This window comes from Panicum virgatum, chromosome 9K (assembly GCF_016808335.1).
Source record: "Panicum virgatum strain AP13 chromosome 9K, P.virgatum_v5, whole genome shotgun sequence".
Lineage (NCBI taxonomy): Eukaryota > Viridiplantae > Streptophyta > Magnoliopsida > Poales > Poaceae > Panicum > Panicum virgatum.
This window is the reverse complement of record NC_053144.1, coordinates 60,133,643-60,196,819: the sequence shown is the minus strand read 5'-3', so window position 1 is coordinate 60,196,819 and position 63,177 is coordinate 60,133,643. Positions and strand designations below refer to the sequence as shown.

Genomic DNA, 63,177 nt, shown 5'->3' with positions numbered 1-63,177 from the left:
ACCGGACCGGACCGGTTTGACCGGTAACCGGTCAAACCGGACCGGTTCCCACCGGTTAGGTTAACCTTGGCTAGTAGTAGGAAAGATGATGAATCCAGATGCCCGACGACCCACCCGTGACTTGTGTTTTTGTGGCTTAAAGCGCGCACGTGGGCGGGGATGCCGCTGTCGAGATGGAACCTGAAGCACCCTGGAAACGGAGTACAGATAGGTGTATCAAGGCGTTTGCTTTTCGGAAAAAAAAAGGGGAAGAAAAGCAAGGCAAAGTGCGTAGAAAAAAGGCTAGAGGAACCTCGAGATTCCAAGGGCATTTCTGACACCGCACGGAACGGGGCAGGGAAACACCCTGAACTTGGAAGGGTCAAGGGAGCGCCGCGCACGAGCGCACGGCCGGAAACGAGGGCGAAGCAAGCGAGCGCATGTGCGGCGGGACGGGACGGTGCGTGGAAGACCAGGAGACCCCCGCGGCCCCGCCCCAGCCAGCGAGAGAAGCTCATCGCAACACACAACGCGATGCCCAATCAGCCCACGCAAGTACAGCCGGGAGCAAAAGCTCAAAAAAGGTGCCGCGCCGCCAGCTGTACCAAAAAAGAAAAAAAAATCCATGGAGTCTCTGCTCCTGCTCCAATCCAAACGGCAGCTTCCCCTTCCGTTCCGTTCCTCGACCGCGACACGACAGCGCCCCACGTCAGCGCCCACGCTGCAGCGAGGTGGGATCCAGCGCAGCTCAACCCCGTCCGGTCCCGGGGGATGCCTGCGAGCAGGACGAGCGCGACGAGAGGTGTGAACGCAGAGTGATGCTTGAATTGCTGCTGATCGATGGCGTCTTCTCACGCGGATTTCCAGCGATCCGCTGTGTCCTCGGCTCCTCGCGCAGTCCTCGCTCTCTTGTCCTATCCGCGCGCGGCCGCGCCACGTAGGAGACCGGCACGACGACCCGGGGGAGGCAAGGCAGCCCCACCTGCCTGGACTCGGGTCGACGGCGGGGTCCCCAGGCCGCCTGTCAAAATTATTGGGAGACCGCAGTTATCAGCTGGGCTCAGTGATCTCGGGCTGACGCCGTCGTCCGTGAGAACGGGTTGTCTTTTTTTTTTGGGAACAGTGAGAACGGGTTGTCTTGGCGAGCCCCCATCCTGCTGCCTCTAATCATGTTCGAGAGGGGGGGAAAAAAAAGAAATTGCTGCCGCTCATGGTCAGGACCGGTTTCCCTGACTTCACGAGTGTTGCCTGGCTGCCCGGCGGCAGCACCATGCCCGTCGCTGGCGACAACGCTGCTGCTGCAACGGAGCTTGGAACCACCCCTGGAAACCAGCAAAACGGAGGATAAGACGAAGCACGGCAACTGCTTTTCGGGAATTTTTTTTTAAAAAAAGCAGGAGAAAGCAAGGGGAAGGCGCGAAGTGCAGAGAGGTGGGTAACGATGCAAGTATTAAATATTTTACGTCAGTGTCAATCGATAAATTAACAAAATGAATTAAAGTGATGCTTTACGTAAATAATTTGAGGGGAGAAATTAACTAAAGTAACGAGCAGATCGGAAACGAGCGATAAGCAAGCACATGTGCGGCAACACAGTGTCCAACCAATCATCTTTTTTTTTTTGAAAACCAACCAATGATCTCACGGATGTACTATAGTGTATAGCTACGAGCAAAAATGCTCCGTGCTGCCAGCTGTACAAAAGGCCTATCCCCTCTCATTTTTACTGTATTCTCCAAGAAGGAAACGCTCCTGCTCCGGCCGGTAAAGCTTCCACGCCATGACAGGTCTTCCACGTAAGCGTCCAGCGTCCTTGGTGTAAATAAAGTGGGCTCCAGCTCACTGACGAGAGGAGTGGACGCAAAATGACGGGCGTTTCACGCGGCTCCAGCGGGTCGCTGTGTCTGTCCCTCGCGGCTTTTCTCCTATCTCTGCGCCACGTAACCGACCGGCACGACGAGACGACGACCTGGTGAAGCACTGAACCTGAAGCAGCCGCCCCCCATCCGCTTTTGGACTTCAGTCTGCATCACGGGCCTCTGTCAAACTGTGAAGAGACCTCTTCTCTGTGAAGAATTTAGTGGAATTCCCATACCCCTTGACTGTGCTGCAAGAGGGAAAAAAAACTGAGGCCCTGTGAAAAATTGTTAATTTCAGTTCTGTAGCATATTTTGTTGTTACTTGACAAATAATATCTAATCATGAACAAATTAAACTTAAAAAATTCATCTTGTATAATTAGTTATTTTTTTAACTGTATTTAATGCTCTATGCATGTATCTGAACATTCGATATGACGAGTACGGTAGAAATTTTTTCAGAAACTAAACAGAGCCTGAAACGATCCTTTGCACATGCCAAGCCTGCAGAGCAAGCTGTTCTTTATGACCTCATTTCCAATTCCCCACATCAATTCCATGTTGGCGGTATGCGTAGTTTCATTCATCAGCCTTCGTGTACTTTTTGCCCCTGCAGAGCTAGACTGCCTACCTCTTCCGGTCTTTCCAAACATTAGCCTTTAACAACTGTCCACTCAGTAATGTGATCTTCCTTTTCATATCTTGGACATGCGGGTTCTGTGACCAGTTTACACAAGTTAAATCATCAGCTGAATGGTTGCACGGGATAAATTAGGATGACAACACAGACAACGCATTTACATTACACAACAATGGAACAATCAACAGCACCCACTCCGGTACCAACTGCGCCTCTGGGACGGACTGCTCCTATTAAATATGGGTCGGCCAAACCATCAGCCTATCGCCACTAACCAAGCTGAGAGAAAAAAAAAAAGAAAATGCTGCCGCTAATCATCAGCACCAGCTTATTAACCTATATACTACACGGTGCTTGCTCTATAACCTTCTCGCGCCTGCAACCGAAACAGCCGCTTTCTGCTAATAATACAACATCCTCAGGTGACAATAGAAGTGTGCCGGAGCTCAAGTAATGTCTTGACTGACGAGCCCTGTGACGAGATAAACAGCAGTGAGTCACTGTTGCAGGGTTTAACCAAGGAGCGTCAATGTACTGTAACAAATTATTGATGAACTGAAAACAAGGATGTCAGGTACTACCACGATTTTGTACTAAAACCAATTTAGAGCATGATACATAATTACACACGGTAAGCCTACTAGCAGTAAAAAATTTACTGAGGTGAAGCAGGGAATACCTTCTTTGCTTGTTTATGCCTTTACTTTCAGAAAGTCGCAAATTTTCTAAACGGGAAATCTGACCTACTGAAGACAAGTAATCAACAAAAGCAGGGCCTCTCAGCGACTGCAACAGCTTTGGAGGAACAATCGGAGACAGGGTTTCACAAAGAAGAACCTGCCGCTCCCTACACAAAGCAGTGGCAATAGCTAATCATGCATATTGTCCATAAAGATTACACAACAAACCAATAGCGAGTCAGAAATCATCAACGATTCCATCAGTGGATCCAGCAAAGTTCATAGAGATTCAGAAGAAGCTAAGAACTAAGAAGCATGCATGCTCATGCTTAAGAACTTCAACAAATGGATCTTACAGTGGCATACGCATAGAGCAAGCAATTTATTCAATCAGTTTTGGTTAATTTAACCACAAGATATACCTCACATATCTATTTAGTGGAGTACAATTTACACATAATCTGACGCTTACATGATTTTTTTAACCATGACAAAGTTTGATATGACTGACAAGTGACCATCTAGTCAGAAAAGCTGTCTAGTGAAACTGAAAAAAAATGCAAAGAAGGTTGTTGCAATAGAATTGAAGACAAAATGGCAATTTATCACTATAGTACATCAAATGTAGAAGTAGCACAATACCTAACCATGTAAGGTCAACAATAAAGTGGCACAATGATTAGGTGCTATTAGCTTTTCAAGATATGCCAGGTAGCAGATCACTTTACATTTCCAATTAATTTATGCACTACAGATAATAACTAACAGCCTATTCTAAATTTGCAAAATTGCCAGCATTTTTGTTAATGTGACTATCTATATCCACTAATATTATTATTTAGACCACTAAAATAAGATGCTCATTTTTAGTTTCATATCCACAAAACAAACTAGATCATGAGGTAATATATAGAGCTGTATACAAAGATAACCAACAATATGATAGCAGTGTATACAAGCAACTAACCTACTGGAAGAGTTATCAAAAAACCTACTGGAAGGGAATCACATCACTTACCTTCTTTTAGAAATACAATTAGTCGGATTTTGTATATGAGAAACGTTAGCAGATCCACAATTCTTCCTAAGTCCTGAACTAATAATTTTCCCAAGGGATACGGCAGCTGTACTGGCAAGCAACAAGTCTTGTGACAAATCAACAGAACTACCACCTATACATTGGGACTTCCTTGAGAAAATGCAAAGAGCATGCTGTCCATAAATAGATCCCATCTCAACCTGATTGCTGTACCAGGAAAAGTCATCTGGCTCTGTAAAAGGAGTAGAAGGTGGATCCAACATATCCTACACAGAAATATAAATGTCGAGTCAAATATTGTATTTCAGAGACATGAATCTTTAAGCAAGCAAAAGATAATATGCCTGACCTTAGTAAGAGGGTAGCAACGAGAAAGCATAAGATCTAATTCTGAGATTAAATCAGACACTCCAGAAGCAAGCTTCAAAGCTCCAGAAACTGCTCTATTATGATTAGCCTCACGGGAAAGTTCAGGACGGCAATTTCGTAGCCTGTTCCAAGTATCCTGTACTTGTTCAACCTTGCAAGAGTCATTAGATTTTTTGCCAGAGAGCAGCCAGATACTTTCAGCACGACTACATTCATCCATCAGTTGAAACCCAGCAGTTGAACAGCTTGCTTGTTCATTTCTGCCAAACGATTCCACATAAGCCTCACTTGTCTCACCAACTACATCTTCCACATCTTTCTCTCGTTCAGCCATTGCATTCTTTGCATTATCATTGTCTTCTAGTACAGTTCGGAATGCAGTGTATGTACCACTATCATGAAAGGTAGACAATTCATTGGAAACTGCCCTTGACAAAAAATCATTATCACTTATGGATGCAGATGTGCCCTCCACAATGAAGGATGACTCAGGCACACATGACACGCCCTGTGACATAAATGTATCACAAACTTGTGAAATGGACCCAGACATGTTGCTTTCAGGTGGATTTTTGAAAGAATCAGCCATTCCAAATGTCTCCATTGATTCAATGGGAAAAATGAATTCATTGGGAACCCCTTGACCATGTCTATGAGGTGCCTCTGAAAGTTGTGGGAAACCAACTTCAGTAACAGTAAATATGTCATGTTTTTCAGTATGTGCATCAGCTGGATCATCGTCAGACTCTGATAGTAGCAAAGAGCCACGCCTATTTCTTTTTAGTTGTTGATCAGATGGAAGAGGGATATCTGGAAGATCATGGAAATCATCAAGATCGTTCTTACAAGGTGAAATATCATTATGCTCAACCGAGTGGCCACGCTTCAGCTTGGATTTCTTAGCCTTTCTAGTTTTAGCTGTGCTTCTTCCTTTGATCAAAGGTGCTGTTACTTGTAAGTGCAGACCTTCAAGATATGATACTTCCATCTGTTTTTTCTTTTCTTCAGCCACAAGGATAGTTTTGTCTACCTCCATGTATATTGTTTCTGATAATTTACAAGGGAACTCCCATGGCAGCATTTTTGGTACAGTAGAATGTACCGCGTCCAAATCAAGTGAGAAAGGACCACATAAACATCCATTTGGCCTCTCTGAAAAGAAAATGGATTTTATTTAGTATTGAAAAGAAAATGGATTAGGATAGAAACAGTGACATGCTCAGCACACCTAGAGTCATCCAATTTGTGGGGGGGGGGGGGGGGGGGGATCCTTCAAGCTAAACTACATCTTTTGCTGCTAAGTAATCATTACTGCTAAGTGCTAACACATCACTCTGAAAGATCTAACACCACATCTTTTACTGGAAGAATGGAAAGGGAAGGTAATTTCTGCAACTAGATGAAACCTTTGTTTAATGGGACATATAGATGGAACCTGTGTGTAAAAGAAGTTGATTTTGAGCCAGAAACAAGCTGTAGTAAAGTAAGATCCTCCTATTCCCAGCTTAGGCTTATAAGCATATCTACTATAGCACGTGAACTGAAATTGCCCTAAAGCTAACATATCTACTATAATTGCCCTAAAGCTGTCACAGGGCTATTGGGTGCTCTATTAAAACCCCTATCAATCTATGATTGAGCTCAATGCAATAAACAAACCCAGTGTCTTCAACCTCATGTACCATAGCTTATTGGACACATAGGTTAGCCTTATTGAAGGGTCATTTCATCATAGTTTAACAGGGTCACAAACCAATTTCACAAGCAAATACAATGAATCTATTTTAGAAGCATTGTAAGTTTTACATCACTAAAAAGTTTCAAAAATGCAAACAATGGGCCAGTACACACATAACCACAAAAAATATTATTAAAATGTTTTCCTGGCAAAGAATCAAACCTGTGGATTGCTGCTTTCCTTGGTGCCAAAACTGCAGAAGCATAACCGTCCTCCTAATGTCACCTAAACAAATATCAATTACACGCTTTAACTGAGGAACGGTGACATCCACTCCCTCAGATTTACAGATCTGCATAAAGTTAGGACAGTCAACTTCAATAAATCTGGCATGCAAAAATATTCTGTAATTTCAGCCTGTAAAAAGAAAAAACTGGTTACCATGGCAACATGTGAAAGTAGCTCTGAGGTTGATGGGTATTTGAAATCCAAAGCAAGCTGATCCAAGAGATTAGGCAAAGATGGATCCTTCCCTTCACGAGTTAAGGAAAATGTCACAAAATAACAAGAGTATTAGTGTACTGCATTGGCTGAAATTATCAAGGCCATCTGTAGAAGCCTAAGAGGAAAGGATAAAATGCTCACTGTTGCTAGTCAATATGATCGGCCATTTTGTCGTCTCTGCCATCTTAAGTATGGTTGAAATAAAGCCACGATCGTCATCAAAGACAGTATCCACATCCTCAAATAGGATAAGTGTCTTGTTAACGACTTGTTTAGGAGCTTCATCATTGACCTTGGACCCTGAGTAGTATCCTGCAGGCGATTTCTGTTGATCACAGTCAATCACTACTCTTGTAGCACGGGACACTGAATTTTGATATTCAGTTGTATCAGGAGTTCCTGAAGCTGGATTCAAGGAATCATCATCCCTCAGTGGAACGATGACCTCCTCCTGTGACCTGTACAGGAGATTAAAAAAGGATGGATTCAAAGGTATATTTGCTTCAACAAGGCAACCTTGTAAAGTGTTGGACAAAAGCACATATTATTAGAACGTAAGCTACAATTCAGTACATATCTACTTGTCAGAAAAGATCTTCGCAGAACTAAGCCAAGCTACAACACTATTCATATCATCATTGCTATTTTCATGTGCCCCAAATACCTTATAGCATCATTTCCACAGGCGTTTTTCATGTATACTACTATTTCTATTGCTCAAATGCTCGTAAGAAAAATACAGTCAGCATATAAAATATTTCTGGCAAGATCTGATTTGAAGATTGGTACAATACAGTTTTATATAATGAGATGAGGATTCCAAAAATGTAAATGAACAAGCATGATTTTACAACCTGCACAAATCATGGAAGTGCATCTGTGGAACATATACAATTCCAGAATTACTGTGCTGGAATTTTACAGGTTAGAAAAATAATGTCTGTTTGCTGCTGGAACTACTAAATTTCGAAAAGAACCACCTGGAGAGCAGCTTGATTTTCTGAAGTATTATATTGCTTAATTTTTTAAAAAATGCACATATACTGCCCATTTTTTTAATTTTATGTTTATGTAACTACATCCCACGTGACGGCTTCATTGACTTAGTTCGACTCGTTAGGGTCTGAAGGAATTTTAGGTACCCAATATTATGTCTTGTCCTTTTTTCCTATGCTATGGCACATCACCCTGTTGGGTTCTACAATGCCAAGTGATGCACTGATACTCTGAAAACAATTGTGCAGACATTAAGGCTGCTGATTTAAATGCTTGTGCTATTCACATCAAATGAAAATTTTAAGTTCAAGCACAAATAATTGAAATCAACCAATTAATAGGAAAAGCTAGTGTGTTCTTCCTGAAAGATATGGTTTCAGACAATTATTAGTAAATCCATAACTAACAGTGATAATAAACATACAAAGGATGCAGACCCAAAAATTTCATTCGGTACCAATGACAATGAAAGATAAATGCCAAACGCTAACTTTGCTAAGTATCCTGATAAAAGCAAGAGATAATAACAAATTAACTAAAAGAAAAACAGCTGCAGGCTGCAGCAAAACATGATAGAACGATCATAAATATAGAAAAAACTGTCCGAACCATTTTTCAAGGCCATGTGATTTAGTTGCTTCCTCAAACTTCTGCCTTACATAAGCCCCATTTCTCATGTCAGATGTATTTACCTGGAATAATGCCTAGCTTTAATCAGTAAAATCAAATATATGAAGTAGACTGGACTTCTCAAAAAGAAATGCTGGTGGAAATACCTCTATTATATTGAATCCTTGTTCTCTGGCACATGCAAAAACTGCAGCTGATTTTCCACACTGGATAAGAACAAAGATATCATAGTAGCATAAATGAACGAGCATATGCAGGTTATATATCCATTCATAGGTATAACAAGCGGATTACACTGAGACACAGCTAAGTGCTTGCAAATATAAAAAAAAGAGTAAAATGCACTGTATGTCCTTAAAATAGTTGACCTGTTCTGTTTAGGTCCATGAACTTTGAAAATGCATTTTTAGGTACAGAATCTATTTAAGTGAGTCAATTGAGGTCCAAAACTTGCCACGCCATCGCCCGCATCCGACGTGGACGTGCCACGGTGGCACCTGGCCCGGTGAGCGCGAGCGCGCCGCCGGGCAGAGCTCGCCTGCGCCCGCGCCCGTGGCGGCCGGCCGGAGCTCCCACGCACGTACCGGCGGCCGAGCCGAGCTTGCCTTTGCCTGCACCTGCGGCGGCCGGGGCGCAGCTGCCTTCCACGCGCACCCATGGCGGCTAGGGCGGAGCTCCCCCGGAGCGCGCTCGCGCCGGCCAGGCGGACTCCGGGTGGAGCTTGCCTGCGCCCACGGCAGACGTGGCGGAGCTCCTCGGCACGCACGCTCGCGGCTGCCGGGCAGAGCTCGTCTGCGCCCGAGCCCGCGGCGGCCGGCCGGAGCTCCCCCGCGCGCACCGGCGGCCGAGCCGAGCTCCACCGCGCCGGCATAATCCAGCCACTCCGTTCACCCTCCATCCAAATTGGCTGTGTCAATGTGTTCGCCTCATCCTTGTGCACCTCTTGCACCGCTCAATTGCACCCCGCAGTACCGGAGCCGCTCACCCGCCCTATTCTTCCTCGCGGCCGGCCGGCGCACTGCCGCGGACCGCCTTGCCGTGGCCAGCTTTCTCCGGCCGCGTTCTCTTCCTCCTTGCTTTTGTCTCATGCTCGCCTTGATGCTGTAGTGCTCTCTGGCTTGACCGTTGGTCGATTTGTGCAGCAGGTTGGCCGGAACACGAAGCTCGTCAACGTTCAGCTTTCCGCCGCCGCCTCCGTCGTGGTCGACCGTGCTCCAGTCGATTTGGGGCCCTACTGTCGTGCTGTGCTGCTTTGGGGTGAGCCTCTGAGCATGCCTGTGGCGTTTCCGTGGTCAATTTGAGGCCGGCGGGTCCTTGGCGCCGTACGGAGGGGGAGCCGGCGAGGTGCTCGGAGCAGAGCGTCCTCTGCCCCGCCGCACGCCCCCATGGCTTGCCGGCGCGTGAGCTGGAGCTTCGCCGCCGCAGCCGGAGCCGAGCCGGGGCCGCTGCGAGGGAGGAGGAAGGGGGCGGCGCCACAGCCGGAGCCGAGCCGGGGCCGATGCGAGGGAGGAGGAAGGGGGCGGCGTGCGGTCTTCCAGGAGCTCTGCTCCGCCGCGAGGCCCCTGCTCCGCTGCGCTTGGGATCGGACGAGCTTGAACTCAGCGGCACGGCGCCTCGCTCGGCTCGCTCGCGGCCGCCCCTACTCCTTCTCCACCTCCTCCCACTCGCACGCGCGCCGCCGCCGCTCCGCGGCCTCCGCGCGCCGCCTCCGCCTGGATGCTGCAGGCCGCGCCACCGCCCGCCGCGGAACGCCGGAGCCCCGCGCGGCGTGGAGCCCGGTTTGCCCTTGACCGCGCACGCCGCTCGGCCCGTCCCGCCCACGACCGCCGCGCAGCAAGGGAAGGGGGCGAAGGGCGCAGGCAAGCTCTGCCTGGCGGCGCGCTCGCGTACGCCATGCTCGCGCTCACCGGGCCTGGTGCCAGGTTGACGCACGCCTCGCGTGGACCAGCGAGGGCGCCCTCTAGCTGCCACCGTGGCACGTCCACGTCGGATGCGGGCGATGGCGTGGCAAGTTTTGGACCTCAAGTGACTCACTTAAATAGATCCTGGACCTAAAAATGCATTTTCGAAGTTCATGGACCTGGACAGAACAGCTCAACTAGTTTAAGGACCTACAGTGCATTTTACTCTAAAAAAAATAACTTTTGAACAAATTGTAGGAGTTGACAACTCCTTGTTTCGAGTTCACGTAAATGTTTTACAGTCATCTAATCGAACCTAGTCGCCATGGCACCGATAAGGTGATTAGTCGAGGTTAGTCGTCGATTAGGCCGATTAGTCGAATCTAGTCAAGCCTAGTCGTCTGTATAGTCATCCTGTACATCCAGGGACCGATATGATATGCATACTATACAGTACATAGTATATAGCAGTCATCAACACCACAAATTTTGGCGGGAGCTCCAAGGCAGCAGTTATTTCCTGGCAGCAGGGAGGCATGGAGCTCCTGGGCAGCGAGTATCTCCTGGCAGCGGGGAGGCATGGAGCTCCTGGGTGTTTCCTTAGCGGCAGAATGCTCCTGGGTGGCTGGACGCACCGGTGGACGCACCTTTGGGCGGGCAGCTGCGCAAATTTTGGTGGGCGTCTGCGCATATTCTGACAGGCATTATGGGGTGAGGTGGCTTGGCAGCACATGAAGCTATGAGATATATACCCAAAACCTAATGGGCTTAATTGTCAGCACAATAGCCCATCGCCCACTAGGCGAGTTCTATCATCTCAAATCTGATCGTTTTCAAGCCTAATCTGATGACTAATCACAGTTAGTCGACGACTAACCGGACAACTAGGTTTCTAGTCGCTTAGACCTAGTCGCTGGCCCTTATCGGTGGCAAGGGAGCGATAATAGCGACTAATCGCTATTAGTCGGATGACTAGAAAACATTAACAGCCCAGTCATACCATAAATCCTTTGACCAAGTAAACACACTAGCTATTTAACATTTAAAAACAACAAAAGTGATGTATTTCCTGAATTGTATAATGGGAAGCACTAGCATATCACTAGCATGTATTAAAACCATAGCCCGCTATTTAAAACCATGATGTATTTCCTCTCTGGGTGGATGGCATTTGCTACAGGCAGACACATTCACCAAAAACCAAAAGCCTACTAGCATAAGAAAATACAAAAAGAAAAACAAGCTAAACAACATTTAAATGAAGCATGCAATTCAAATGGCAAGTATTCCTGGGAGTGGCACTCACCCCAACTGGTCCAGTGATGAGAAGCACGTTTTCACAATCAGAAGCATTGTCTGAAGAATCTACATCAGATTCATCTTGATACGAGCTATCATTTGTGTCCCCATTAGCAGCTCCAATCTTGTGGCCTCTTTCATCCCAACCTTTGAGCCATTCAGCGAGAAACTTTACATGTTCACTATTTCCACATACCTGTTTAACCAAGATAGCAGTAAACCTAAGAGAAAATATAAGCATACTACAGACACCGATTTGTATTTTCCAGAATGAAGCATGTTGGCTGCAAAGGCTGATGAAATAAAGGCAATAATTGGGATTTGGGAATCAGGCTGCACAGTTGTATCTATCATAAGCTATCATGCATGAAGGGCAGTACAACATTATCTTACAAAAAATTGAAGGGCATTACAAACACAAATAGTAGTTCACCTGGGCTGCAGTTTCAGGTCGGTACTTGTCGGTCCATAAGTAACAGGCAGGCTCACAACTGCACTAGAAATACAATGTTATGTGTAGTTGAAGTTTTGAAGATAAAAATGGTGGAGGTAGCTACTTGCCAATTACTTCTATTTGAATTAAATTTGGCTGGCCTGAAGCTTCTGATAAATAGTTATGTCAATTGTGACAAGAAAAGGTGATGAGGTCTAAGGGTCGGAACAAGCGCGAGGAAAGAAACTCCTTGTAAATTGCAACTTCAAAAAATGAAATAAATGCAACTACATTCGACTGCAACCAATAAAAAGCAAAAAGAAAAAGGATACATGCATAGTTTGAGGCCAATCTCATATCTCAGTGGATATGCAAAACCCTTGTCGGTTGTACGTTGCCTTCAGTTTCCATAGTTCATACTTCTATAGAAAAGAAACTATCTTAACGCTTGGCTCCATCTGAGCAGGTATTAACATGGAATGCCAATTGGCATGGTTACTGTCTTACTGAAGGCACCATCTGACCAAATATTGGGTTTAACAAATTTGTTCGAGCAGTTCATTGGCTAATAAGTTTCTGAGAGTTAATAATGTTCCAGTTTTGATATGCAAATATTATTGAACCAGCTAGCAGGAAGCCACAATACATCTAGGGAGAAAATATGCATAATGATGATTACCCGTTCTGAGGAACTTCTGGCCGTCCATGCAGATCAAGAAGAGAAGCTTGGCAACGGGCGTTGGACACCAAGTAGTTGTCCACATCGATCTGGAAGTTCAAATAGTAGGTCATAAATTTATGCATTGCAGATTAGAACAATAAACTATGAGAGAACAAAGCAAGCTCGTGTTCTACAGAATATTCTAGATGAACAAGAAATTTACCACATCCAAAGGACAGTTATGTTCACTTTGCTTGTCAGAGAAATTAGAGAAAGCCATTCCTGAAGTTTTACACTCAGAAAGAATCAGCTCTGCCACCTGATTGGAATGCCTCTTGCAAGTAGTTTCTATTGTTAGTGGTTTAACCAAGCCCTCAAAGAATGACACAGATTTTTGAAGAAGAGCCACAGCATCAGTGTCAAGGGAAGACAGATCAGTGATTATCCAATTGCTCCAGTGAATTAGCATACTGGCCTACAAAAAAGTATAGCACTTCACTTGACCACAAATCATGATATACCTTCCGAAAAGCTATACAAATTATGCATATGCTTGGCATACCTCCAATTGGTATGTAACATGAATAGGATAAAAAGGTGGATCCCTCTCAAAATCCCAAAGTCCATGCACATCTTCAATATTCATAACATCTTGATCTTGGCTAGCACCTTTACTCATTTTCCGAGAAGCAAAGAAAGGGTGCATTTTCTTTCCAGAAGATAACCTTCGATTTTCCTGGCAATGAAATAAAAAATACTCTAAAAAACAATATGCAACAATACTATAGACACGAAATCAACTAAAAACGAGGTACTCTCTAAAAAAATATGCAATAATACTGTAGACACGAAATCAACTAAAAACGAGGTGTGATTGCAATCACAAGTGTGTGTTTTTTCCCAAAAAAACAACTAGAGTTGCAAGTTCAGCACATATATGGAGATTGAAATGGATTGATATAACAAGCTGCTAGTGAGCATTTAAAGATCAAGGAGCGAACAATGAAAACAAGAGATAAAACATAGGGGTTATAGTATTTTTCTGCTCATACTTTATTCGTAAGGTGGCATTTGAAGTTTTAAACAGATGTAAACATAGACTTGCAGTAAGTGTGATAGTAGGAAGACATAGGCATGCCACCATTATTTTATCAATAATCCAGAAAAAAAAACTAAGGACAAATTCACAAATAAGCCAAAGGAACACAAGCAATACAACACGAAGAAAACAAAGCATCAGCACAATAGAACACAACATATCTCACCAATGCTGATGGACCTTACCTCTGCAGCCATCTTAGCCTCTGATCTTAGGTCAACTACCAATGGTGATTTATCTTGACTGGCTACCACATCCAAATCATCATTAACATGTCCTGCTTTAGACGGCGTACTCATCAAATCAACATCAATCAATATTGGTGCTGCTTCAGGTGAACCGGCTTCAATCTGGCTAATATGAAATTGCTGACAGCTACCAGGACCTTCATAGCCAATATAAAAACACACATATTTATACTTCTGCCAAAGTGGATAATAACCAGTAAAGGCATTAAAACACAACTCCATATATAACATTAAATCAAATTGTCTAGTCTACGGAGGATATAGGTGCACAATTGATCAGACATGTGATTTGAAATGCTTTATCGACATCACAACATGCATCGTAAGAGAACAACTACAGAAAGCATTTTACAGTGTACTGAAACTACATTCTATGTAGCAGGTATGTGACCACAGATAGACTGAAAGTACTTTGCAATTAAAAATAAAAATTCTCAATCTTTGAACAGAGTTCTCACAGAGCACTATTATTCAAAGTTTAGCATTTCGAACTGTGGATCTTACAACACTGTTATTACCTTTCTATAGTGCAAAATAATAGGTTAGGATCTTTGGTTGGTGCAAGTATAGGAAAAATAGTTCTAAATAGCCACTGATACCATCTAAAGAAAATAGGGGGTGGTAAAGAAACTAACCATCAGGTGACTCCAATGCCTTGCAGCGCTTTCTATTGGCATTAGGCATTTTCGGTGCTGCATCTTGCTTTCTGCCTTTCCTTTGCTTTTTCTGAGGGCTTTCATCTAAAATCCAATGGAACAAACATTCAGAAGTAAATTTCCAGCAGTATGACTATATCGCTTCTCATACATAAAGTAGCAAATAACATGAAAAATCTGATGATTGGGCTGGTGAAACATTTTAGAAATGGAAATAATTCTGAAAATTTGTGACAGGGTGGCGTACCAACCGTAATGACTTCATCCTTGCTAGCAGGATCCTGGCCAGTTTTCTCTCCTTTTGAAGGGGGCTACAAAAAAGTTTGGTATTTACACTAGAGGCGCAAGGAAAAAATGAACCGAATAGCAAACATGTACCAATTTGTTTGAATGAAAGGATATATATTTTCTTATAGGCTAAACTTAAGGCACAGATACTAACAGGCTTACAAAGTTCCCCCCATCTACATAGGTATATTTCTATTTGAAGAAGTAACAGGTGTACCTCGATTTAAGTCGTGAATGGCTGAGTTTGGCTTGTTGAATGTTATCCAGATAGTATATTAGTTACGTGGTTGGTTGCAGACTTACATCCTTATCCAAGTTTAAGTGCAGTATGATCGGTCATCAGCAGAAAAAAAAACAGCAGAAAACAAAAGATGTACATAAACACTAAAATTTTGTCGTGGTTCTCCCGCAGGCAAACTAAGTAAAACAAACAGCAGAACAACCTTATCTATCGACATCCAACTTAGCAAGACCACATTCTTCACGAGCACAGCTCAACGCAAAGGGCGAGTCAAAATCGTGTAAGACGCCGGAAGACAAACAAAAAAAAACATCAGCTGAAACGGGAAATGTACCTTCCTGCTGGGCTCTGACTTCCGCGGCTTCCTCTTCTTCTTTCCCTTCTCTGGCTCCTCCCTAACCTCCTCCATCGCCGCCTCCTCAGCCGCAGGCACAGGAGGAACAGCCTCCGGTTGTCCTCCATTGGCTGCCACTCCAGCTCCGCCGGCCGGTTTGACCAGCCCCCACGACAGCTTCGACTGCACGGACCGCCTCGGCCGCTTCCCGTCAGCCGACGGCGGCGACGGCTTCACCGGAGACGGGGACGGCGACGGCGATGGCGCCTCGGGATCGGCGGATCCGCCCATAGGTGCGCGAAATCAAATGGGGAATCGGCGCTAGGGTTTGGGTTTTGGGAGCTGGGAGCTGGGAGTAGTGCAGCGGGAGGTGGCGTCGGATTAGCTTCGCGTTTCCCGCGCGGGGGAGTGGAAAGGCGGGTAGTTTGCGCGGGCGCGCTTCATATCGCGCGGAGCGGAGGCGGCGGGCGCCGCGACCGCGGGTCCGGGACGAAAGGGACTCTGGTGAAGGTAAAACCAATCACTGGTCTCGCGGAAAAATTTCCAACTGTAATCAACCCCAATGTTCGGATCTGGAAGGTTGATGGATGAACGGCCCAGGAGTAACGTAGATGGCTGAACATGGGCCTACTTTATGGGCCACGAACGGGCTGCGTTGCATTTATCAAGTCTCTGTAATACTATACTTGCCCTCCTCTCTCCAAAAGAAAAAAAAACTTGAGCTCTCAAACACACGAAATCCTATACAAATTGCGCGATTTTTTCCCGGTGTCTGAGATTATGCTATAGTAGATGGATTTTCTTAGGTTCGAACACTAGACAACCAGCCTACATTATTAGGGATGATAGAGTGATGAAATCGAATCATATACAAAATTTTGAATTAGTCTATCCAAACATTGGGCCAGGTTTTATCGAATCAATTGAAAAAAATAATGAAGTGTGTTTCAGGAGGGGGACTCGTCACTCGTGGGTGAATGACGATCAAACATGACCATGGGTATGTTTAATTCCATGTAAAATGTTCAATCAGTCTATTCAAAATGTTGAATCGAGTTTAAAGATAATATTAAGCACGTCCGAGGTGAGTGATTGGCGAGGCTTCAGTAGTTGAGCTTAGGCCTATTGGACTTCCAAGGCAAACACTCCGGAAAATATTTAAAAATTATTATAACTGAAAAAGGAGGAAAATTTTAGTCAAAAAATGAGTTCGAGGTCCACGTGATGAGCTCCGAGAAGCTTCCCCTTCATCCTCCCCGCCGTCTTCCCCATCGTCCATCGACTCTGGGATCAGCAAGCACCCTGTTCGGCTGGGATATAAGCCACGGCTGATCACTGTAGCGGCTGTTTTTTTGTGAGGGATATCCCCGTAGCAGCATATATCCTGTAGTGGATGATTACTGTAGTAGATACTTCACGTGGAAACTTGCTTACTCATAGGCACACCTACTGTGCCGGCCTACATAGCTACAGTGCACTGTAGCTACATGCTACAGTACCGCCCAGCGCTGGCTCATCAGCGAACGGAAGTGGACGACAGCAACAAGGCATCGCTGCTGCTCTACGCGCCGGAGCAGCTGACGAGCCAGTGCCAAGGGGCTGAGCATCTCGCTGCGAGGGCGGCGGACTGGCCCTGTCGTCGTCCCCTGCTGCGGTGGTGACGGCGGGCGCCTTCTTCTCGGCGCTGGCGTCGTCGGAAGCCGGGAGCGACAGCTGGCTGCTGTTCGTGGTGGCGTCGGACATCCTGCAGCCGGTGCTGAACCAGCTGAGCCGCGTGCGGTTCGACTGAGCGAGCTTGCTGTTAGCGACCTGTACTATACTTAGTTAGCACGTTCTTTGCCTCTCCTTAAGTGTAGCTATTGTTAGTTATCTAGCTGACCTGATGTACATGTATAAGAGGCGTAAGCTCTGATCAATACAACTTGAGTTGTCTGCATTCTTTCTATTCAGCTCTTACATGGTATCAGCCGTTCCACGATCCTAACTCTCCGCTGCCTCAACCTCCCACCCCGACGTCATGAGCTCATCCTCGTCCTCATCGTCGGCGGCCTCCGACAACTCCGACGCCGAGTCTGGCCTTCCCCACACACTCCGCGTCCAAACCGAACCTGCCACACCGGCGGTCGTCCACGGCATCAACATCCTCAACCGCGTGCCCATCGTCCTCGACTTCAACGACGCCAACTACGTCGCCTGGGCGCGCGCCTTCTCCGCCATCTTTGGCCAGTTCGGACTCCGCGACCACGTCGACGGCTCCACCGCCAAGGGCGACAGCGACTGGGTGCAGAATGACTGCGCCATCGTCTCGTGGTTCTACAACCGCATCTCCCCCGAGCTTCTCTCCATGGTCTCGGAAGACACCGACACCGCCTACTCCATATGGCGCGGCGTCCGCACCCTCTTCCGCGACAACAAGGACACTCGCGCCGTCTACCTCGGCGCCGAGTTCCGCAACTTCTACCAAGGTGATCTCAACGTCCTCGACTACTGCTCTCGCATGAAGGTCATGGCCGATCGCCTCGCCGGTCTCGGGGCCCCGGTGAATGACAAAGATCTCATCTACAACATCGTCCGCGGCCTCAACCCTCGTCTCCACCACGCGATCCCCCACATCACACTTCGCCGCCGTCTACCGTCGTTCCTCAAGACGCGATCCATGCTGCAGCTCGAGGAGCATCGCATCAACGAATCGGAGAAGTTGCAGGCTGCGGCGGCGCTTGTCGCTCACGCCGCGAACGCCGGCACGTCCTCGTCCACGGCGCCCACCGCAACACCGTCCACTGCCCATCTTCAGTCCGCGGCGGCCTTCATCGCGAATGCCGCACCCGGTGTTCATACACCGCAAGGCGCCCCGGTCAACGGCGCACCGGCCAAACCGCCCGCAACCACGCCTGCATCCTCCAACGGCGGACGTCCTCCGTCGAACTCCTTCTCCAACAAAAAGAAGAAGAAGAAGAAGGGCCCTGCATCCACCACGGCGCCGCCACCAGGCTTCTGGCCCACACTGAACCCATGGACGGGTATGGTGCAGGCTTGGCCATTCACATCCTCGCCGAACGCTCCTTCGCCGACGCCTGGCGTCCTAGGCATGCGCCCTTCCTCCGCGGCTCCGCAGGCCCATGTCGCCGGTGCGTCTTCCCAGCTGGACCCGCAGCTGCTCGCCACACTGAACAACATATCACTCCAGCAGCCCCAGTCCACAGGAGATTGGTTCCTCGACACTGGCGCCTCATCCCATATGTCGCAAGGCTCCGGTAACATCTCTTCTCTTCTTCCTAACTCCTCCTCCACTCGAATCATTGTTGGTAATGGCACCTCCTTACCCATTACACACACTGGTTCATCTTCTATCCCTACTCACTCATATCCGCTCTCCCTGCACAATGTTCTTGTCTCTCCATCACTCATTAAAAACCTCATCTCAGTTCGGGCTCTTACTCGTGACAATCCCATTACAATTGAATTTGACAATTCTGGTTTCTCTATCAAGGATCGCGTCACCAAGGCGGTACTTCTCCGCAGTGATAGCGCCGGTGATCTCTACCCCCTCCACCCGACGAAATCATCCAACTCCACACACTGCCTCGCCACCGTCTCTGCAGATCTCTGGCATCAGCGGCTCGGTCATCCCGGCAAGGAGTCATTCCGTCGCCTTCTTCAAACTTTTCAATTCACTTGTAATAAGGAATTGTCACACACTTGTCATGCTTGTCGCATCGGCAAACCTGTGCGCTTACCATTTGCTCCTTCTCAGCACAAAACTACTGAAGCTTTTGAATTAATTCATTGTGACGTTTGGACGTCACCTGCTTCCAGTTTCACTGGCTATCGTTATTATCTTGTGCTCCTGGATGACTTCACGCATTTTGTCTGGACATTCCCTTTGCGCCACAAGTCTGAAGTAGCAGCAAAGATCATTTCATTCCATGCTTACGTTCGCACACAGTTCGCCCGTCCCATTCGCGCGTTCCAGACCGACAATGGTCATGAGTTTGATAACTCAGCTCTGCGCAAATTCTACTCCGACAATGGCATCCTTCTACGTCTTTCTTGCCCATACACTTCCCAACAGAATGGGAAAGCTGAGCGCATCCTCCGTACTCTGAACGACGGCGTTCGTGCACTCCTCCTTCATGCCGCGATGCCACCGCTATTCTGGGTTGAAGCGCTTCAGACATCTACTTTTCTTCTGAACCGAAAACCATGCAAGCCTCGCTCCATGGCCACCCCTTTCTCCCTGCTCTTCAACACAGAACCCGACTATGCATCCCTTCGCGTCTTCGGGTGTCTGTGCTACCCAAACACTGAATCCACCAGCCCTAACAAGCTTTCACCACGTTCAGTGGCTTGTGTTTTCATTGGTTATTCGCAGGATCATCATGGCTATCGATGCTACAACCTGACGACGCGGAAAGTCCTGACATCACGCCACGTTCACTTCGACGAGGCTGTTTCCCTACCGCTCAGGTCCCGCGATGTCGTCACCAACAACCTGCGCCTACGATCCATGGCAACCAGATCTCTCTGATGATGTGGTCCCGCCGCCGCAGATCCCGGATCCACCGTCTCCGCGATCACCGCAAGCTCCGTCTCTGCGATCACCGCGTGTCCACCCAGAACCGGGCACGCCGCGCAGACCGGACGCCACCTGCGGCTCCCCACAGGCCACGACTTCGTCAGCACCCACGTCTTCCATGGCCCCACGACGCGGATCTCACTCCCCGCCGATCCCGCCAGCATTGCCATCCGCAACAACAGCCGCGCCTACACTCGCGGACACCCGTGCACCGCACCCCATGGTGACCAGGGCGCGCGTGGGGACGTTCAAGCCGAACCCACGCTACGCCGCCGCTGCAACCACGACGACTACTGCAGCCACGACTCCATCGCCAATCCCACGAACAGTCAATCAGGCACTACAAGACGCCAACTGGCGACAGGCAATGCAGTCCGAGTTCGATGCTCTACTCGCCAACAAAACATGGGAGCTCGTTCAGCGACCTCCTGGTGCACATGTCGTCAGCGGCAAATGGATCTTCCGCCACAAGTTCAAGGAAGATGGCAGCTTTGATCGGTACAAGGCGCGATGGGTGGTGCGCGGGTTCACCCAGCGCGCAGGAGTTGATTACGGCGAGACATACTGTCCCGTCGTGAAACCGGCAACGGTGCGCACGGTACTCACGCTGGCTGCTCAACGCCGCTGGCCTGTACATCAACTCGATGTCAACAACGCCTTCCTTCATGGCGTCCTCGACGAACAAGTCTATGCTCGCCAGCCCGCCGGCTTCGTCGACTCATCAGCTCCAACATCGGTGTGTCGCCTCTCCAAGAGCCTCTATGGCTTGAAGCAGGCGCCCAGGGCGTGGTACATGCGGCTCGCCACATTCCTCGGCACGATGGGATTCAAGCCCACTCGATCCGACAGCTCACTCTTCGTCCTTCGGAGCGGCAAGGAGTCGGTGTATCTTCTTCTCTACGTCGACGACATCGTGCTCACTGCATCGTCCAACGACATCCTGCGCCGCGTCATCAGCACCATCAATGGCGAGTTCGCCCTCAAGGACATGGGCCCGGTCCACTACTTCCTCGGCATCCAGGTTCAGCGCAACGACGATGGCTTCTTCCTTCAACAGCAACAGTACGCCATCGACCTCCTTGAACGAGCTAGCATGACTGAATGCCGCCCCTGCGACACGCCGATCGACACCAACGGCAAGCTCTCCAGCGACTCTGGCTCGCCACTTAACACAGCGGATGCCTTGGACTACCGCAGTCTGGTCGGTGCTCTTCAATACCTAACGATGACACGGCCAGACTTGCAGTACGCCGTGCAGCAGGCTTGTCTGTTCATGCACGCTCCAACGACGATGCATCAAGCTCTCGTGAAGCGCATACTTCGCTATGTCCGTGGCACCACAGCACTTGGTCTACATCTGCGGCGCTCCGACCACAACGATCTCGTCGCCTACTCCGATGCGGACTGGGCCGGGTGCCCGGACACAAGACGATCTACTTCAGGATTCTGTGTGTTCATGGGTGACGCCATGATCTCGTGGTCATCAAAAAGGCAGACGACGGTCTCTCGTTCAAGCGCCGAGGCTGAATACCGAGGCGTCGCCAACGCCGTGGCCTAGTGCACCTGGCTCCGGCAACTGCTAGGCGAACTGGACAGTCCCCTCACGAAGGCCACCATCATCTTCTGCGACAATGTCTCCGCCTGCTACATGAGCTCCAATCCAGTGCACCACAAACGCACAAAACACATTGAGCTTGATGTGCACTTCGTCCGCGAGAAGGTCGCAGTCGGACAATGCAAAGTTATACATGTACCAACAGCACAGCAGTACGCCGACGTCATGACTAAGGGTCTACCGACGGCAATCTTCAAGGAGTTCCGAACCAGTTTGTGCGTCTCCGGCAACGACGCTCATACTGCGGGGGGTGTTAGCGACCTGTACTATACTTAGTTAGCACGTTCTTTGGCTCTCCTTAAGTGTAGCTATTGTTAGTTATCTAGCTGACCTGATGTACATGTATAAGAGGCGTAAGCCCTAATCAATACAACTTGAGTTGTCTGCATTCTTTCTATTCAGCTCTTACACTTGCCACTGCCGCCGGCCATGTCTACGGACTACGGGCCTCCACAAACGGAAGGCCTAGTCCGGCGTGGTCCTCAGATTGAATCGCTACCTTCAGGGTCTGACGATTGAGCAGACAGTATCCTGATCGGGTGGACGGTAATTGAAATACCGTCCACCCCTGGCCTGGGTGGCTGCGTGCCGTTGGACTCCTCCCCATCCCCGCCAAGCTCGGTGCAGTCGTCGCACTCGCTCACCGGCGGCAACACTGCAAAAGGAGACGGCCGACACGGGATGCTGTGATGGCCACTAGCGCGGTCCTCAGGGCAAGAAGGCGCTCGTATTCTACACAGTCAACCACGGATCAACTAGCTACGGCAACACGCATCGATTCCAGAATGAGCCGAAACGACAAACAGAACACGAACTCAGCACAGAAGCTTTATCAAAAAAAAAGAGCACAAGAATGAAACTGTAAAACTGAGCAACAAAAATGGAACACAGCACAAATCCTAGATCATTAAAACTGGGTTAAATCTAACAAGAAAGATAGCCAATTGTTCAGTAAATCCCTTTTTTAATAAATAAATCCGTTTTTCAATCCCCATGCCAAACTAACATAAGGCCAACATCCCACGTGACTAAATGATGATATAGTTAAACTACTCAACCAGATTCTAGGCGGCAGCAACGTACAGATGCGAACCTTAAATATTCGCTTCAACGAGCTTCGAAAAACATTAGACTGCATGCTTGGTAAATAAAGGATGGTTGAGCATTATAGTGTATTGCGTTTGACTAGTACATGGCATAATAAGCCGCATGCTTGGTACATAGAGTCTACTTTCTTCAGAACTGATGTTGAAAAGTCAAGCACCGGAGATCACAGTGAAATAGTTCCAAAGCAGGCGAGAATCATGGAGCTTATCCTCTCAGCCATGTGTTCCTGTAGGATGAGTTGTCGCGTCGCGAAGCATCATGTGGTTTGTACTCCATCAAATAGCTGTGTGGCAGCTTAAGGTGTCTCTTGATTGAATCCCTTAAAGTCATCACAGCCTGCACGACACAAGAACACGAGTGAGTTGTCTTAACATCATATCTATGGACTATGGAGCAACAAGTGCAGTTACAAACCTGGTGGTCAGATGCGTTCCGATTCCAAACACTTAAAATGTCTTCATTAAAACGGACACTGAGCACAACACCACAAACATCATCACTATATTCAAGTTGGTCGCCTACTAGCACCAGCACCTGGAGATTATAAATGCATCGGAAAACAGAATTATTTGAACCATCAACAACAACAACAACAACATAGCCTTTTTTCCCAAGCAAGTTGGGGTAGGCTAGAGATGAAACCCGAAAGAAATAAGTTCAAAGTTCAGTCACATTGATAGCTAGTCTCCAAGCGCTCCTATCCAAAGCTATCTCTTTAGAGATATTCCAATCCTTAAGGTCTCTCTTAACCGACTCATCCCACGTCAGTTTAGGTCTACCTCTACCCCTCTTTACATTATCGACCCGCTCAAGAACCCCATTACACACCGGCGCCTCAGGAGGCCTTCGTTGGACATGTCCAAACCATCTCAGCCGATGCTGGATAAGTTTCTCCTCAATTGGTGCCACCCCGACCCTATCCCGAATAACTTCGTTCCGGACTCTATCCCTCCTTGTGTGCCCGCAAAACCACCGCAACATCCGCATCTCTGCTACACTCAGTTGCTGGACATGTCGCCTTTTTGTAGGCCAATTATTTGAACCATCATACAGCCTAAATTAGTTTACCCCATAAAACACTTTTTTACAGAGTCATGCATCAAGCTTGAGGCATAGGGAAAACTCTACAGTGAAATTATGAATGAATGATTGTGAGAATGGGGATTTGATGCTTAGCAGCCATGACATGAAACAACAGTATCATTATAAGCCTATACAGAACTGAAGTTGTATGAATGGATCATCAAGCTGGGAACAACACGAAAAGAAAGCCTGCTATGCTATTTCATTTAATCCAACCTCTAGTATAGATAGTAGCACCCGTATTTTTCATGGGCAAAATAAGTCATTTCCTATTCTCTTCGAAAACATGGGATCACGCAATGTCTACAACTCTAGCAGTCAAGATAACACTAAGGATCAAGGAATACGATAAGAATACTTGATGCCACACACAAATTGTGTGTTTACATTAGTGGACATGCAGCAAATAGAAGCCACCGATGTCTTTAGTCTTTACTCTCTTCAATATGAGTGTAAGACAAGGCATAAGAGTGCTGCATCAGCTGGGTACCCTATCTGGGTTTCACATCTAGCCCCTCTCAATTCCGTCAAATACCAATCTATTGAACACAAATGTACCAAAAAAAAAAAGACACTCAATAGATCACACCAAATCTAGAAGCAACCAGATGTTTATAAGAACAAGGAGAAACATAACAAAAAAGGCCAATAGATTGTTCCATGTTAGTATTCTTGGTTCTTGGCTAATTGATAAGAATGCTCTATCTTTAACTGTACATTAAGTGGTCAAAACCTCAGAAAAAGAATTGGGAAAAACAAATATCAATGTCAGAATCAACCATTGAAGCAAAAACGTAGAGGGCAAAATTAAGTAATCTGTTGGGAGTGTTCCATTGCCAGTTCAAGCAACAACCCTCTAGATACTATCCACATGTTAGTCCTTTTAAAAAAATCAATAAAAGTTAGCACAGCAGAAACAAAGGAAACATCTGCATAATAGTGATTGGGAAACATACATCATGCCAAACAAGTGAACAACCAGGAACATCATGGCTACCAATCTACATGTTTTCAGCACCTCGCATTAATTCCGTGCTAGCAATTTCATTACAGGAACAACCAGGAATATCATTGCCAGTTCGCTCCTTGGAAGCATGAACAACGACATTTGACATTCATTTCACAAATGGTTGCTGGTAAGGAAATGAAACCGTAGTCACAAATGCGCAATACTGTTGTCAAATCATAAGTAAGTCCAAATCAAAGTTCAGAGTAAAGAAATTCAGGCAAAGTAGACATGTATATCAATCAAATGAGTTTAAAACAAAAGGCATAATAAAGAAAACTGGCTCGGTACAACCATGCAAATATAGCTTGCAAGAAAGATCAAATATAATAAAATGTAGGGAAACAAGCAACCAACAGCTGCTGCGCAATTCGCTTGTTGCCAACACATTTATGAATTAGTTTCAAGTCGTTCAACACTAAAACAATTGCTTATTTGGTTTCAGAACATCCATCATGGGATCAACTGGCCATCCCACTATATTAGTGGCATGACCCTGCCCACATTTCCTATCTGCATTGTGGTCATGAGAAACAGCTACAAACATATTCCATTATGTAAACCAAAAGGGGGGATTAGAACCAGATGATCTTAACTAGCTTACATGACAAAAGTATGTCACCATGGCATTCCATATGGCCACAATGCCAATCAAAGCATCATGATACAGAGGATGATGGATGTTACCACAATGGACTAACTCATAATAATATGACATCATTCTGCATACCGTATCAAACAAGCCTATTTGACTACGTATAGTCCTTGATGCGGGGTTCAGGTAATGGATATTTGACTACGCATAGTCCATAATAAGTATATTGGAGTTTAACCAAAATATGATCTACCCTGCCATCAAACAATCTCCTGAAAACACATACATAGACAGGTCTAGGCCCGCTTACCAAATCCTCCCAGAAACGGCCTGAAACAGCCTTCTTGAACCTAATTATCCACTTGCCACCATTCTGATTCGCAGGGTCCTAGCCAACAAAAAAAAAACATTAAACACTAGCAGCATGGACAGACATACAGCGTGCAGACACAATTATGATGAACAACACCAAGTTCTGAGTAATACCTCCCAAAGTGGCCGGATGCCATCCTTGAAGAGATGAAGATCAGTGGGGCTCGGCAGAGAAGACGGGCGCGCGAGGTGACAGTAGCAAACCCAGAACGATTCGACCTGCAAGCATTCAAAAGGAAACAGCAATCAGATGCACTGAAATAAGGGATAACCTACAACAACAAAACCATCCGAGAGACATACAGTGCTGAAATCGATGATCTTCTTGATGTTGTCCTCGTACGACTGCGACCTCGCCCCAGGCGTCCGGCGCGTGTACCAGAGAACCAGCTTGCGCTGCAGACACAGAGCCGAAAATCACAGGTCACGTCCACTGACCACTTCTACAATCTCACATATCAATCTAGCCCGCACTGAAATCCCCCTTTTCGAACAGAAATCTGGGGATGAGAGATAAAAGGGATGGTCTGGCTGAGGCATGCAGCAGATCTAGCGGCGGCGGATCATACCCTAAGGGGGTGGAGGCCGGCCTTGAGGTCGCGGTTGCGGCGCTCGGTCTCCTCCGAATCTGCCTCGTCCTCCTCGGCGGCGGGCGCGTCTTCCTTGCGCGCTTGCGGCAGCTGCTGCTCCTCCTGTTCGGCCTCCTTCTTCTCTACCGCCGGCTCCATGGCGCGCCCTTCTCCGGCGATTTGGTCGGCTGGGTGTAGTGGTGTTGGTCAGAACTCAACTCAGCAGCAGGAAGGGTCGAGAAAGAGAGAGAAACGCGGAAGGCAGAACGGAACGGGGAAGGAAGCTGCCAGCACCAGAAATGTGTAGGTTTTCGGCCCTTTTAATTTTGGCCTTTGGGCCTTCAGGATGAGCCGTGTGGGTCTTGAAGGCCTTTCTTGGTGGGCCGTGCAAATGTCGTGAAGAAAAACAACCGAAAATTGGTAGTAGGAAGTAAAATATACTCCCTATAAATAATCGGAAGTAAAATACTCGCTCCGTAGCATGATCTTCGATTAATTTTGTGATGAAAAGGAAACTCATTTGATGCGGCACTCCTCAAAGTGTTGCGAAACATCAAGGTGTAAAGCAAGTTATTTCTGGAAAATACCCTACTCACAAATCGCAAATCTTTATCATTTTCAAAGAGTCAGAATTGAAATATGTTTTGATTTCTAAAATGGAATCGCGTGTATTTAGTTGTGTTGAAGCTTGAAGCTTCAAATGACGTGTTGCAACTCATCACTTATCCCTTCTCTAGGTAAAGTCTGCAATAAGCCAGCGGAAATCTATTTTTGCAAGAAAAAGGCTGCCGCTTTAAGTGTATTAGCGGCTAATTATTGTCTAGTAAGCTACAGCTATATATTAGGATATTGATATTGCCATGTGCAGCTCCATATTTGTGATGGTATATATTCATGTCTAGAGAAAATAATCGGGCATGTCCATATTAGTGGATGTTTTGCAAATATTCGGGAGAAATTTGGATGTATGACGTTGTATTCAGGTTTTCCTTACCGTAGATTGGGGTTTACCGTATATCACGTCAACACAGATATCTTCTCTACATAGTATCTGTTTATTTTCCATCCCTAATCTCGATTCCTGCACACCCCCGTTTGACAGTTCCCAAGCCGAATAAAACGGCGTTCGAGGGAACAAGAAAGACCAGACCAGAGCACACGTACGCTCGCCCGTTACGCCCACCACCCCTCACCTATTTTCCGTTCCGTCCCCCCTGCTTCTGGTAAAGCCCTGGCCCCAAACCCCGCATTCACCTCGCCAAACTTTCCCCTCTTCCTCCGCCCGCACTTCCACCGCCGCTCCTCGCAGATGCCCCAGTAGGCTCCAAAAATCCAAAACCACCCCTCCCCCACGCTCCCATCCACCCCCGGGGCAGCGCCCGGCTCCATGACGACCCGATCCGGCGGCGACCACCACGGCAACGCGGCGCCCTGGTACCCGCCGCAGCGCCGCCCGCACTACGGGTACGGCGGCGGGTCCGCCTCCTTCCGCGGCTGCTGCTGCTGCATCTTCCTGCTGCTCACCTTCCTAGCGCTCCTCGCCCTCGCGGTCGCGCTCGTCGTCGTGCTCGTGGTGAAGCCCCGCAAGCCGCAGTTCGACCTCAACCAGGTGTCCGTGCAGTACCTCCTCGTGACCCCGCCGACGTCCCCCGCGGCGGCCCCGGCCGGCGTGCCCGGCGCCGCCTACCTCTCCCTCAACATCACGCTGCTCTTCACCGCCGTGAACCCCAACAAGGTGGGCATCCGGTACGGCGCCACGGCCTTCGACGTCATGTACCACGGGGTGCCGCTCGGGGTGGCGGCGGTGCCCGGGTTCGAGCAGCCCGCGCACAGCACGCGCCTGCTCCAGACCCGCGTCATCGTCGACCGCTTCAACGTGCTCCAGGCCGACGCCCAGGATCTCGTCCGCGACGCCGCGATCCGCGACAGCGTCGAGCTCCGCATCACCGGGGACGTCGGCGCCAAGATCCTCGTGCTCGGCTTCTCCTCCCCGAAGGTCCAGGTAGGAATCGACGCGCCACCCACACCTGCCCCACCCCCAACATCAGCAACTTCGTTCGCTTTCCCCACAAGCGTTTGATGCGTGAGTTTCGAGCCTCTCTAAGCGGCGGAGCTGACGTGATGTGTGAACCGACCTCTACCTGCAGGTGTCGGTGGATTGCGCGATCGCCATCAGTCCGAGGAGCCAGTCGCTGAAATACAAGCAGTGCGGCGTGGACGGGCTAAGCGTGTAGTCCGCCGCCGTCGACGTCGCCGGAGCAGCAGAAGCAGGAGCTGTATTCCAATGGAGATAGAAAAATTGGAGGGATCTGTGCGTCGATTCTAATCTCCCTAATCTTTGGGTTTTGATTTCCTTCCTGTGCGTGGGGGGTAAATTTTGAGCTCTCTTACCTTAGAGGAGGTCGCTGATTCTGTGAATTACCACTGGTTGCAATTAGTAGTATCAGTATTACCATGGTTATACATTCATCGATCGCCATGAGTAAATTTGCTTAGGAGCTAAGGGAAGTGGGTGTGAAAAGGTGCGAGGAAGCGCGCAGAATCCCGTCGCTTTTGTTGCTCTCCTCCTCATGCTTCCGCCTCGCGTGTGTGATTGTTTCGTTTTTCGGGGTTGGTGGGTCTGCGCTGTCTGCCATGGCCTCGTCTGGTTAACCTGGCATTTCTGGCTCACTTCAGCCCGTAGTGGAGCCGGGCATGAGAGGAGTTTGGCCGGAGGCAGTAGGCACCAGCGTGGGTGGTTGGTTTCTCGCTTTCATGGTGGTGGTGGTGGTGGTGGTGGTGGGATCAAACCGGCAAAGGTTTACTGGAAGTTACCACTAGCATCATTGCATGGTGGGGCGAAACGGAACGGGAACGTGGGTGGTGGAATTTAGGCTTTGTAAATGTGGACTCCCAAGTCTCCAGAGCGTGGAAGAACCTGTGGATCTTCGGGTGTAGTAGGGTGTGGCCTGACTTGTGTCGTCTACTCATCCCCGAGGCAGGTCGGGTACTTGGTGTATAAAATGTTAGCTACTGACTTCAAATCTCAGTTGGCACATGGCATGGTGTGTTCATTTTTTTTCCTGGTGAGTTTACAAGAGATTTGCTGTCACCAGTGTCTTGGTTTATTGATTCGCACGTTATGATGCGTGGCTGTACAAAAATTATTCTGGGCTTGAATCCGTTTACACAAACATGTTAATTTTTGGAATAAAAAATATAAATACGGATATAAAAGCATCTCCAGTAGATTACTAAAAATACTAAAAATGATTACTGGAGATGAGTAATCTGCTAGTTACTGGAACGCACGTTCTCCAAAAAAAAGAATCTCGCATGCATGAAGTATTAAATGGAGTCTATTTGCAAAAACTCTTCAGGAATGAGTGTAACTTTTCGTGCCGAATCTAATGACTGTAATTAATCGATGATTGGTTACAGTGATGCTACAGTAACCATCATCTAATCATGTGGTCAAAGACCTCATTAGATTCGTCAGAGTTTCTAGCGCAGGAGTTCTGGAGTTAATTTTGTAAATTGTCTTTGTTTGACACCTCTAATAGATGGTCAAACCTCGTTCTAGATTCCTATAACACCAAACCAAACAGGGCCACAGATGTTCTAAGAGCATCTCAAAGAGTTCTCAATCTTCCTTTCTCATCCTTGTTTTTTTTAAAAAAGGAAAAAACACTCTCTAATAGTTTCCTATTCAAGTTTCCCATCTTTTAACAATTGACAAATTGACTTCTCTTATACGTGCTTCCGTGTTTCCAGTCCGCCTTTTTTTTCCCGTCGCCCTCTTCTTCCCGCTGTCTCTCCACGACTCCTACCATGCTCCGCACCCTCCCTGCCGTGCTGAAACCCATCCTGCATGTCCCCGTGGGTGCCCAGCTGCCGCCATGATCTCACAGGAACAGACCTCTGCCGCAGCATTCTTCCCGGCGAGATTCCGACGCTACGATGCATCCCCGACGCAAGTTAGAGATAAAACGGAAACCCTCGTCGTCCTCTTTCTTTTCCCCTAAATTTCAAGTCCTCTCGTGCCCTAAATCATCGACAATTTGACTTTTAAAAAGCTACTGTCCGCCAGCCATGAAAATTTCTCGTGAAATTATCCTTGTGGGCCATAACTTCTCATTTTTTGGAGTAAAAATAAGAAACTATTGGAGATGAACTCTTTTTTGCCTCCATATACCTATTTAGGGAGTTGACAAACAATAAGTTTTGAGAAGAAAATATTAGGAGCTTTTGGAGATGCTCTGCATTTGCAATGTTGAACGGTTATATATGAATTGTCTTTTTCCCATATAATTGTCTTTAGTATCTCCCCGTCTTAGAAGAAAATAAGTCACTTGTTCTGATTCGGATAGATCAGTTGCTACTAGCACATCTTTCTTCTTTATCATGGCAAGCGTTTGCTTAAACGGTTACGAATTCTTCTTTTTTTCGTAGGATTGTTACTTGTTCTCATAGGTACGGTCTACTGGCACTTGTTGTGATTCGGATGATCAGTTGCTACTCTACTGGCACTTTTTTTGCCTTCTTTCCCTTTCGCAACTTGCTAGTTGCTGTGGACTTCTCACCCGTTTAGATTTTAGATTGAAACGCACACTGCTTGACTAAACCAACTCAGGTCGCTGCACTTCTAATCCGTTGATTCGGGCCAAATGTTACGGGGTCTTACTCTTGAGCAAATGCGGCGGCCCATCGTGATCGTGAACGTATCCATGTACCAGCTTTGTTTGCTTGGTTTGACATTTTGGCTTTTATTTTGGTATATAGCGACCATCGTTCTTGACCTAACAAGGACTAACGAACGGCTACCGTAACCTCGCTGTTTCCCACGTCGCTGGACCTGGACATGCTACCGCAATCGTCGCGTTTGGCCTGTGATCTCGTGGATTTTCTGGCCCAGCTCTCAGTGTTTCGCTGCAACCTGTCCGTTTCGCACTTGGTGGTCGGAGCTTGGAAGTTAGAGCGCGAACAAGAACAAACTGCGGGCACTGGGGAATCACGTGGCGCAGTCGGTAGAGAGGAGGAGCCACGCACAGCCACGCGCAGAGACATTTCTGGGAAACCCACTGGTGCAGCCGTGCAAGAGCTGGGAATTGGATCGGCACTTCCGATGAGCTCTTCAGGCCCGTTTGGTACTTGGTGGTGCGCAGGATTTCATTGCTCTCTGTTGTCTGCAGAGAATCCAATATTTCCTGTCACTCCCCTCTGCGTGTGAGACGAGGGGATCAGGAGACTGGAGAGTGCAAGAGTATTGGATTAAGCAAAGGAAACACGCCCAAGTCCCTGCCGGTTTGATCCCCGCAAGGCCACAAATCACTTTTAGCAGAACCAGGCAAAATCCGTCAGGAATCGGACGAAGTCGAGAAAGAAAAGAAAAGACACCGGACACTTTGTCTTGTGGGATGTTGCTAAAATAATAACAAGAAGGTTTCGTGCAATTTTTATGTTTACACAAGCGCATTTTATGCCTTTTCTATTAATTTTTTTCCGAACGCCAACAACTTTCTATATCAAGTTTTGAGGGCTAAGATAAAAAAAAAACACTACAGCAGACCCGTTATTTGACAGGCCTTCAATATCGCTCCTCCACACTTCATTCATACGATCTTTAGAGAGCTCTTTATTATAAATAAAACCAAGAGTCATTGCTGAAGCTGGAGCAAATTTGAAGGTCTCTAAAAAATTAAGGCAACCTTCATTTAGCATTTGAAGGGTCAATGTGTGAGCTTCAGCTCTTCCGAAAGGCTATTGAGTATTGAGTCTACGGCAACTTCATCAAATCTCTTTGAATTACATTTACAGGAACAGGATGTGTAGGTTCGTTCACAGGAAGGGGGTGCGTGCGTCTACATCAGTCACAGATCAAATGCACTGTTTGTAACAAAAGGCTAGTCATGTACAGCTCATGGGGGCTAACTTTAAGAAAGAAGCATTCTTTTCCGGGATTTCTTCTCGCTGGTGCTGAGGCAAATCCGAAGTGTCGCGGTCCTCCCATTTCTTCTCCTTTTCCTCTTCTACATCAACGCTATTTCTACTATTTGCAAAGCAAAAGTAGTGTATGGCCTAAAGATGGTCCCATTGTGGTCTTGGTTTAATGAAGTAGTAATATGGCTCCTCTGGCCATGCCGGCTTCTTTTTTTTTGAGATTACATAGTACAACTCAAATACTCACGGCACACGCATACCACCACAGGTGCCTCGCTGTCGACGGGAACATCGCCTACCACTTAATGCACAACGCCGTTAAATCTCATAATATTTGCTCCCATAGGAAATCGAATCCAGGATCTCAGAAGCTACTGAGGCTCTTGTAACCACTAGGTTGCAGGCCTCCTTGTACTGTCATCTTTGGCGACATGGAGTATTGCAGGTGTATCCGTGTAGGACATATATGTGTGGCTTTTTCGGAGATCTCGGCGCGACGTCGTTGCCTTGTTGGCTAGCACAAGCTGAACTATCAACAAAGTTTGCAAGAAAATTAAAGGGGCTCACTGTCAACAAATAGGAACATCAATCGAAATCATCAAATCTACAGCACTGCATCTTCTTCTACAACTCGATCACCGTCACCGGTCGACAAAAAGTGGAAGTAAGTGAGCTCAGCAAGGATCCGTTAAGAACGTACACGAATCCTCCACGCACAGCTGCTCCAGGTACCTCGGCAGCGGCGCGGTGCCCGGGTGGAGCGACCCCTCGAGGACCTGCACCACCTGCCCCATGGTCGGCCTCAGCGCCTCGTCCTGCTGTATGCACCAGCACGCGACGTTGCACGCCCGCCCGAGCTCCTCCACGTCCGCGTCCCCCGCCAGCCGCTCGTCCAGCAGCGCCAGGACCTGCCCCTCCCGGACCTTGGTCGCCGCCCAGAGCGGGAAGTAGCAGCCGCCGCCGCCGCGCCGCCCGGGCCCCGCGGCGTCCCGGTTCCTCCGCCCGGAGACGAGCTCCAGGATCACCATCCCGTAGCTGTACACGTCGGCCTTGGCCGTGATGGGCAGGCCCAGGATCCACTCCGGCGCCAGGTACCCCACCGTGCCGCGCGCGGTCGTCAGCGCCCGGCTGGAGTCGCGCGCGATGAGCTTGGCCATGCCGAAGTCCGCCACCTTGGGGACCAGCCCGGCGTCCAGGAGGATGTTCTCCGGCTTCACGTCGCAGTGCACGATCCGCTCCTGGCACCGCTCGTGGAGGTAGGCCAGCCCGCGCGCGACGCCGGCCATGATCCCGAACCTGGCGCGCCAGTCCAGCACCCGGGAGCTCTGGCCCGACTCCGACAGCACGGAGGCCAGGGAGCCGTTGGGCATGTAGTCGTAGACCAGGAGCCGCTCGCGGGTCGCGGCGCAGAACCCGCGGAGGCGGACGAGGTTGACGTGCTGGATCGTGCCCAGCGTCCGGACCTCGGCGCGGAACTGCTTCTCCCCTTGCGCGGACCCCTCCAGCCGTTTCACGGCTATCGCGGTGTGGTCGGGGAGCGCCCCCTTGTACACGGAGCCGAAGCTGCCCGACCCCAGCTTATGGGAGTAGTTCTTGGTGCACCGTGCCAGGTAACCGTGGCTGAACACGAGGAGTGACCCGTCGTGGCGCACGGTTTGCTCACGGCATCGAACCCAGGCGAGGGCGAAGAACAGGCAGAGTAGCGCGACAGCAATGACACACGACGCGCCCAGGATGGCAGCGCGACCATTCGTTGACGCGCCCTGGTTCGCCGCGGCGAGGTCGGCGGCGGCGACCCTGAGGAACAGAGTAGAAGCCCCAGCATCGCCGTCGGCGAGTTGTTGGGCGTTCCGCAGATCACCGCCCCACACCAGGCAGCCGCCTCCGTAAGCGTAAGCGGTGCAAGAGCAATTGCGCAAGCACGCCGATGCACAGTCCCCGGAGCTGCCGGCGTCAGCCACCACGGAATAGCCGCTCGGCAGCCGGACGTTTTGCACCGGGATGAACCCATCGGTCGATGACGCGTTGCCGCTGCACTGCAAGGTCGTCTTCCTCGCGCAGCCGGCGCTCCAGAGTTGGGCGGCGCATTCCTCCGGCGACGCGGGCTCGAACCCCTGCAGGCACCGGCAGTACTGCGAGCTGGCCACGTCGCAGAGGCCGAACGGCCCGCAGGCGGAGTACACGTCGCACAGCGACGTCGGGGTCGCCCAGTGCAGCAGCCACTGCCCGGACTCGTTGGACCAGTCGAACATGGTGAGCTGGCCGTGGGGGCTCATCACCAGCCGCGAGACGGTCGACGGGTCGTTGACCCGGAACGAGTAGCTCACCTCCTCGCTGCTGTTGACGAAGACGAACGTGTACTTGGCCGACATGCCCATCTCCGGGATGGGGGCGAAGTACTGCCCGTTCCAGGCGCCGACGTAGTGGCAGACGGCCGTGCCGTTCCACAGGAACGCGTACTGGCCCGACCCGTGCGGGTCCACCCGGTCCGTGTACAGCCCCGTCGACGGGTCGGCGGCGCTCCGCCACGACCGGAGCGCCTGGTACGCGCCGGTGCGCTTGTTCAGCCCCACCCAGCCGCCCGGCACGAGCGTGTCCGTCGGGTGGTCGAAGCTCTGCCAGATGACCGCCGACGAGTTGCCGCCGCGCCGGCCACGCAGGACCAAGTTCCCCGTGTCAAGGAGCACCGCCACGGCCGTGTCGTCGTCGTCGCGCGAGCCTGCTGGCGAATTGGACGACCAGATTGCCTTCCTGGGCCTGTTTCCCGTTCGGAGGAGGAGCAGGTTGCCGTCCTGAGCCACGGTTAGCTCCGCGAACGCCGGATCGGCGACCGGGGAGTCCCTGTTCAGCACCCAGATGACGGTTCGCCCCGGGATTCGCTTGTACCATATGCCGACGTAGTAGTTGGAGCCCCCGCCGGCCGGGGAGAAGAAGCCCAGCTCGAACTTGCCTCCCGCCGAGACCAGCGTCCGGTTCCCGGCGAGAGACTCCCCCACGGAGAGCGTGTCGCTCGCCGCGGCAGATGAGCACGGCCACCGGGGCAGGCACGGGAGCAAGAGAAGCAGAGCGAGGTGACGCCATAAACACATATGCCCACGCGGCAGTACCGACAGCAAAAAGAAATTGATGCTGTACTGGTGGTAATGTTTACCCTAAACTTTGCTCCATTTCGCTCGTATTTATGCGGGCACGCTGGACAAAGTTGCTGGGCAGTTTATCCAAACGCGGCGCACGGACACGGTCAAGTAATCGGCGCTGTCCTTGTTGGTTTTGTTATACCTGGTAGACGGTCGAGATTGGCGGGGCATGGCCCCTGGGGTCTGGAGCGCACGCTGGGGATGACCAGATCACCAGAGACTAGTCGTGGCGCGCGCGCACGGGCCTGCAATGTTTTCATTGCGGCGGCCCTGGTTGTACGTATCTGGAGTTCTAGACAACCCCGAGCCCTGCTTGCAGCGTCGTCGAAGACGGGCAGCAAGCAAAGGAATTGAGAATGGTCTGGCACGCCCAGCTAAGAATTCGTGACTTCAGTGGAGGACTGGAGGTACGCTGCTGTCTGTCTTCTCCCGTAGTAAGAAAATGATGATAAACTCCAGCATCTGCAACCTGTTGCCAATTATTCTGAAAACATTTCCAATCTCAAACTTCAAGGCCGAGCAAGCAGCAAAAAAACGGTCATACGCTGATTATGACTTTTTATTTGACGTATGTGTTTGTTCTAAATAGCTGCCTACAACTAAGTTTAGGCGCATTTAAACTCTTTACCTCTTAATTGAAAGACAGAGCTCATGTCCAGTTGGTTCAAAAAAGAATTTAGGCGCGTTTATGAAGAGAGTTCGCCGTAGCTCCATTTTATAGGGTGCTAGTTTGATAGGTGCACATGGTGGAGCCAGGTTGTGAGTTCTGCGGCCGTATCTAGAAAAAATATTATTACAGCAACAAAGTGCGGGCGTGTGGATGATTTTCCCAAGGTAACGATGCAAATCGGTGAACTTAGCCAAAAGAGAGCTACCGTAGGTAGTTGATGTACTGTACCTAATGCAAATTCAAAACATCTCTGATACCAAATTTTACTTGGCAAACTTTATATTTTGTCAATTTCTAAAAAAATATGCCAAGTAAAAAAACTCATCTCCGATATTTTAGCATAATTCATTTGCCAAATTCAGATATAACTTACATTAGGAACCTGAGAGAGAAATAAAATTATGTTTATGCTCTTCCACCTCATGAAAAATTACATCAAAAACCCTGAGACAGAAACAAAATTATTTTTATGCCCTTCCACCTCTTCTGATACTGTCGGGTATCATGATTAGGGGCACCCTAGTCATGGGACTAAAATCGCCCTAAAAACGCAAACACATGTTAGCCAACCGGACCCACGAAGGCCTACAGCCTCCTTCCAATCTGGAAGAAAGAAAATGACTCAAAGAAGCCCAATACACAGCCCACGTACACAGTGCGGCCCATCCGCACCCCCCTCGAACCCGCGGGGCGATCTCCGCCTCGCTCGAGGGTAGCGAACCTACCCTCGGGGGAGCGAATCATCTCCGCCTCGCTCGAGGGTAGCGAGGCTACCCTCAGGGGAGTGGATCATCTCTGCCTCGCTCGAGGCCACCCCTTGACAGGAAGGACAAACGGCCCTTCCGCGCACCCGCCTGCCGTACGGAGGCATTAAAAGCCAACCACTCCTCCACAGCGCCCGGGTCAGACGGCGTCAGGCCGCCATTCCCCACAGTGGCTGTGACCGGAGTCCCGTCCGCCAACTCCGGTCGCTGCTCCGCCATACCGGACGCTGTGGTGACACTGTGGGAACCTGCGACGCAGTGCAAGATGTGCTCGGCACTGCTCCAGCCACTGTACTGCCAACTCCCCATACCTCCTTCAAGCTTTCCCCTCCGCGGAGCCCTCGAGCGGCATGGTCACAACCCTCGGAAGCGGCTCCGGCCTTGACCAGGACGAGACCCTAGCCCGCAGGACCCTCGGAACGTCGCCACGCCACGCCTGGAGGACGGTACACCCTACAGCGGCGACCACACCGCCTGCTGGAGCTACAGGGACACCGGCGCGATCTCCGCAAGGCCAAGGACGACGCCCAGGACGACGGCCACGCCAAGCGCCATACCCCACAGTGTACTTTCCACAGTGCTCGACCACTGCACCCCCGCGATTCTGGGAGAAGACGACGACTTCCATGACTTCCTGTGCATGTACACCGACCCTCCTTGTGTCTATAAAAGGTGTCTATAAAAGGAGGAGGCGGACTTTCCTTTAGGGGGATGGCCCCATCCGGTAGAACACAACACCCAGCACTACTCACAGAGCACATACGTTCTTCTGAACCCCGATATTGGCACTAACCTCAATCAACTTCTCCTCTAGCAGAGACCTGAGAGCTTCTCTCCCTCTCTCGCCTCGCTTGTACCCCCTACTAAAGGCACCCCCGGTGCAAGATAGTACAGTGCTCTCGCAGACCCTTTGCTGGACGTACGGTCCCACGACCGGAACCAGGATAAACCTGTGCATGACTGTGTTGCCTCTTGCATCAACCATCTGGGATGAGGAACACGCAGCATCATCACTAGTTGGGTCCGGATCGCCGGGTCAGGACACCGACAGTTGGCGCGCCAGGTAGGGGAGCGCTGCGTGACGTTTCTCTTTTGTTTCCATTTGATCTCCAGGGATGGTGAGTAGATCCAACCCATTTCCCATGGGCGCCTCGGATCCGCTCCTAGCGGGATACGTGATTTGGTTCGGGAGTCTTGAGTTCAGGGCAACCGGTAACGGTTGCCTCATAGAGCTCCTCTTGCCCAGACGCAACCCCGACGCTCCGGCGTCACCAGCCCGGCGAGACAGACGCTCGGGTCAGCACTCGCGACAAGCGCGCATGGAGCGACGCAGGGCGGCACGCCTCACCTCCCCCACGAGGGATGAGGTTGGCATGTCGTAGCTCAGCATCGCGGCCGTTGGAGCCACCACTTCGTCATCAGATGCCCCGGCGCTATCTGCGCCGGCACCATCATCGACTGCAGCCCCAGTGCCCCCCAGGGGGGCGTGACTGCGCTGTCGCCCTTTCCCTTCGGGTTGCGCAACGCTGCCACCTATGCCTCTTCGTCCAGCACCAACTTCACCGAGTACGAGGATCTGCCGGGTCATCACCTCCTGTCGATCTGCAACCTCATCGCATCATCTCCTGACGACTCCTACCCCGAGACGGTGAGCTCGATCGCCGACGACATCAACTTTTTCATGAGCAACTTCACGGCCGAGGAGGCCGAGGACTACTACGGGGTCCGTGACCCTGACTCTTTCTGATCGTTCCAGCTTCCGGCGGCTTACTGCCTCACTTGCTCCGAGGACTCCAGCGAGGGGGATTATGATCCCACTCGGGAGTGCTTCATGGCCGAGCTCGCGGACGGACAGAACGACAACGCCCCGGGCAATGACGAGAACGGCAGGGCGGACGCGCAGGCAGACCAAGAGGTGGTGCCTGTCGCGACCCCTTCTTCTTCGTCAAGCTCGGCGGCGCGGCAGGCACAGCTGGCGCAACAAAAGGAGCTTCAAGCCAAGCTCGACGAGCAGCGTCGGCAGACACAGGAGCTGCGCACCGCACTCAAGCAGCAGCGCACCGCGCGTGGCGCGCGTGCCCAGGCGGCGGGGCGCGCTACCCAGGAACGGATCCTAGCCGACGACAACTTCGACAAACCTCCGGAACTAAAAACGGCCGACGAAAAACTCGTCGCTGCGGCCTACCTACTCCAAGCAATGCCCGAGCCATCGACGACTTCGGGTCGCAACCTGCGCCGCGAGGTACAGGTGCTCATCGAGCAGGCTGTTGTGCAGCAGGCCGAGAGCTCTGCGTCTCGCATGTGCTCGACAGTCCCGAAACCCGGAGGTACAGCACACCAGGGCCACGAGGCTTCGGTGCACACTCCACCAGGAGGGAGGGGAAAGGCAGCCGCAGCGGACGGTGCGAAACCACCCTCGGTGCACGACCGCATCGGAAAGACTCCCGCAAGGGAGCGACTCCACGAAACACGCGGACACGCCGGCGACGGTGACGCCTACAACATCATCAATGGCAGGAAGTACACCCCTCGACGGGGTGGCCGCTTCGACCCCGAGCATGACAGGGGCGAGTCACCGGAGCCTCCGGGCACCCGTGTGTTCAGCCGGGAGATTCGTACCGCAACCTTTCCCTCACGCTTCCGACAGCCCACCACCCTCGTCAAGTACTCGGGAGAGATCAGTCCCGCGGTCTGGCTCAACGACTATTGCCTATCATGTCAGCTGGGCGGTGCGACGGATGACGCGGTCATCATCCGCAACCTCCCGCATCACCTCGCTGACGCCACGCGAACGTGGCTCGAGCACTTGCCCGTGGACCAGATCCACGACTGGGCCGACCTCATCAAGATCTTTGTGGGTAACTTCCAGGGCACTTACGTGCGCCCTGGGAACTCCTGGGACCTCAAAGGGTGTCGACAGAAGCCCAATGAGTCCCTGCGTGACTACATGCGGCGCTTTTTCAAGCAATGCACCGAGCTCCCCAGCGTCACCCACGTCGAGGTCATCAACGCCTTCCTCGAAGGCACGACGTGCAGGAACCTGCTGCACGAGCTTGCATGAAGCCGTCCCACCAATACTAATGAACTGTTCGATGCCACCACTAACTACGCCGCCGGTGAGGAGGCAGTTGGTGCCATCTTTGACGACAAGGCGAACAAGCACAAGGAAGATGCGCCCGCAGAGGGCAGCAGCACCAAGACCAACGCCCCGCCAAGAAGCAAAAGCGGGGGAAGAAAGGAAAGAAGCCGGCCCCACTGAACCAGCGTGGACCGAGACAGGCAGAGGACTCCGACGAGGCCTTCGTCGCTGCCCCGGACCGCAAAGGACCTCGAGGCCCCCTCGAGGCGGTGGCGGCCAGTTCGACGACATGCTCAAGAAATCGTGCCCTTACCACAAGAGCTCGGTCAACCACACCATCGAGCAGTGCGAGATGCTCCGGAAGTACTATAACCGCGTTGCGCATCGCGATGAGGACCAGAAGAAGGATGCTGGCGACAAAGGTGGAGACGACGAGTTCCCCCCGGTGGAGAACGCTTTCTTTATCTTTGGTGGGCCGACGACGAACATGACCTCTCGGCAGCGCAAGCGTGAGCGCCGGGAAGTCTTCTCTGTCACCAAGGCCACGCCATCCTACCTCGACTGGTCAGAGGACACCATTTCCTTCAGCTGCGAGGACCACCCTGACTACGTCCTGCACCCGGGACGGTATCCACTTGTTGTCGACCCCATCATCGGCAACACCCGCTTCTCCAAGGTGCTCATGGACGGAGGCAGCAGCCTCAACATCATGTACGCCCACACCTTGGAGCTCATGGGGTTCGGATTGAACAAGCTCCGCCCCAGCAAGTCGCCATTCCATGGCGTTGTGTGGCAGCCCCGCCTAAATTAATCCGGCTTAAGTGCGCTAACCATCATCAAAACGACAATCAGGGTTATCACACACTTAAAACGGAGTAATCTGGCAGTGCTGCCGGGTAAAATCCCGATTAAACCACTTGAAACAGGATCGACAAAGCAGTTCAGAGCATGCAATATTCCACAAATTTTACAGCACAGAGTATGAAATTGAATTATTATTACAAACCAAGTTTGAATTTATAAAAAGTCAACAGAGTTCAAGTGCAGCAGAAAAATACATGATAGTCTAGCGACGATAGAAGACGTCATGATGAAGCCCGTACATGACATCAATCACATCCTCAGATGTACCACCTGAAAAACAAAGCCACAAGCAAGGCTGAGTATACTAATACTCAGCAAGGCTTACCCGACTAAGGGTATACTTAGCCCTTTATCTAGACATGCAAGTCTTTTGGCTTGAGGGGTTTGGTTTGCCGAAAAGCAGTAAGAGTAGATCCTTAATTGCAGGTTTTAGCTTCCAGGTTCTAGTTCAATTAGCCATTTTAGGTGAGCATCTATCCAATAGCATATATGGTGGAAACAATTATCTTTCATCATCCAACCAACCATATTCATCATCATCATCATCTTTCACTTCTTACTCTATGTGGCAAAAGGGTTAAGCAGTCCCAAACCGTGAGAAGCGGACGATTCGAATCGAATTTGTTAACCTGGCCAGGCAGACCTAACACACACGTATGGGAACCAAGTCACCCACACGACTTTCCCCCTTTCTTTCCGGGTTGTGGATCAGGGTCACCCACCTCGACTACAAGAATCCATGCCACAGTACGTCGGGTCGTGAGCCTTCTAGCACCCGCATGTGGCCCCATGAGAACAACGTTCAAAGAGGGTGAAAGTAAAGTCCACTCGCTGGGCCGATCAGGTACTTAAGCTTACCGATCAGGATTTAGTTTTCAACTTTTACACTTAGGTCCCTGGACACTTAATAGAAATTGCAAAATGGCCCCTGGCCGGATGGGGATGGAACAGAGTAGGGGCGCCGGCCCGATTCCCGGCGCTGGTGATCGTCGGCGGCGAGGGGCCGGTGGGGGAAAAGGAGGAGGAGATCGAGGTGGACCTCTGGGTGCTTGCGGTTGGGGCTGGGGTGGACGAAGGCGGGCCGGCCACGGAGCTCTGCTCCAGGCGGCAGCGGCGGGCGGCGGTGGCGCCGGTCTGGCGAGGGAACGGGGGTGCGGAGGGGTCGGCGAGCTCCGGTTGAGGGCGTGGAAGCCTGTAGGAGGGTCTACGGGAGAATGGAGGCCGGAGGAGGGGTAGCCGCGGTGACCAAATTCTGGCGGCGGTGACGGCCTTGCTCTGGCGAGCTCCGGCGACCGGGGCGGGCGGAGAAGAGGCCGGTGAGGTTCAGTGAGAGGCCATGGAGCGATTCCTGGGCTCGGCTTGGGCGGAGGGATACCGGAGGTGGGGGCTCCGCTGGAGCAGGGGGCGGTGGCAACCATGGCGGCGGCGCTCATGGGGGCTGGCGGCGCCCCTGGCGCAGGGGAGGGCTGGGGTTCAGCTCTGGGGTTTGGGGCGTGGCCTAGGGGAGGAGGGGAGAGGTGGAGGGTGCGGCCTCAGCGTGGGACAACAGCTCGGTGCATGGCTCGGCCATGGCCGACGGCGGTCGGTTCTAGACGCCGGAGTGGAGCTCGGCTCTGGGCTCTGCGCGAGGAGGTGGAGAGGAGAAATCGAACTTGGCTCATGAATGGATTGGGATGGCTTGAACGGCGGGGAAGGCAACGGCGCGACGACGCGGGACGACACCGACGTCGAGACAGCGACGGCGCGAGCGGAGGACGGCGGGGGCGCGTGGCGAGTGCGGGAGAGCGCCAGAGGGAGCGGTTTCGAGTGAAACCGGGGGTGTGCGAGGTGGATTTAGCCGGGGGCGCGGCGAGGGCGCGGCGCGTGGCCGACACCGGCGGTGAACGCCATCACGGCGAGACACAGAGAAGGGAGATGGAGTGAGGGCAGTTTCGTAAATAAAGCAAGGTTCAAAACTCCAGTTTGTAAACTCAATTTTTCTCCTTCTACATGGCCTCAAATGAAAAACTTTTGAATACCAAACTTGCTGAAAATTTAGAGATCTACAATTTTGTTTTAGGCAAAAGTTTATTTGAGGCTTCGTTTGAAAGATAAAATTTGAAACTTGAGTGCATGAAAAGGTCCTATACGCTTCGAAATTCAAAATTTTCTCCCATTTTTGTGTGGCGACTCGAAAAACTTTGAACACGAAAGTTGTTCGTCATTCGAAAACTTATAACATTGGTTTTGGGCAAAAATTCATTTAAGCAAAGGTTTAAAATTTATTTTGAAAACCTATTTGTTACAATTTGAAAGATAATTTAAACGTTTAAAAACTATGATTTGAAGAACTCATCATTTCATATGCAAAAGTTCATTTTCTCACCTATTTTCATATACACATAGACACATATACACATGCATATTCAAACACACACATATATTATTTCTCGAAAGAAATGCATAATTTTAATTGCTCTTGTTTATTAAGCATGATTCTATGTTTAGTTTCTTTTGCTTAGTATTTTAAAACTCTGGGATGTCACAGCCTACCCCCCTTAAAAAGAATCTCGTCGCGAGATTCTGAACGATAGACTCTCGAGGGAAGAGGAGCAGATCAAGCATCAAAGCCAGCAGGACAAAGTCACATTAGAGAATATTGATATTGACAATATGATCCTTTGCAGATAAGGATTGAGAACTTAGAGAAAGTTTAAGAAGCAAGGTATAAGAAACACGATATCTCCTACGATTTTATCCGATTGGTAACTTGACCAACTTTGCGTGTTTTATGCCCTCTTGTTCCAATGGTTATGGCATAGATTGCTTGAGCATCTGGGCAGATTAAACGGAGTCCCTGGTCTACTGCCTCTTGGAGTCTTACCACATTCACATCCATTACCAGTTCCTTCGGAGATTATCCTCTTCGCATCTTCAGAAGAAAGGCTTACTCGATTTGAGGTCCGATATATAGATCTCCAGACAGACAATAGAGACAGAAATTGAGGAAGGCTCACGCAACACCTGTGCGTACCAAGTGATAGAACCTGGTGTTGGTTGTTCATAGAAGGCCCTCGTTTTCGTTGTAGCATTGCTAATAGTTACTAATAACACCACTACCAAGCATATCTCTAACCAGAATTTCCCGGGAATTATAGAGAAATAATGTATGGACGAGCATTATGAAAAGATGGATAACAAAGAGGTGATCCAAATACAAGGTATGGTATATGAGTGGTAGAGATTGACCGTGCCACTGGGTGAACTAATCAATTGTTTTTCCACACTAAAAAGCTCCAGGGCTTCAGTTTTTGCAGCAAGAGTCTGTGGATAATATAGGGGATCACAATCACCATCAAAGTCGGCTGGAAAGGACCGGCGGACTATTCTAGTACTAGCATATAGCAGGATTTTACAGAAAAGAGAGGATCTAAGTCCTGGAAGAATCAATTTCTCAATCTGGTGGTGAATCCAGATAGGAAAGATATCAAGGTGAGTTTTTGCTCAAGGACATTCTTGCTCAAACTGTTGATTAAATTAAACGGTATGATGCGAGATGCATATGCTCGATGACCATGAGAATGATGCACCCTCGAAATGTATGATTGCAATGCTGGGGCAATGCAATGACGAAATGTTTTATGCGCAATTGAAATGGTGAATATGACATGATGCAATTGCCATGATGCTGGACCAATGATGCAGACATCATGATGCAACGATGACAATGTTCTTTGACGTATGTATGTAGGAGAGGCATAAAGTATGATGCGTATACACATGAGTTGATGATGCACATGATTCACACCTCATAACCGTTCTCTCATGACTAAAATTTTGTTAGCTCTATACTCTTGAGAAAGGATAAAAAGTTAGGACACTAGTAAGGTTGCATAGAAAGAGATTGCAGTGAGTTACGTCACACATACCTAGGCACCAGCGCGCTCCTAGTAGCTCAATCATGTGGCTGCAGCACACATGAGACTCTAGATTTCGTCGCGGCATCAAGGTCACGTGACTAAACACCACCACAAGAGAAATCAAGAGCAGCAACCCAATAGTGCCAGCGACGGCAAGATAGGTTAGAGGGAACTGAAAACAACCCACGATGTTATACACGAAAGTATCCCCGTTAAGCAATCTACAGATTCCCGATGACGATGCAACACCATGCATTGACTAATGACATGAAATGATGTGATGCATGATTGTTGCATCAAGGACTATATTCCAAAAGTTATTATTATCATTAATCTTTTTAATTTATCCAAAATTAACTGAGCAAGAATGAAAAATATAGGATTCAGATGTTGAAATCAAAATAGCCAGCAAGATCAGGCATAACACCAAGAGGAATAGAATGATTATTGATAGGGTTTTGTTAACAAACATCATGGCTTAGCCAGGGAGCCATGAAGGAAAAGGAATAATGGTTTTGATAGGAATGGATTCAAGGCATCGATCAAGGGTTGGATTGATTAACAAGCAAAGATCAACGGTAAGGTTCATACAAGGTCCAAAGTCTCTGAAGAAGATCTTCTCCACCAAGGTTAGCCTAGCAGATTGCATGAGTCCACTACTAAGTACACAAAAATCTAGGTGGACATTTAGGTAACAGCACCACCTTTTTAAAGAACCACGTAACAAGCAAAACAATCAACCAAACCAAGATATGCCATGATGCATGCACGTCCTATTCATCCTCACAAACAAAACAATTGCTAAATAGCTTCGGACTTACGGGGTTAGCGCCGGTGGCATGGCACAAATTCTGTCTCTCCCTATATATAACTACCTGAATGATATTCATTCTTAACCTATCGCAATCGGGGTTAGCGTACCTGCAGGAAATGAACAACATATATATATATATGTAAATATTCACGACTGGACCCTTCGTGGCAGCACTCACGAACGGCCCCCATGTGTCCTACGCCACATGGGTAATGCATATGCAGTTGCCCACATATTCACCCATATATTACCATTCACTATAGAAATGGCAGCCATACAATTTCCGCCGTATGGCCAACGTTAACATACGCCACCGAGATGGCGTATTCACGAGTTCCTTTACTCCCAATATAATCGACTGATGGTCGGTATATTGGCAGCAGCTCCAGTAGGCCACTGCTTGAGCACAGCGTTCGGTTCGCATCACCGACGGGAAGGTCAGACTCCCTCAGCTAACTGAGTATACTTTACTCCCAATATAGTCAACTGATAGTTGGTATATTGGCAGCACCTCAAGTAAGTCACTGCTTGAGGGCAGCGTTCGGCTTGCATCACCGACAGGAAGGTCAGACTCTCTCAGCTGACTGAGGATCCTTACCTTCTTACCTTAGCGTAGGTGCGTCGTTACAGAATTTAAGGGTTGATTGTGCACAAAAGTAAAGTTTGACAGAAACGTAAAGTGCTGGAAGTCAGATATAAATAAACCATAAATAGATAGCCACCTAGCAAAATCCCCATAATTTCCCCTAGGACCTTACGAACTATGCACAATCCTTAACGAACCAACACATTTGCAAACGTGATTTTTGTTGTCAAGTTTTAAGAAAACAGGTTTTTAAGGTTTGTTACACTCTCCGAAGTATGATTTGCAGCTCTGATACCAGCTATGGCAGCCCCGCCTAAATTAATCCGGCTTAAGTGCGCTAACCATCATCAAAACGACAATCAGGGTTATCACGCACTTAAAACGGAGTAATCCGGCAGTGCTGTAGGGTAAAATCCCGATTAAACCACTTGAAACAGGATCGACAAAGCAGTTCAGAGCGTGCAACATTCCACAAATTTTACAGCACAGAGTATGAAATTGAATTATTATTACAAACCAAGTTTGAATTTATAAAAAAGACAACAGAGTTCAAGTGCAACAGAAAAATACATGATAGTCTAGCGACGATAGAAGACGTCATGATGAAGCCCGTACATGACATCAATCACATCCTCAGATGTACCACCTGAAAAACAAAGCCACAAGCAAGGCTGAGTATACTAATACTCAGCAAGGCTTACCCGACTAAGGGTATACTTAGCCCTTTTATCTAGACATGCAAGGCTTTTGGCTTGAGGGGTTTGGTTTGCCGAAAAGCAGTAAGAGTAGATCCTTAATTGCAAGTTTTAGCTTTCAGGTTCTAGTTCAATTAGCCATTTTAGGTGAGCATCTATCCAATAGCATACATGGTGGAAACAATTATCTTTCATCATCCAACCAACCATATTCATCATCATCATCATCTTTCACTTCTTACTCTATGTGGCAAAAGGGTTAAGCAGTCCCAAATCGTGAGAAGCGGATGATTCGAATCGAATTTGTTAACCTGGCCAGGCAGACCTAACACACACGTATGAGAACCAAGTCACCCACACGACTTTTCCCCTTTCTTTCCGGGTTGTGGATCAGGGTCACCCACCTCGACTACAAGAATCCACGCCACAGTACGTCGGGTCGTGAGCCTTCTTGCACCCGCATGTGGCCCCATGAGAACAATGTTCAAAGAGGGTGAAATAAAGTCCACTCGCCGAACCGATCAGGTACTTAAGCTTACCGATTACCATATTTCTTGGCATGTGGTTAGTACGTTCAAACACTTAACCACCACTACCACACACTGCAGCCTTATCCATTTTCACTAAACAGACGGGGCATCACAAGTACCACAGCCCCGCCCGTGAGCCTTATAGTTGCAGTATGTAGTAGACATTCAACTCCTATAATTCTCGCAAGTGACAGGAAATCCCTCGACTTTTACCGAACCATTAGCCTAGCCATCTAGCGACCTACACATACTAGTGTTCAAGTATAGGTACCTAGGATCATGCAGCTAAGGTTCCGAGCAACTCCTGTAAACTTAAATGCGCAAGTAGATAAGAATAATAATAAGTTTTATAAATTTTAAAATAGATAGGATATGCTCCGGGGCTTGTCTGGGATTAACACTAGGTCAGTGTTAGTTAGAGAATAGCTGCTCAGCGAGCATCTTCCTTCGGTCGTGCACATCGGGATCCATCCGTCCATCTTCTAGACGTGTCCACCATTCACCGTCTTCTGGCTCGGTTCCAACATCACATCCTTCATGTGGTACATCTATCGTACCTAAATGAAATGCAACAATGCATATGTATGAATGCAAAGTTCCGAGTTGTTTCGCGATTTAAGTTTTATTATTTTTCCTTCACGATAAAATTGTAGTCCAACATGATGTGAGTTTGGATGTGAAACTTGTTAATAAACATCTCCTGGGCAGTCATTTATAGAGTAGTAATTTTATATATACTAACTCATAAAAGAGCTGGGTGTGTTGCTTTTCTTTTATATTAGTACAGAAAAAGCATTTCTACCCAAAAATAATTCTCCGGGCTAGGGAATGTATGTGCTGGTAATGAAATTTGACCAGTAGGTTAGATTCCTTAAGATGAGCTTGTGGTAAGGTTTTCATAATTTATTGAGCTATACAGCAAGCATAGGAATTTAGATTCCTTTCCTAGGCATTTATCTAACTAAAAATCTACAGACATGTTAGTGGCTAAAATTTTACAGACATGTTCACGTACTGAAAATCAAGCTCTAGTAAAAATTATGAGATTTTTTCTAATGAAGAAAACTAGGGCTTTCGATTTACAAAGTTTATTCATGAATAAATCAAAAGGACTAGTTATACATTACTAAAAATTCCCAAAAATTTTCAATAGTATCTAGAAACTAAGGTAAGTCTGCTGTAAAAATTTCAACTCAAAAAAACTAATATAGAACCCTGTGGATTTAATTATATTTAACATAGGCATTAATCAAGATCTATTTCAAAACTTCAGTTAGGAGTGAGTAATGGCCATCAAATTTTTACACAAGACTACTCTACTAGCATATAGATCACTTCCCAAAAATGGTGGCCATGCAGTACATGGAACTTGAGATCTAATTAAGTGACAAATAAAATTGCATGAATTTTAGAACAAAAACTATTGCTCAAATAAGAAAGTGCATGTAATGAAACTTGTAGATCTTGTTGCAAGGATTCCAAAACAATTGATTTTTCATTTTTATGATTTTTGTACGATTTTATTTCGAATTTACAAGTTCACAGGTTTGAATCTAGGATTTAGTTTTCAGCTTTTACACTTAGGTCTCTGGACATGTAACAGAAATTGCAGAATGGCCCCTGGCCAGATGGGGATGGAACAGAGGAGGGGCGCCGGCCCGATTCCCGGCGCCGGTGATCGCCGGCGCCGAGGGGCCGGTGGGGGAAAAGGAGGAGGAGACCGAGGTGGACCTCTGGGTGCTTGCGGTTGGGCCTGGGGTGGACGGAGGCGGGCCGGCCACGGAGCTCTGCTCCAGGCGGCAGCGGCGGGCGGCGGCGGCGCCGGTCCGGCGAGGGAATGGGGGCGCGGATGGGTCAGCGAGCTCCGGTTGAGGGCGTGGAAGCCTGTAGGAGGGTCTAATCGGGAGAATGGAGGCCGGAGGAGGGGTAGCCGTGGTGACCAAAGTCCGGCGGCTGTGGCGGCCTTGCTCCAACGAGCTCCGGCGACCGGGGCGGGCGGAGAAGAGGCCGGAGCACCGCATAATCTTCTTGCGGGCTTCAACGGAGCCTCTTGCCACCAAGCTGTCTAGGAGGTGGCAACCTCCAAGAGTAACAAGCACACCGGCTTGCAACACGATCACCTAGTGCCACTCGATGCAATCTCTCAAAGCATTCGCACTAGAATCGCTCTCGCACTCGATCGGATGATTACTATCAAGTTAGAGTGAGTAGAGGGCTCTCAAGCACTCTCACACATGGACACCAAGTCCCAAAGGTGCTCAGCAACCTCAAATGGCCGGCCACACCCTCTATTTATAGAGGGAGGCCCCAGACTAGCAGTTACACTCAAATCCCGTGAAAACAGAGTTTTCGCGGACAGTCCGCCTCACAAAAACCGGATTGTCCGCAATTCAAACACAACGGCAAGATCTGTAATGATTATGTGTCAGAGTCGACCGTTAGAGCCCTTCGCGGATTGTCCGCGCCCTATTGGCGGACCGTCCACCGTTCAGACACTCCGAACACTGAGAAAGACAGCGTCTCTGGACATGCTTAAAGTTTGAGGGGCGGACCGTCCGCACCCCTTGGGCGGACCGTCCACCTTTCACATCGTGCAACCCACCAGAAACGAAATCATCTCTGGACAAAATCTTAAGTGACCTGCAGACCGTCCGCACCCTGGGCCGGACCGTCCGCAGTCCAACCTTTCAGCCCAAGCCAGAGAAACAACCTCTCTGGACGATTTCTTTAAAACACCTGCGGACTGTCCGCACCCCAGGAGCGGACCGTCCGCAGTATGACCTTCAAGCCCAAACATAGCTGCAATCTCTCTGGACAAAAATGAATTATACTGGCAGACCGTCCGCCCGTCATTTCTTTTTCCCACAAGTTGATCAACATCAACTCCAACACCTTCTCCTTTGCAAATGTGCCAACACCACCACGTGAACAACACCATGTTCATGTGTGTTAGCATTTCACAGTCATTTTCAAAGAACTTTCACTTGATCTCACCACGCCACTCGATCCTAGCAATATCGCAAAGGTAGATCGCTCAAGTGGCACTAGATGACCGATACGCAAACACGTTTACCCCTCTTGATATTACGACCATCTATCCTAAATCCGGTCATGCACTTCTCTACACAACCTTTGACCGGTGAAATGAAATGCCCTACAAGTCATACATTTGCCTTGCGCATTCCATTTCATCTTCCCAAATATTGATACCACACAATCACCAAACTCCATCAAGCCTTTTGATCATCATCATGATTCAATACTTGGCTTGATCTTCCTTGAATGATATGATCCACTCCATATCCTCACATGACCTCTTTGGTCTATCGATCTTGACCTTGCTCGCTCTTCACCGTTGCCTCGGTCCATCGGTGCCAAGTCTTGCTCAAGCTTCACCGCCACGCGGTCCCTCGCTTCAAAGCCTTGACTTGCCCTTCACCATTGCAGCCGATCCATCAAGCCAAGCCTTGTCTTGATCTTCTCCACTTTGGTCACATGACTCCATGTCATGTCTCATATGCAATGAGTTCCTCCATCACACTATATGAGCATAGCATCAACCCTTAGCCATTTCTCCTTCATGGCACATGTTGCTCATACTAGTGTCTTTGTGTGGACTAATCATCTGTGTATCTCAACATAAACACTTATTAGTCCACCTAATTTGTCACTCAATTACCAAAACCAAACAAGGGCTTTTCAGGCGCCTGGGGGCTACACCCACTTGTTGGTGGCAATCGACAAATTCTCCAAGTGGATTGAGGCTCGACCCATCGGCAAGATCAGATCCGAGCAGGTTGTTCTGTTCTTTACTGACATTGTCTTCAGGTTCGGGATCCCGAATTCAATCATCACCGACAACGGCACCTAGTTCACAGGCAAGAAATTCTTGGCGTTCTGCGACAGCTACCACATACGCGTGGACTGGTCGGCTGTGGCACACCCACAGACGAATGGGCAGGTTTAACGTGCCAATGGCATGATCCTCCAAGGTTTAAGCCAAGGATCTTCAACAAGCTAAACAAGTTTGGCCGGAGGTGGCTCACAGAGCTACCCTCGTTTATCTGGAGCCTGGGTCGACCCCAAGCAGAGCCACGGGCTTTACCCCATTCTTCCTCGTCTATGGCGCCGAGGCCATGCTCCCCATAGACTTGGAGTACGGGTCACCGAGGCTCCAGGCATATCAAGAGCAGCAGAACCAGCAAGCCCGCGAGGACTCGCTGGATCAAGTGGACGAAGCTCGAGACGTGGCGCTCCTACACTCTGCACATTATTAGCAGTCCCTGCAAAGATACCAAGTGCAGAGGGTTCGACGCCGAGACCTCAATAAGGGTGACCTGGTGCTGAGGCTTCGACAGGACAACAGGAGACGCCAAAACTTTCACCACCGTGGGAAGGCCCATACATCATCGCCGAGGTGCTCAAGCCCGTCACGTACAAGCTGGCGAACAAAAACGGCGAAGTCTTCACCAATGCTTGGAACATACAGCAGCTACGTCACTTCTATCCTTAGAATTCCAAACTATTTGTACATTGTTTGTACTCGTGTTTAAGATTTCCCGAAACAATAAAGGAGTATGCTTTACTTGTTTATTTTTTGGGAACCTTCCGGACCCTCGGGGGCTCGAATGCGCACGGACACTGAGGTACGCCTGGCTTTACCCTCGGCAAAGCCAAGCCTTCCTCGGGGGCTGCCACGGGGGGAACCCCCGAACGTCCCCAAAAATCGCCAATGTTTTTTTTTGAAAAATTCCCGTTTCTAAGTTTCTCGTATACTTGGAAAAAACGGATGCGAGGCATAAGCAACTACGATACGGGGCCGGTCGAGTCGTGGGGCCGCCTACGCCTCCGGGATATGGCACCCCCTCACCACCTCACGCCTAAATCGCTTATGAACGCGAAATTCCTTGCAGAAGTTTACCTAAGTCGCATACGAGAACACGGAAATAGAGTAAAGAAACGAGGGCTCAAACGCACAAGGCCTCGATGGGCCACACTGTCGATCTACAATAACCAATTTCTTACATCCACAAGTACTGTTACGACAAGTACTAACTTATTTACATGGGCTCTGAGGCCCAAATTTCCTACAGATTATCATCCCCCTTGTGGGTCTTCAACAGCATCAAATTCGGCTATAGGGGGGATGTCGGCTTCAAGCTTCCCGGCCAGGACGGTGGCGAACCCCTCGACGGTGGCGTCAGCGTCATTCATGATGGCCGACGCGGTGTCTGGGCTGGCGTCGTTTGGGACCACGTACCCCAATGACACTCTCTGGAGGTCCATGATGTAGTGCGTCGAGGCCACGACGAGGGCTCGCAGGACACCAAGGCGGAAGGTGCTCTTGGCGTGCTCGGCAATCCGGCCACCTAGCGCTCGCAGGCAACTGATCACCGAGCTACCAGACACGGCGCCCTCCCCCTCGAGCTCCTGGCACACGCTCACAGCGGTCCGCTCCAGTTCAGTATATTCAGCCTGCGACGCCATGAGCGCGGTGTTGACCGCCTCCTTCGCCGCAGCCTCGTCCGCCACTTTCTGCCTCAGATCTGATCAGAGGAACCAAGATAAGCTGTGATAAATTCAGATCGAACGATAATGAAATCTCGAGTACTCACCCGCAATATTCTTCTGTGCCTCTTCCTGCTGGACTCGGGTGGCCTCCTCGAGCGAGGACAAGGAGTCCTCCTTCTCCTTGAGGGCGGCCTCCGCGTTCCGCACGACAACCTCCTTCTCCTCGAGAGCTTTTCCCTTCTCCTCGAGGGTCTCGGTGAGCGTGGCAACGGTCTTCTTCTAACGCTGGAGTTCGGCCTCCTTGCCTTGGAGCTCGGCCTCCTTGCGCTAGAGCTCGGCCTCTTTCTGCTCGAGCGCCGTCCTAATGCGCTGGAGCTCGGCAGTTTGCGCCTCGGCCTCCTGAGCCTTCTGCTCTACCGCGGCCTTCTGGACGTCGCGCTCACCGGCGGTCCGCGCTAGCTCCTCCTCTAGCACGCACTGGCGCGCTCCCAGATTGGTCAACTGGGTGTTGGCGTCGATATTCTGGAGCACCAAATTGGCATTGTACTGCCCAAGCCAGCGCATTTGGGAGTACAACCGGGTCAGCTCGGCGCTCTTTTTGCGCGAGATGTCCCTCAGCCGCTGCAAGTGGAAGAGCGTAAGTAAAGTACATGAAAACAAAACTGAACACAAGCGATTCCCAGGGAAAGGTGCTTACGTTGCTGATCTGGAAATCTGTCGTTCTATGGAGCTCCAAGGCGCGGTCGAGGTGGTCCAGAATCCGAGAGCCGACCTCAATTTGTGCCTTCCAGACCGTTTCCTCCTCCTGCTCTGGGACGCAGGTTTCCTCCACTGCCGGCGCCCTTGGCACCGACTCCTCCTCCGTAACACCCTCGACCCCAGCCCTCGGGGGCTCGGGGGCGAAGGTTTCCTCCTCTCTTTGGCTAGCAGGGTGCTCCTGCGCACCTCCACCAGCTCCTCCTCCTTCGACCGGCTGGACAGGGCTATCCGCGTCTTCCCAACCGGCCTCGATTTTGACGTCCGGCCGGGCGGCGTCATCCGCGCCGCCTCAGCCGACCTCCACCTTGGCATCGGCCTGAGCAGCTGTTACAATGCCGCTCTGGCCGGCGTCGCCCCCACTCTCTGGTGCTCGAGCCTGTTGGGCCTTCTGGGCCGCTCGGGCCATTGCCTCCTGGAGCTTCGCGGTCTCCGCCGCTATGTCCACTACGGGCAGGGGCTGCGGCGCCGTGTGCGGCGTTGCGCGTGCCCCGGTCTTAAGGGCCTTGGTCGGCGCAAGCTGGGCCGCATCCTTAGCAATGGCCCCAGAACTGGGTGATCGGGGAAGAGGCGTTGAGGTCAACAAGACTGGAGGGTCGATTAAACAAATACAAAGGATGAAATCAAGATCACTTACCCTGACCGGGCGCTCATGCTGTGCTTACCCGTGCCACTCCTCCAGGCCCGCAGCACACTGACACCTCCTGATGACTGGCCCGAGGGCGCCACCCTCGGGTCGGCCTGGCGCCTCGAGGCCATCTGCGCGGGCGTCTCTGCGCTCACCGCGGACCGGCCACCACCCGCCGACATCGCGAGCGCGGGTGTCCTCCGACCCGTCGCCGGCGGGGGCGACCTCTGCCCCATCACGGGTGTGGACGATCTCCTGCCCGCTACCGGCGTGGGCGACCTTCGTCCCACCGCCGGCGCGGGCGACCTCCACTCTATCCTCGCGGGGGATGGATCCACCAATGACCTTGATGTGAGCCTCGCCTCAACCAGCATCACTGGCACATCCTCATCGCCAGCCCCTCGATAGACCGGTGGGGAACCCGCGCCTATCGCCGCCTCGTCGTCATCCGAGATGTTGAGCTCGGCATCCGAGGGTTCCTCCTCCTCCTCCTCGGTGGACTCGGGCGTGGCGGGCTGCGGCTTTCCCTCCGCGTGTGCAATCTTGCACGCCTTCTCGTGCTTTTCCTTCCTCTTCCTCTTCCTGGTGGCGGCCGCCTCCGCCACGTCCTTCTGCTTCTTCACCGCATCTGCGTGCAGGCGGTTGACTTCGCGTTCCTTCAGGACCGGGGCTTCGAGGTGTAGCCCTTGCGGCTCACCCCCAGCAAACGCAACCAAGTCAGAATCAAGGAGTGGGGAGAGGAGTAGCACAAATCGACAACGAATTAAAGCTTGGTCCCAGAGATCGTTTGGGTTGTCGGGGAACTCCGCCACCGCATTCCTCGCCCTCCGGGCGGCGATGTCACGGGGGAGCAGCACGTACGACGTCCTCGAGCCTGCGCTCGGGGCCTCGGGGGTGAGGTCGGAAATTGGCAGGCTCCTCTCCGTGAGAGGAATCACCATCTGCCGATGAAAGTTTGCGATGACTGCCGCCGCCGTCAACCCCTTCCTCGCTAGGTACCGCAACGCGTTGGTGAGCACCTCGAGCCCTGCCTGATGCGGTGGGGGCGATACCCCCAGTCCCACTTCTCCGGCCTCTCCCGGTGCACCCTGTTGGTGAACGCCGGGAGCCGGTTGCCGAAGTAGCGCAGGTAAAACCGCCCTCGGGTCCACCCGGCGTTGTTCGTCGTCATCCTGTTGGGGATGTACAAATTCTTCCGGGATGGGCGCAAATGGAGCATCAGACCGTCGGCGTGGGCGAACCTCTTCGGCTAGCCCCGCACGTTCTCAATGTAGAGCTCGCCGCGGAATAAATGGATCCACAGATCCCAGTGCGCCTTGATTCCTAAATACCCCTCGCAGACGGCGACGAAGACTGCCGCCTACGAGATGGAGTTGGGGCTGAAATTGTGCAGCTCCCACTCCGTACTATTCGCACAGCGCCCACATGAATCTGCCGACGGGGACGCCGAATCCCCACTCGTGGAGCCGCACGAGGCTCACGACGTAGCCCTCGGGGGGATTCGGCTTGGTCTCCTCCGGCCGCGGGGGAATCCACGCCGGCCGCTCCGAGTTGATGTTCACCGGCAGCAGCCCGTCGGCGACCAGCTGCTCCAAGACCGCCGCAGTGGCGGTGGACTTCTCCCACGACAACGGCTCTTGGACATCCGACATCGCTTTTCGAACCACTGGGGAACGTGAGGAAGCAAGCTCTGCACTGGCTAAGGTGCGCTTTCGCTCTCTCCTTCTTCCTCCTTTCGCTCTCGGCTCTGGGCTCAGGATGCAGGGGAGGCGGAGAAGGTAGGGGAGGCGAAGGCAAAGAGGCCAGGTGAGCCCAAACAATCCCCCCTTCCTCGCTTTTATCCATCAAGTTGGGTGGATTCACCACCGTGGCCAAAATCCACCGCATTGAATACGGTAGATTTTGCTGTCACCGACAGCTGGCCCCCACGACCGCAGAGTCCCCCACGCCGCACTTGGCAATAATTACAGCGCGGTAACCGACGGGCGTGGCGCGACTGTAGCACTGTTCCATCCGTCAGCCGCCACCCACGTCTCTTCGCCTACCCGAGGCAGCCGCCTGAAAAGGCGCGCCCGCATTGCACCTCACATACCGGGCCACGTCGCCCATGACCAGTAGAAGACCCACGTGCACGACCTGCGACTCCGTGCCATTTGCAAACAGTGAAGGAATATTCCCTTCGGGGGCTCTTCACCCTCGAAGGAACCTTATTCTGAGGCCTTACTGATCAGGGGTTCGAAGCCTGGCCTGTCGAGGGTTCGACTGGCGCCCCAAATCACCAGAGTCAGGAACTGCATTGATGTGACGTACAAGCTACCCTCGAACACGGAGTTCGAGACATCCTACGCAGTGTTGAAGGACAGTCGAGGTTGCCTAGCAGGGGGATCCCATCGAGGGAGAGCATCGAGCCCTCGGACCCTATCGAATGGGTCCGAGCCCCGCCTAGCGAACCTTTGTGAGCGCTTTATGTGATGTGTCCACGGACCACGAGCTGACCCTTATCGAACGGGACATGGACGTCCACTTGAACCACCTGATAATAGCTTACTGAAGCAGTCATGGCTCGCGGCCTGGGCATGAGTAGCATGGTGCGCTTCACCCCTCCTCCCTGCGGAAGGGCGACGAGGGTCGTAATAAAAGTCGAGGCTCCCCTGAACACCTTCATGCAGGCCAGGGCTTGGGGGCTCCTCGCACACCGCGGCTCAGGCCGCACCCTTGAATGGATCGACAACCGTCGATTGTGGAGCTCCATGTGTCTAGCCAAAACCTCACTCTTACCGCGCGCCCGCCAGATGGTTAGCAAGACCCCAAGTCGCTGCGCTAGCACGAAAAACACCGAGGCCGGCTGAAAGGGATGCCGATGCCGGCTGAAAAGGAAGCTGAGCAGCCTCCCTAGTAAAGAAATCACGCAGGGCGACGTTTATAGCCCTTGGACGAGTGCAATCACTCCTCCAAGGCCTCGGGGTCTACACCCGCGGGTGCGCTGACGCGCCCCCACGGAGGAAACTTCACATATTCAAGGATCAAAATCCTCTGCAGGTCTGCTTGAATGCCCTCAGCAGCACGACGTCGACGTGCCCAGCGGCGGCACCATGGTGCTCAAGGCGACTATGATCTGCATAGGCAACTCGGAGTGGCCACCTCACTGCTTCTCTAGCGACAAACCCCGACCCTGGATCAGACTCCTCCAACAATGCTCCCCGGAGCACCGTTGCGCCCCGCCGGGCAAACCAAGGCCACCGAGGTCAGTACTCGAGTCACACCGTCGAAGGGCTAAGCCTCTGCAGGGCTGATGCTCACCTTTACACACTCGGTCATCCTCTCCGCGAAGAAGATGTAGACTTCATTACTCTTTGCAAACAAAGATTACAAAGGTTTACCAGCTCAAAGCCGTCGAAAGGTACAAACGCATTGCCACCTGCGTGGCAATTTTCCCTGTCTTGGGGAGGAGCCAGCATCGATGAAGAGCACCGAGTCCTTGGCCGACATTACGACCAGGCTGCTCGGGATTGCGAGGAGCAGTTCCTAGACCACACGGGTCTGATGGGATGCCCTTCTCGCAAGCTTTCTTCTAGCGTCTCCTCCACCGAAGACCTTGCGCGGGGGGGGGGGGGGGGAGCTAGCGGACATCACCCTCTACACCATCTCCCCGAGGGCGACATTGTCGCCAGGAGGGACGATTCGAAGAATGGTCACCAAACCTGGCGCCGACGTCATGGTCAGGCGTCTCAACGACCCTTCAGGCTGAGGGACATCGCAGAGGTAGGGCCCCACAGGCCCAATGTTCTTCTGCTAATTCCACTGAAGCCGAGGGACGGTGAGCACGCCCTCTCCAGCTTTCCCTCGCCGCTCGCAAGCATTCTTCTAGGATCAAAGCCTAAAGAAGCCAGGCCACCCCGTCCGGGGGACGGCCGTGAAAGGCAAAGGGACACATTACGAGACTTAGGCGAAGCTAGAAGTAAGAGCAGGGAAGTTGGAAAGGAAAGGGAGTCCCACGACCCCTATTTATAGCTGCGTCGGGCGCCAAGCTTTAAGCCTGTCGCAGGGGGAAGGCTTGGACCGCCCGTGACGGCGCAGCACCCCACGAGCGAAAGATGCCCTCGGTTACTGTGCCAAGACGTGACAAGACAGGGCAAAGCCGAGCCCCTGGACGCTGAGCAGCGCGGCATCGCCGCTGGCCGACTACCCTCGAACGGCGCGTCGCAAGGCAACCAGGGAAAGGAGGGCTGAGACCCTGCACGCGGGACAGCGCAGCATTAACACCAGCTGCAGAGCAGCAGGCGCCATCTTGACCCTGGCCTGCTCAGCATGCTAACGCATCTCGTCACCAAAACAAAACAAGAAGGGGCGCGCGCCTCGGAGTACTTTTTTTGCGGCGCACTACCCCGACCGGCGAGTTGTCACATCCACCAGGCAAGCGCCGATCGATCACATCAAGGGGTAAAATCACCAAAATACCCTTTCGCCGAATCCCCTGACTCGACCAAAGGCTCGGGAGCTACTGTCGGGTACCATGATTAGGGGCACCCTAGTCATGGGACTAAAATCGCCCTAAAAACACAAACACATATTAGGCAACCAGGCCCACGAAGGCCTACAACCTCCTTCCAATCTGGAAGAAAGGAAAGGACTCAAAGAAGCATAATACGCAGCCCACGTACACAGTGCGGCTCATCCGCACCTCCCTCGAACCCGCAGGGCGATCTCCGCATAAACCAGGATTACTGCAGTTATAGATCACGGGATTACCACTAGACGCGTTGTTGCGGAACTTCTGTAGCGCGTCGGTGTAGTGCAAATGGAAGCCGGCAGTGCAGTTGCGTGAACCACCTCACGAACGGCTCGTCCTTGTGCAGCAAGTGCAGCACCACCACGAAGTCCACACGTACGGGAAGAAGCGTCGTGATCCAGACTGCTAGGTCCGCGAGGGCGACCTAGGGCTTGGCGCACAGGAGGGGGGCGGTACTGCAGCAGCGCAACTATTCACACGCGGGTACTGCAGAAGCGCTACTGTTCACGCACGGTACTGTAGCAGGGTACTGTTCACATGCGAGAAAAGGCTAGGGTTGGCCTTGGGTGCCCCCCTTCCCCTTGCTTTTATAGCCCCTGAGCGCTCCCTTAGGTGGCCTCCTCTTGGGCCTGTAGCAGCACCGACTAAATTAAACCGGCTTAAGTGCACTAACCATCATCTTAATACTTAATCCACTTACTGTGCACTTAAAACGGTGTAATCTGACAGGCTGTCGGGTAAATCCCGATTAAACTACTGTAATCCAGGATCACAATTGCACTAGTAGACTCGTATGTAGACGAGCATAGGTGACACAAGCCTACAACAAAACCCAAAATAAATTACAACAATGAGTTATACGGATAAGTTAGATAGATCAAAATACAGAGTTTTTAAACGTACAGCGGAAGTTTAAAACAGAGTTTCAAAAACAATACGGTAGAAGCAAACGACGATACAAGGTGAACTCCACATCCTGCCCATCGATGTGATGCCGATCTGCCCGACCTTCACGGAGAAGACGGGACCCACTCGACAGTCCACCCAGGAGGAAGTGGTTGTCCAATCTAGGACGCACATACCTCCTCGAAGTTAGTGGAGACACAACCTGCTCAAGGGGTTACAACAATAACCCTGAGTATACTAATACTCAGCAAGTCTTACCCGACTATGGTATATAATTAGCCGACTCCTAGATATGCAAAGCTGTTTGGCTCTGGAGTTATTTTGCTGAAAAGCTACTAATAGTGGATCCATACTTTCAGTATTTTAGCTCAAGTTTATTATACAAATACCGACTAGATTTGCCTGAACATCTAGAGCACGCATGGTTGATCACAATATCTTTTCAGAATACCACAGCCATACCTCATATTCTCAACTTTCCATGCCCAATTCCATCATTTACTACGATGTGACAGAGAGATCAAGGTTCTCATATCTGCGAGTCACGGCGAATCGATTCGATTTAACCTTGCAAGGTAGACCTAACCAACACGACACATGTAAACCCCGTCGGGCCACACGCATCAACTGTTTCCATCGTTACCACGACATCTGAATCGCGCCTGCTAAAACCCAGGTGTTGGGCCCCTCACGGCGAACTCCCAGAGAACCCGAAGGTGGCATCCATCCAACACCCGCCAACTCCCACGCCCAGCGTAGCAGGTAGGGATTTAAAGTATCGTTGTAAAGCGGTACACAGCTTACCGGTTTCGACTACCTCCTACTTCCGGCATGTGGTTAGTACTGTTCAATCCTCGATCAGTAGTGCCAACAACGGTACGGTCCTCAATTGACACAGGCGGAGACTCACTTTCCATACCTTCCATAACCATAACCAAATTCATCTCCGCTCGGTCTCCATTTTTCCTTTCTTTCCCGAAGATTCATTCTTTAGCAACCCCTTTCATAAGTAACAAGGACCTATATCTCGCAAGTGACAGGAATCACTCGACTTCTACCGAATCCTGATTAAGCATTGCAGTACTAACGACCTGTACACTAGTAGAGACTCATAGGTACCTAGGGAGACATGCATACTAGGGTTTCATTCAACTCCTAGAAAACTTAATGCACAATACTTAAATAATAACATTGGATACTGAAAGTAGGGGTTATGCTCCGGGGCTTGCCTTGCAAGTCAGCAGGGTTAGTGATTTCTTCGGAAGCTTGATCAATGACTTCTCATGGCTGTGGTTCTCCTGCGGAAGGCTCCTGAACCGGTTCGGCAATCAGCTCGTAGGCGACTTCGGTTTCAACGTCTATACAAATAAGAATATGCCATGCATGAAACTCGTGAAATGATGCAATGAAATGCAACACCCGCAACTAGAAGCATAGGCATGACCGATAAACAGCACTCTCAAAACTACGGTCCAAGGAATGGTGTAGTGTTGAGATGGGGTTTCGGTTGCTAATTCCTTTTAGCCTGAAGTGTCTCCCTCAAAGAAGACTGGAGTTGCCCTTGCACAAATCAAGCTCAACTCTGAGGTAGATAATAAGTGTTCTAAACCTCAGCGGCAATTAAACAAGCCTAAGCAAAACCACCTAGAAAAAGTAACGAAACTCTCCATTTCATGGTTCTATCAGATAGAGCATGAAATTATGCAGCTAATGCAACTAGTTTTGCCTTTTTAGCATTTTTCTAGGATTTTCTATGAATTTTGGAAGATTTCAGCCAAAATAATCAAAAAAAGAAAACATTAAAAGAGGGGCTGACAGCCGGGCCCCACATGCCAGTGGGCGCCGGCCCAGCTCCCAGGTTCCCCCTCCCCTTCCCTGTTTTCGCCCGTGCTGGGGCCATGGCCGTGGTCACGGCGGCAGCGGCCGACCGGCGGCTCGCCGGCGGTGCGGCCTGGCCCACCCGCAGCCGGAGCAGCCCGGCGGGGCCGGCACAGGACGGAGCAGGGGCGGCCGCGGGGAGGCGCAGAGGGCGCGCGCGTGCGGCGGTGGCCCGTGGCATTCCGGCCCGGCCACGGCCGGCCGGCGGCAGAGGCGGGGTGCGCCCGCGACCAGGGGCTTAGGTGGCCCTAGGGCGTATGGCCGCGCAGCTGGAGCCCGCGCGGAGGCAGCCCACGGCGGGCGCAGCGGCGGCGCTCGGGCGGCCGCGGCGGCGCGGCACGTTCCTGGCATCAGTGGCGCCGGAATCGAGCGGGGAAGAGGTCGGGGAGGAAGAGGAGAGCGCGAGGAAGCTCACCACGCGTTCGATTTGGGCGGAGGGAGACCAGAGAGGGAAGTTCGACGACAAGGGCAGAGCTTCGGTGGAGCTTCAATGGTGGCCGCGGCGGCGAGGCCCGATTCCGACCGGGGATTGGCTCGAATGAGCTTGTGGAGGGGCGGCGTGGGTGCGGGGCAAGGCGAGGGAGGTTGGGGCACGAGGAATCGGGTCGGGATGGCAAGGTTCGGCCGGAGGGACGTCGACGGCTACCTGTGCTCGGCTTGGCTCCGCGCGAGCGCGAGGAATAAGAAGGGGATGAGGAGGAACGGATGATGGGCGTCGCGAGCAGATAAGGACGCGTCCGCGCGGCGTGCGAGGATCGCCGACGGCCGACGCGTGGAGCCGCCGGCGATCGATCACGGTATGGGCGCCGAGCACAGTGGAGCACAGGGAAGCACAGTGTTTGACTTTGACCGTTTTTGACTCGCGTTTGACCATCCGAATCTCAAAATTTGATATAGGGACTTGAAATTTAGCCAAAACAAAAGTTGTAGAGGAATAGAAGATCTATAACTTTTGTTTTGGGCGACAGTTGACTTGAGATTCGGATCATCCAGAAAAACGGAGTCAAACACGGCCAAAATAAGGTTTACTATGCGAACACGATTAACGCTAATGACACGTTCAAGCCATGATTAGCGATTAAACACGTGATTAGCGAGCACGATTAACACAGGGGTGTTACAGGGCCCCACCTTGGGCGCCCCCTTTGGGCCTGAGAGGCCCATTAGTGCACCTAAGCCCAGTCTAATTTGGATCTCATCCTTATCAGGCTTCTTTGCCTTAAGTGTGTGACCCTATGGGCTCACATGCGAATAGACATGGCCCGAGTACTCTTACTCGGCCCAATAGTAGACAGTGGCCTCTAGCAAGACATGTCAACTCCTATACGCACACAAAGATCATATCAGACGAGTCGCCACAATATCATATACATGTTGTTCTCTTTGCCTCACGATATTTGGTCTAGCTTGAAGCCGACCACTCTTTCTCGATCCAGTGATTCAGAATTCTTGGTTAACTCTTAACCCTAGCATGGCCATGCATTTCCTGATCCGAATCACTCGAGGGGCCCAGAGATATCTCTCTCTTGTAGAGAGGGGCAAATCCCGTCTTGACCGACCATGTCTCACAGCAT

The 63,177-nt window shown here is 50.6% G+C and overlaps 4 protein-coding genes across 7 annotated transcripts; 1 reads left to right on the top strand and 3 right to left on the bottom strand.

Annotated features, from left to right (window-relative positions):
* Positions 1-2,505: 2,505 nt before the first annotated feature.
* LOC120652936 lies at positions 2,506-16,055 on the bottom strand. Of its 4 annotated transcripts, none has more exons than XM_039930889.1 (18): positions 15,535-16,055; positions 14,919-14,982; positions 14,651-14,755; positions 13,953-14,152; positions 13,231-13,404; positions 12,892-13,143; positions 12,687-12,775; positions 12,008-12,065; positions 11,582-11,770; positions 8,521-8,580; positions 8,354-8,436; positions 6,890-7,206; positions 6,686-6,777; positions 6,467-6,596; positions 4,547-5,229; positions 4,177-4,463; positions 3,158-3,325; positions 2,506-2,950 (listed from the first exon to the last, which is right to left on the bottom strand). In XM_039930889.1, exons 1-18 carry the CDS (start codon positions 15,823-15,825, stop codon positions 2,815-2,817), a joined length of 3,378 nt encoding a protein of 1,125 aa, XP_039786823.1. In that variant the 5' UTR covers positions 15,826-16,055; the 3' UTR covers positions 2,506-2,814. The 4 variants fall into 4 exon arrangements, with proteins under 4 accessions (XP_039786823.1, XP_039786820.1, XP_039786821.1 ...); XM_039930886.1 differs by having other exon boundaries at positions 4,547-5,718; positions 15,535-16,054; XM_039930887.1 differs by having other exon boundaries at positions 4,547-5,718; positions 14,923-14,982; positions 15,535-16,053.
* Positions 16,056-22,669: 6,614 nt separating this feature from the next.
* On the bottom strand, positions 22,670-26,757 carry LOC120652935 (eukaryotic translation initiation factor NCBP-like). Its single transcript, XM_039930885.1, has 6 exons — positions 26,458-26,757; positions 26,192-26,284; positions 26,003-26,107; positions 25,827-25,904; positions 23,247-23,366; positions 22,670-23,168 (listed from the first exon to the last, which is right to left on the bottom strand). Exons 1-6 carry the CDS (start codon positions 26,614-26,616, stop codon positions 23,037-23,039), a joined length of 687 nt encoding a protein of 228 aa, XP_039786819.1. The 5' UTR covers positions 26,617-26,757; the 3' UTR covers positions 22,670-23,036.
* An 850-nt stretch (positions 26,758-27,607) lies between these two features.
* Positions 27,608-29,519, top strand: LOC120652934. Its single transcript, XM_039930884.1, has 2 exons — positions 27,608-28,459; positions 28,605-29,519. The coding sequence occupies exons 1-2, from the start codon at positions 27,845-27,847 to the stop codon at positions 28,689-28,691; spliced, it is 702 nt and encodes a 233-aa protein (XP_039786818.1). The 5' UTR covers positions 27,608-27,844; the 3' UTR covers positions 28,692-29,519.
* Positions 29,520-32,972: 3,453 nt separating this feature from the next.
* LOC120648190 (G-type lectin S-receptor-like serine/threonine-protein kinase At2g19130) lies at positions 32,973-35,465 on the bottom strand. The gene has a single exon (XM_039924927.1). The coding sequence runs from the start codon at positions 35,463-35,465 to the stop codon at positions 33,051-33,053; it is 2,415 nt and encodes an 804-aa protein (XP_039780861.1). The 3' UTR covers positions 32,973-33,050.
* Positions 35,466-63,177: the final 27,712 nt, after the last annotated feature.

Coding starts and splice junctions, on each gene's coding strand:
- LOC120652936 (XM_039930886.1), bottom strand. CDS start 15,825: ATGGGCGGATCCGCCGATCCCGAGGCGCCATCGCCGTCGCCGTCCCCG. Junction 4,464..4,546: donor GTTGCTACCCTCTTACTAAG/GTCAGGCATATT, acceptor ATTTCTGTGTAG/GATATGTTGGATCCACCTTC. Junction 3,326..4,176: donor AATTGTATTTCTAAAAGAAG/GTAAGTGATGTG, acceptor TGCTTTGTGTAG/GGAGCGGCAGGTTCTTCTTT.
- LOC120652934 (XM_039930884.1), top strand. CDS start 27,845: ATGACGACCCGATCCGGCGGCGACCACCACGGCAACGCGGCGCCCTGG. Junction 28,460..28,604: donor TCTCCTCCCCGAAGGTCCAG/GTAGGAATCGAC, acceptor CTCTACCTGCAG/GTGTCGGTGGATTGCGCGAT.
- LOC120648190 (XM_039924927.1), bottom strand. CDS start 35,465: ATGTGTTTATGGCGTCACCTCGCTCTGCTTCTCTTGCTCCCGTGCCTG.
- LOC120652935 (XM_039930885.1), bottom strand. CDS start 26,616: ATGGAGCCGGCGGTAGAGAAGAAGGAGGCCGAACAGGAGGAGCAGCAG. Junction 26,108..26,191: donor AGATCATCGATTTCAGCACT/GTATGTCTCTCG, acceptor GAATGCTTGCAG/GTCGAATCGTTCTGGGTTTG. Junction 23,367..25,826: donor GCCGTTTCTGGGAGGATTTG/GTAAGCGGGCCT, acceptor TATAATCTCCAG/GTGCTGGTGCTAGTAGGCGA.